This window comes from Haliotis rubra, unplaced genomic scaffold (assembly GCF_003918875.1).
Source record: "Haliotis rubra isolate DU_JTF1 unplaced genomic scaffold, ASM391887v1 Scf102, whole genome shotgun sequence".
NCBI classification, from domain to species: domain Eukaryota; kingdom Metazoa; phylum Mollusca; class Gastropoda; order Lepetellida; family Haliotidae; genus Haliotis; species Haliotis rubra.
In genome coordinates, this window is record NW_025764915.1 from 5,860 (window position 1) to 73,773 (window position 67,914).

At 38.0% G+C, this 67,914-nt stretch overlaps 2 protein-coding genes across 2 annotated transcripts in view; both read left to right on the forward strand.

Moving 5' to 3' along the window:
* LOC124269929 (FERM domain-containing protein 8-like) overlaps positions 1 to 15,286 on the forward strand; it is a 21,066-nt gene extending 5,780 nt beyond the window's left edge. The window contains exons 2-5 of the mRNA XM_046704954.1: positions 3,026 to 3,171; positions 4,550 to 4,645; positions 5,652 to 5,720; positions 12,245 to 15,286. Coding sequence (XP_046560910.1) covers positions 3,026 to 3,171; positions 4,550 to 4,645; positions 5,652 to 5,720; positions 12,245 to 12,439 — 506 coding nt within the window. The 3' untranslated portion in view covers positions 12,440 to 15,286. The remainder of the gene's footprint in view (positions 1 to 3,025; positions 3,172 to 4,549; positions 4,646 to 5,651; positions 5,721 to 12,244) is intronic.
* Positions 15,287 to 28,447: 13,161 nt separating this feature from the next.
* On the forward strand, positions 28,448 to 59,011 carry LOC124269946 (mutS protein homolog 4-like). Its single transcript, XM_046704955.1, has 25 exons — positions 28,448 to 28,774; positions 29,344 to 29,470; positions 30,402 to 30,619; positions 33,273 to 33,421; positions 33,810 to 33,933; positions 34,886 to 34,952; positions 35,497 to 35,618; positions 35,848 to 35,991; positions 36,725 to 36,996; positions 38,235 to 38,354; positions 39,034 to 39,046; positions 39,286 to 39,339; positions 39,991 to 40,175; positions 40,942 to 40,954; positions 41,827 to 41,872; positions 42,237 to 42,361; positions 43,429 to 43,523; positions 43,660 to 43,707; positions 43,902 to 44,069; positions 45,071 to 45,143; positions 45,613 to 45,677; positions 52,008 to 52,078; positions 55,686 to 55,789; positions 57,419 to 57,507; positions 57,691 to 59,011. Exons 1-25 carry the CDS (start codon positions 28,744 to 28,746, stop codon positions 57,859 to 57,861), a joined length of 2,694 nt encoding a protein of 897 aa, XP_046560911.1. The 5' UTR covers positions 28,448 to 28,743; the 3' UTR covers positions 57,862 to 59,011.
* The last annotated feature ends 8,903 nt before the right edge of the window (positions 59,012 to 67,914 follow it).

Here is a 67,914-nt window from a genome sequence, read left to right on the forward strand (position 1 = left end):
CGAAGAATCGGGAAAACCAGTACTTCAGCTCCCACTGCGCTCCAATCTACTGATACATCCGCACACCAAACAAGTGCACAAAACACCAGAAGCATTCCGACTTCGCGTGTGGATTGTATCAAAGGCGTGTTTGAATAAGAGAGGTTATTCCAACAGAATGGCGGTCGGTCAGCTTGCACTCGTAACTCCACTTTCGTAATTTATCACGATGATAAATGGCTCAGATTTGTCAATTATGCGGCTAAGAAAGGATTTTCAGCCAGATTTGCTACACATCCTCAAGTGGCAGATTTCTTATGTTTCCCTCGTCAAACTAAGAATCTCAAAGGATCTACACTGTCCACTTATCTTGCAGCCATAAGCTCAGTCATTACTATGAGAGCGGCGTCAAACTGACCAAAACACGGAGTTACTTCGCCTTGCTCGTGCCTTCGATTGGAAGATCAGAAGCGGAAGTTTCAAAGCGCCAGCCTGGGATCTAAATGTGATACTTCAACACCTCACAAGTGAGGCTTACGAACCGTTGTTATCTGCGTCATATGAATCATTGACCCACAAAACCTTATTCCTGCTAGCGTTAGCCACTGCGCCAGAATGTAGCCGGAAATTCAGCTTTGGACTATGAGAGAACGCGATTTGATGATATTCATAACATGGCTCATCTGGGACTTAAGCTGGGATTTTATAGCGAAAAATCAACTACCAGGTCAACCAGACAGGTTGTTCCATGTCCCAGCTCTCTCATCCATACTTGGGCGCGGGATCACGATGGACTTATCACTTTGCCCTGTCGTGCACTGAAAATATATCTCCAAAGATCCAAGCAAAGTAGAGGGAAATTCAAAGATTGTTTATCCCTATATCTACCGCTTCACAGACAGAAGTGTCGGCACTACCATTTCTATTTGGATCAGAACTGTCATACTAAGAGCCTACAAGGCAGCTGGACTGAACCCTCAAGTGCTGCTAATCCCCACGAAATTAGAGCACTAGCCTCAACTTTGGCTTTACATGGAAATTGTTCTTTGAATACCATTATGGAGGGATGTTTTTGGAGGTCCGAGATGGTGTTTGCAAACCATTATCTGAGAGATATCACCACCAAGGGCGTCTCAGGTATCCACCATTTCGGTCCCGTGGTCCTCGCTCAACAGTTGACAGTTCCGCGGAGAAGATAAGTCTATCTTGCTGATTTTATACTTATCTGATAACAGTACTAATAGCTTTATGCTATCTATATATATATTTGCTTAAGTTAACATATTATCTTAAGCTCAGTACTATGATTCTATATCATAATATATATATACTTACAACTCTTACGAGTTCTACTATTATATATATGTTCAGCTTAAGTTATTCCTTAAGCTCTATCATATGTTCATTTCATAACATGTATTAGTTAACAAACTCTCAGTAGTTGGTTACTATTATACAGCAAGTTATCATTATACCTTAGGCACAGTTATGTTATAGCTTATATATATGCATATTGTAAGCTTACTACTTTGGTTCTTATAAAAGTATTCATTATAAACTATCAACAGTTTATACTACCACATTAATGGCTTTAGCTTAATTAATGTTCTATATACTTTATTATATTCAGTAAATTGTAATAACCTATTTAAAGGCAGCTGTTAATTTAACAGCAGGAATTCAGTTCAGTGCCTTCATGAAGTTCCCTTAGGGTTATTACAATCATCTCAGTTCAAATCACTAATTAGTAAAATCCAAAGTATATATAATCCCACCTCCTATTCCGTAGGATTCTACAAACAAATAAACATGAGTCAGGATAAGAAAAATATGAAATTTTTAGAGTAAAATTAATATTTTTATGCTTATCCTGACTCATGAATAACTCCCTCCGTCCTCCCCACTTAACACTTTGGATTTCTCAGGGGAAAATAAAGTGTTGGGCTCAAACAAAAAAGGAGAGAGTGAGGCACATGGGCTTGGGTGAAGCCCTCCTTCCAGCTTCTGAGGAAGGGAGATAACTTCGGGGTGAGTACTAATGAGTGATTTTTTATTGAAGGGAGCTTCAATTGGGAGATACAAGTGTTCCACTAGGTTAAGCCAGAAGAAGAAGACAAGCAAATAAACATGAGTCAGGATAAGTATAAAAATATTAATTTTACTCTAAAAATTTGCTCATATGACGATGTGCATGCGTGTGTATGTATATGTGCAGCTGCTTGTACTAGCCCAGACGTAAGCTGGTTTTATAGTGCTAGCTCACTGAGATACCATGCCGCAGTGAAGCATGAATACCCCACTCAGACACAGTATACTGACTTTGAGCCGACCAGTCCTTGTTGTACCCATTAATGCCGAGAGCCAGACAGGGACCAACAAGAACCATATTTTAAAGTCTTTTGGTATGACGCTTTCGGGGATCGAACCTGCGACCTTCCGCTCTCCGGGCGGACGCTCTAACCACTACACCACGGAGGCGGTCAGATGGTGATGATCAGGACTGCTTGATGCTTGTCATCTGTCATTATCAGTTGGACAAACTATGACCAAATTAAGACTTTCCATAAATTTCAATAATCTAACATTACCCTTTTTCATTTTTGATGGGCCAAGTCAACAAACTCGCTGCATTTCACTGTGCAGAATTGCTTCCCTTACGTTACCAGAAACCTATAGTCTGGGTTTGAATCCCATTTAAACTGATTATGCTACTAAGTTTGTCAGCACCATACCTGTGCTTGTAGATTTCAGATCTGAATCACTTTGGTTTTTCCTTCCAACATCAACCGGGGCGGTGGGCTAGCCTAGTGGTTAAAGCATTGGCTCGTCACGCCGAAGGCCCGGGTTCGAATTCCCACATGGGTACAATGTGTGAAGCCCATTTCTGGTGTCCCCCGCCGTGATGTTGCTGGAATATTGCTAAAAGCGGCGTCAAACCAAACTCAGTCAGTCAGTCCAACATCAACTTGATAATGCAACATGGAATGAAGTATCCTGAAGCGACTGTCTGATGTTGCAGCCATAATTCTCTGTGTCTTGTTGACAGGTATTATACCTGTGACTGTTTCCTATTACAGCAGCAAGAAGCTGCAGGAGCTGGTGCCTCAGCCTATCCTGGGCCAGAGGGCAACCACACACTGGGCCAGCAAGATCCTTCGAGAAATCATCCAGATCAAAGACAGGAGTCCTCTGGTAAGTCACACACAAGTCCTGTGAGATCATATGTATCCTCTGGTAAGCCTCTCCCAAGAGAGCTGTGATATCAACCATGTATCCTCTGGTAGGTCACACTCAGGAGTGCTGTGATATCAGTTATGTATCCTGTGGTAAGCCACTACCAGGAGTGATGTGATATCAGCCATGTATCCTGTGGTAAGTCACTACCAGGAGAGCTGTGATATCAACTATATATCCTGTGGTAAGCCACTACCAGGAGTGCTGTGATATCAACTATATATCCTGTGGTATGTCCCATACAGGAGAGCTGTGATATTAGCCATGTATCCTGTGGTAAGTCACTACCAGGAGAGCTGGAGAGCTGTGGTAAGTCACTACCAGGAGAGCTGTGATATCAACCATGTATCCTGTGGTAAGTCACTACCAGGAGAGCTGTGATATCCACCATGTATCCTGTGGTAAGCCACTACCAGGAGAGCTGTGATATCAACCATGTATCCTGTGGTAAGTCACTACCAGGAGAGCTGTGATATCAGCCATGTATACTTTGGTAAGTCACTACCAGGAGAGCTGTGATGTCAGCCATGTATACTGTGGTAAGTCACTACCAGGAGTGCTGTAATATCAATGTATATGTAAGCCACTACCAGTGCTGTAATATCAATTATGTATCCAGTGGTAAGTCACTACCAGGAGTGCTGTGATATCAGCCATGTATCCTGTGGTGCGTCACACTCAGATGTGCTGTGATATCAGTTAAGAGTGCCTTGATATCGACAATGTATCCTGTGGTAAGCCTCAGCCTCCCAGGATGTGCTGTGGTGGCCTTGATATCAGCCATGTATCCTGTGGATATCAGCCATGTTACCTGTGGTAAGTCACGCTGTGGTAAGTCACCACTCAGATGTGCTGTGATATCAGGAGAGCTGTGATAGTTAAGAGGTGCCTTGATATCAGCAATGTATCCTGTGGTAAGCCCCTACCCCGATATCAGGTGGTGGTGGGATATCAGCCATGTTACCTGTGGTAAGCCCCTCCCAGGAGTGGTGGTGATATCATGCCATGCAATGTATCCTGTGGTAAGCCCTCCCAGGAGTGGTGTGTATCCTGGATATCACACACCAGATGTGCTGTGATATACCTGTGGTAAGCCCCTCCCTGGTGGGATATCAGCAATGTTACCTGTGGTCAGCCATGTTACCTGTGGTAAGCCACTCCCAGGAGTGGTGTGATATCAGCCATGTAACCTGTGGTAAGCCACTCCCAGGAGTGCTGTGATATCAGCCATGTAACCTAGTATGTCTCACACATTAAGGTCACTAATCTGTCGATGTGAAATGCACATTTTAATTGGTGTGTCAACTGCATGACTTTATTCTTAATTTCTTTGCAGGCACTGAAACGTCAGTTTTTGACTCACTGTCATTACCTCACTGTCTATGGCTCAGCTTTTTTCACTGGAACTTTACAGAACCCCCAAAGCAGCAGGGTAAGATAGCATTCTTATCAGAAATAGATTCAAAATATCATGATTTGACTGTTGAGAAACATTACCATTACAAGAACAAAGAAATACAGTGCTTGGAATACTCTGGTAACCCATGAAGATATTGGTTAGGATTCATCTTCAGTAACCCATGCTTGTCGTAAGAGGCGACTAAACTCACTCACTCACTGGAATACACTGGTGAAGTAGTGAATTTAGTATTTCGCTAAACTGTGGTAATTGAACATGTACTGCGCTAATGTTACAGGTCAAGATATCAAATGAGTTTGAAAATTGGTGATGTAAGTTCATTTTTTTACAGGTCCTCGATTCATATTGTACTTTGTGCATAACATCTACAGTAGAGATTTTATTTTCAGAAACTGCTGAAGTTACTTGAATTAACCTTTACAGATGTACCCTAACTCAGAAACGCTTATCAAGATTGAGTTTGGTGCCTAATCTTTTTCCAGGGTTATGTCCCTTGCTACATGTTTTTCGATTGTCTTCAATGGGTAGAACCTGTGAAGGTCCGGGTTAGAATAGGTCTTCAGTAACCCATGCTTGTCGTAAGAGGCGACTAACGGGATCGGGTGGTCAGGCTCGCTGGCTTGGTTGACACATGTCATCGGTTCCCAATTGCGGAGATCCATGCTCATGCTGTTGATGACTGGATTGTCTGGTCCAGACTCGATTATTTACAGACCGCCACCATATAGCTGGAATATTGCTGAGTGTGGCGTAAAACTAAACTCACTCACTCACTCAATGGGTAGAAGTGCACTGAAAAGGATAGCATACATTTAAGAGATACTTGTCAACAATGAACTAAACATTTGGTGTTATATGAACAAGCAAAATTGAAATGGATACCTTGGCAGGGAAAGTATGCTTGTTTGCTTCATTTTAGGAAAAATTTTCTACCTGGTTGTCAGAATTTTAATGTTTGTGGTCAAACAGAAACTGGTTCTGTTGTTGAGACTTGTACAGTTGCTCTCTTTTCCCCCAGGGTTCAACGACGAAATGTCACATAGGAGTGAATGATGTCGGGATACATATCATCAGCACACAGACCAAGGTGATGATTGCAGTTGAAAACAATGTCTTGATTCAAACAGTTACTTATACCTATTTACTTATCAATAAACCTGGTAATATCTAGGTCTTGGTCTTCTGCAGCCCATGCTTGTTGTAAGCAGCTAATGGGACTGGGTGGAGATTCCTGAAAGAACGCTGTCCTATATAGTGTCTTGTACTTGAGAGAACTTTCTAGTATGAGAGAATGAAATTTTTAAACTTATCCTATCTCATGATTTGCACTTCTCTCTCTTGCTCGGACACTGAGTGGAACGAATGAGAACTTTTCCTGTAGGCCTCTCTTGTCCATACGCCCGTGTTCCCCAGGCTGCTCTCTTTATAGGACAGGTCTCTAGTCCACGGCTAAGCGTGCAGCACGTTCCCCTGTCTACCCACGTGACTACCTCAGAGTGATCATTCTTCTTGTTGTTGTACCACTGTGTGGACGTATTGTGAGAGTTCTCAGCTCTTCTTACAAGTTAACATGAGAAATATATCATGGGTAGTTGACCCTAAGTAGCGTAATTTTGTGCACACTGTTAGAATATTTTCTTCCTCGGATCCCAACTCTTCATGTGTGGGTTGTATTGACCTGTGTTCCTGGAGCAAACGTTGTCGGGAATGTGCTCCCTTATCAAGGACGTTTTTAGAGCATGTAGACATGCTTGCTCCCGTTGGCTGGCAGACAGAGCTCGTTACACTTCAACAGTTGATCACCCAACAGAACCCCCTGCTTTCAGCGACCAGTATTAACTGCTCGTCATCCTGAGATGTCGGAAGGTGATGATCTTATTGGCGCATCATCAGATGTCTACTCATCGTTCCGCCTCATCAAACCGCTCTGTGTTGCCAGCTGACTCACACAGCCGATCTACATCGTCAAATCGCCCGAACCGATTCACCACACCGAATCGGTTCGCCACACCGAATGGATTCACCAGACCGAACCGTTTCGCCACGATGTATTGGATTACGACATCGACTCAATTCAGCCATATATAAGACTGTTTCTTATCGCCGAAACGGTTCACATCATCGATTCGATTCACAGCACTGAAATGGTTCGCCTCGCTGTAACGTCTCTCTTCACCTAAACGATTCACCTCGTTGAACCAATTCACCTCGGCCGGAACATTTCACCTCGCTTCACCGGTCATCTGATCGTTCTAGATCTCTCCATCAGCTGAGATCATTTAAACGTTTCGGATTACCGAACTGATCCAGATCACAGTCACGATCCAGATCACAACGCCGATCCAGATCACGGACTGATTCAGATCACATCCACGTTCCGGCCCACCACCCTGAACCGATTTACCAGCCCGACTCTTACCGTTTCACCAGGCTGAACCGATTCCTATCGCCGAACCAGTTCACTTGGCCGTCCCGATCAAGATCACTGAATTGTCAGCATTCATCGAACTGTCTGCATTCGTCAATAATCCATTCCTTGGACCTTGCCAGCAATTGAGCTGATTCACGAATTGGGCGATTGACCACTCGTGTTATTTCCAACACGGCGCATCTTACCAGCCTATCAGAGCCTAAGCAAATTGTGTCTGGGATGCCTCCCAAGACACTTAACCCATATCGAACCTCGTCTTTGTTTTCATGGTTTGGGCTATGCCAGTCGCCTATAAGATGCAGGAATTGTTTTATTTGATTCGACACACATGATCGCATGGTTCGCCGACCACCTACAGCTACCTAGAGCAAGATACTAGATGTTCTATTGATTACATTCAACATGAAGGATAGGGACAATGTCTAGACCTTCAAAATATTATTGGCGATAATAATATCCCACAGAAGGAAACATTTGAGTATTAGATCCATCATCCAATCTCTTGGGCCTCTTCCAGTAGCGTGGTAGACGTGGAGGATCAGTTTTGTCTTCAGCTTCATCAACAACAGACTTGTAGAACTCTGAAAAAGTCTCTGTACTCCTCAGCTTATCATAATACGCCAGTACTTGCTCTGCTCCCTTTTGTGCATCCTTTGCCGTTGTTTCTATGCTTTGAATGGAGGGAGACAATTGCTCTGATGCAGCAAAAATTTGGGAAGAAACTTTCAGCCCAAAAAACACACTAAACTGGTCAAACTGTTAAAGTAAACTGCCTGCAATCCTGGCATACTCATCGTGACCCTTGTTGATCTCTTCAAATGGTTTTCGAAGAGTACCAAGGTTCTCCAAAACAGAGTTGATAGATCCTGTTCTAACTGTCCAACGTGTTGGACACAGAGGTCGTAAGCCACGAGTTCTTTCAGTTTAAGGTACATCCATGTCAAGACTCTTCTCAATGGATGGAGCTTTTTGAAGCTTGATAACAAGCTACCTGCATTGTCCAGGCGTGACATTTGAGAACTATATCGACGACTGTGTTCAAGCCCAGCAGGATCCACTCTTCCTTCATCTCCACAGGCAGTTCATCATCAAGATGCTCGTGCATTTAGGGTGGCTGGTGAATTCAGAGAAATCGGAGGTAACACCGACCTTATGATTACTTTTTATTGGGACACGACAGGTCATGATGTTTGTGCCACAGTAGAGGTGGGACAAGATTCAGTCCAACGTACCAGTAGTGATGGTCTAACACACAACTTTTCGCCAGTGGCAGAAGTTACTAGAGTGGTTGACGTCGGCACAAGCGCTGACTTACAGGGGCCAGCTGCACCTTCGCCCTCTTCGGATGTTTCTATGCCCATACATCCCGGACGACAAACCAGGGAGTTGATTCATCTTCCCGTACAACTACATTCAGTCTTTCGTTGGTGGCTGAACGAGTGGAATGTTTGCGGTGGAGTCTCTATGGTGCTTCTCTCAGGGGCTGGGGCGCTCACTTTCTCCATCAAGTGGCCTAGAAGTGGTCATCAGGAGAAAGGGCCCTTCATATCAACGAATTGGAATTCAGCACTGTCATTCTCGCCGTTCGGTATTGGGTAGTTGAACTACGGTCCTCTCATATACTGATTCAAGCAGATAATTCGATGGTAGTTTGGTACATAAACCATCAGGGGTCGACAGGATCAGCAGCTTTGCTTCAGTTGATGTTTCGAATTTATCATCTGATCGATTCACTAAACATAGTGGCCAGAGCCCGACACATTCCCGGGATGAGGAATGTCATTGCCGATGCCCTGTCACGTCCCAAACACCTGTCACCCGGGGAGTGTAAAATACTGCCCCTGATGTTCCAATCGATGATCTACCTGTTATCACGACCAGATGTAGACCTGTTAGCCACTTGGTACAACCATCAGCTTCAGTTCGCGATCGTTTCTGTTTTGTGTACAATTGTTTCTGATTATTTTTTTCTGATTTGTGTCTTCGATTCTTCCGGGACATAGATTGCTCCTCTCAATTTAATTTGAGACTCTAGAGAGTTGCCACCTCACTTACTGTCGTCTGCTCTATGGAGTAATTATGTCAGTGAAGTGAGTCATTCCCGAAGTGTTACACTTCGTAGCGTTCATGCTCCTAAGTACCTATACACATCTATGTGATCTTACTGTGGGCAGTAGGGAAGTCATAAGATGATGTTGTGCTGAACGTTAAAATTGTGAGTTTTTCGATTCAATTACCCTTTCACCCTCCACGGGACGGTGTCTGTGGGAGTTGTTTCGAAGCAGGGGCGGGCCCGATACTAGTCGTTAGACTTTTATTATGGGGGTACTTTGGAAATCGTGGTAATGTGACTGATTACACTCGCTAAGCTGCGTCCTTTCACATTCGTGAAGGTAGTGACTGAACACCACATTGCTCGGGAATCCCGGTCCCTGGGAGCACTTGTGCTTAGTAAGTCAATGGGTTCAAACTATCCATCGCATGTAGTGGCCTTGGTAGTTATTACCTTGTCGCTGCTTCTTACGTATGTAGAAGTGTTCGACAATCTCACTTGCTGACCTCTATTGCATGGAGCAATCACGTCAGTGTAGTGAGTCCTTCCCGATTTCCTTATGGATTTCGTAGCGTTCTAGCTCCTAAGTACCTTAGCACACCGTTGTGACCTAACTGTGGTAAGTAGTGGAAGCCATGTGGTGTTGTTTTGGTACAGAATGTTAAACTTGTGAGCTTTTCCGATTCAGTTTCTTTTTCCCCTCTTCGTGATGGTGTCTGGGGGGCAGTCTCGAAGCAGGTACGGGCCTGATTACTAGTTGTAATAACGGGGGTACTCTGAAAAATCATGGCGAGGCAAGGTGACATGGCTAGTTATGTTTTCTTGCATATGTAAGGGTTGCGGCCGAACACGACATTGCTCGGGAGCACCCACTCCTTGGGAGCAATGATGCCTAGTACGCCAAGAGGTTCAGGAGAGCAATGATGCCTGAACAGCACAGTCAGGAGCACCCACTCAAGGGGTTCAGGATAATCCATCACTACATCACTAGTATAGGTACTATGCTAGTCGGACCCTGCGGCCGAACACCACATTGCTCAGGAGCACTCACTCCTTGGGAGCGATAATGCCTAGTAAGCCAAGGGTTTCAGGAGAACCCATCACTAGTATAGCTACTATGCTAGTTGGATCCTGGGGCCGAACGCCACATTGCTCAGGAGCACCCACTCCTTGGGAGCGATAATGCCTAGTAAGCCAAGGGGTTCAGGAGAACCCATCACTAAGTAGATGTACCATGCTAGTTGGATCCTGTGGCTACCACTTGTTCATTGCTATTTACACGGTTGTCATTAGCCTATACAGTATATACTGTCAGTGCCTTTTGATGCCTAGTAAGCCAGGGGTTCAGGAGAACCCATTTAGATGTACCATGCTAGTCAGATCCGCCTCCCTTGTTCATTGGATAAGTGCAAATCATGAGATAGGATAAGTTTAAGAATTTGGAAATTTTAATATAAATTGTACATATATATACTTATCCTATCTCTCACGATGGATGCCCTAGAAGCCTCCCCTCTACTCAGATCACGACGGTTATGTATAACTGTCATTGGCTCCAAGAAGAGAATGATCACTCTGAGGTAGTCACGTGGGTAGACATGTTACAGTATAGGAGGTACGAATGCTACGAGGAAAGTTACGAGATCTTAGGCTTGCGAGAGCTTTGTGAAACGGGGCCCTGTCCTATAAAGAGAGCAGCCTGGAAAACACGGGCGTATGGATAAGAGAGGCCTACAGGAAAAGTTCTCATTCGTTCCACTCACCGTCGAAGCAAGAGAGAGAAGTTCAAATCGTGAGATAGGATAAGACTATATATATGCAATTTATATTAAAGTTTCCAATTTTCTTGAAAGTCACCAATATTGTGTGTCACTTAATTGTTGCTTGTTCTCATCAGTGATGACAGTTTAACTTGCCCAAGAGGTTTCAAAAGGATTTTCAACTTGGTTGCCATGACAGCCATCGTATGCCTAGAGATTGAGCTGCAGTGAAAATTTTCTTCGAATCAGGAATGTTTTCGATAATTGTTACTCGAAATTTATACACCTCTTCTACGTGACTGTTACAAGAATGTACAAACTGATAAGTAAAAATTTGGCCTAAGTAGAGCTTCAAATGATTATTGTCCCCCACCACAACACGGAACGGGGGACTATGTATTCAGCGGCGTCCATACGTATGTCCCAGTCGACACCAGTCGATTTGGGTGACCTTGACCTTATTTTCAAGGTCACCACGACACTTTGACCACTTTTCAAACTCTTGTTAGCGCGATATCTCATGAACTGTTGTACCCAATGTCTTCAAATTTGGTGACAGCCTACATTGGGGGATTACCCAGACACCAGTCGATTGGGGTGACCTTGACCTTATTGGGGTGACCTTGACCTTATCTTCAAGGTCACCACAATACTTTGAACACTTTTCAAACTGTTGTTAACGTGATATCTCATGCACTGTTGTATCCAATATCTTCAAATTTGGTGACAGCCTTCATTGGGGGATTACACAGACACCAGTTGATTTGAGTGACCTTGACCTTATCTTCAAGGTCACCATGACACTTTGATCACTTTTCAAACTCTTGTTAACGCGACATCTCATGGACTGTTGTACCCAATGTCTTCAAATTTGGTGACAGCCTACATTGGGGGATTATGCAGACACCAGTTGATTTGGGTAACCTTGACCTTATCTCCAAGGTCACCACAACACTTTGAACACTTTTCAAACTTATTTAAATGCGATCTCATAAAACATTGCACCCAATGTTTTCAATTATGTCGACAGCCTACATTGGGTGATTATGCAGACACCAGTCATTTCAGGCATCTTGTATGTGACCCAAAAAATATAAAGTAGTAAATCTAGATATTCCATTCTTTAGCGGCGGGGGACATTGCCATATCAGTGGCAAACACTTGTTTTCATAATGATCAGAACATTGTGAGGTTCACTCAACATTCACTGAAGTATCTATACAGAAAACTTTTCAATATCAACACTGACAGAAAGTTTTGTTAAGCAGGACATTTTAAATTGTTGAAGTGAGCTACAGTGCATGGAACTATTGTTTGGGTGCATGAAATGATCAATGTGTTTAATCCTGCTCTTTCTTTCTCTCTAGTCAATGCTCCAGTCGTACAAGTACTCCGAGATAGAATGGAAGCATGTCCAGGAGTATTCTCTGCTGGAGATCCACGTTACAAGGCCAGAAGGGAAAACTGGTCGAATCTCACCCAAAACTGTCACCAAAATCCGCTCCAAACAAGCTGGTCTCATCAACTTTCTCATGGTCAAACTGGCCCAAATGCACGACTGAAGGACAAGATGGTGCCTGTCAACAATTGTGATATAACAGACAAACAGATAATGTGGAAGTGCTAGTGTTCCTTTTTGTCTTTCAGCTGATAGGATGAGAGTAATTTCAAAATGTCAGCAGTTAATGTCAAATGTACAGCCTAACATTTAAAAGTAATTTGTAATATCAACAAAGTGATTATATTTTTGTAAAAAGCAAATCAAATTCTTTGAAAAGAGTTCTCAGACTGACATGAAATCAACAGGATTGAAATAATCTGGTCACAAATCTGGATAACGGCATCATGGATGTGTTTGTATGTGTGTCTCCACACATCCTCAAACCATGACTGTTAACATCCTTCCCCCTGGAACATATAAATGAAAGTGATTCACTTATGGTATTGAATGTTACCTGAATGCTAAGATTTTACCATCCTTGTCAAAATGTCTTGTTCAAAGAAAAGAATACCTCCTTGGCTTCTCTTTTGCCCTACAGATTGAGCTTTTTACAAGGCAAGCTGTTTCTGATGCCATATTACTATAGCTTTGCAGTGAGACTTTAGCTTAGTCTTATCCCACGACTGGATGTGAAGTGATCAGTAGACTTTCCTGTGCTGAGGATTGTCCTGAAAAATTAGCATTGAACTTGATGATCAGATTGGGAAACTAAGTCAGAGATGTGATTGACACAGCTCTCTTTTGTGTGAAATCTGACCAATGAAATCAAGACAACCACAGCAGCGACTGATAGAGCTCACAATGTGATATGTGAAAACTGAACAAATTTCAAGTATTTCTCCACAGATTCACTAGTGATGGGAAAAGATCAAGATATTTTGCAACAGAAAAAGGAGAATGTTTTCAATATTGCTCATCTGACAGTGTATAGTTCAGCATTTGTGATACATAGCTGGTTGTGTGACTTCAATATGACTCTTGGGGTCAAGGTGACATGTCAGGTCATTGTGACCTTATTTACCAATTGTTATGCTTACTTGAAAGTTACCCCCACCTCAGTGCTGAAGCTCATTGCTTATTGTATACCTCATTCACACACTGTTGCCTCAATATTTACTGATGTGGTACGTTTGGTTATCTACACCCTGACAGGGTCAGTGCCCTGCAAGGCATTAACACAGTCGCAACATACAGCTGGGAGAAGATTCAGCTCATCCTTCACAATGGTATTTGCAGGATAGGTTCAAACTGTACCAGCACACAGAGAAAAGCCGGTTCTGGACCTTGATGAATAAGAAAGAGTCAGATCCACATTTGAGTCACATGGTCCATGATGGATGATGCACTCTCCATTCTGTCAACTGTGTTTCATGAACGTATCTGCAGGCTCCGTACCTTGAACATGTACTCTCGGGATGTCAAAATATGGCATCACCCTGATACGACACTTGCGATACTTTGTTCATGATGGAGTACATCTAATATTTAATTTGCAGCGCTACTGCAAGAATTACTTTATTTCATAGGGCATAAACTGTTTGAAAAGGCTTCAAACTTCCTGTATATTTTGGTTCATATTTTAAAATAGTCGAGACTGTAACAGCATTTAAGTCTTAATAGTATGTACATTGTACGATGTAGATCTTGCACACATTTATAATGATAGAATTGTTATTACAATGTAGGTAGGACCCATTTTGCCAACAAAGTCATTCCATTGCTTCTTTTAATGCTGTGTGAGAAACATAAAATAAAATATTACAGGATGACAATGTGAATTAATTCAGGTAAGTGTGTATCACATATCTTACCATCTGAGAATAAATGATACAATGATATACTGGTCAATTTAACATCCCAAATGGACACTGGGTACACCTTTGGGAGCACCCATGGCACTTGTTTCACAGTTGTGTCCCTTGAACACATCTGTTTACCAGTAGATAATGTCTGTGCATCACAATGCTCAAACTTCTGACCCATGCTTCAACATTATGCAAATTTAAAATGCTGCTTTTCATCTTGACTAACCTTAAGTTGACCTTGACCTTGACCTTGGTATGCAACCACTTGGAACACAGATCTGATAGGCTGTACATTGACTAGCTTTTTCTGATAACATAATAGTGCAAGATCTTGGTTCAAGGTGTTATTTATTCGAGGAGGCTATTTGATTGTTAGCTGTTTGTTGTTTTAGTGTGAAGGACCTACTAGCTGAAACACTTTAAGCCTGATGTACCACATATCATTGTACATTTTGAAAATACCCCGTATTTGAAGCATATATACAACTGCCGGAAAAATAGAATTGCATTGACTTTTCTATCTTTTCTTTCAGATTACATTTATTTTACTTAGTAATTAATCTGTTAATTTCCATTTCAACAATCTCCTAACAGCTTGTTTCTCCACTTGCACTCACCAAAAATATGTTTACCTCAGGCAAATTCGCTTGTAAGTGATATTTCTGGGAATGTAAATTTCCTTCTAAAACTGAAAAGACAAATAATGTCAGAATGTAATTCTTTATTGATCTCCAATGTGGCTTAAGATCAAATCTACCTTGGAACTATGCTATGAGGAAATCCCTTTGTTATGGGTCACATCAGAATTACATTTCATCTGTCCAATAAGAGAGTCGCTTAGCAGATCTGGAAAATGACAGTCATGGTCTGTATGACCTATTCATTACAAACGTTTTTTGTCTCTCACTTCAGTGTGGAAAACATTTCAAACAGAAGAAACTCTCCACAAACCATGACTAATACTGCCACATAACCACGGACATCTATTAGACGTTCCAGATTGTTTGGGGCGGTGGGGTAGCCTAGTGGTTAAAGCGTTGGCTCGTCACGCCGAAGACCCGGGTTCGAATCCCCACATGGGTACAATGTGTGAAGCCCATTTCTGGTGTCCCCCGCCGTGATGTTGCTGGAATATTGCTAAAAGTAGCGTAAAACCAAACTCAGTCAGTCAGTCAGTCCAGATTGTTTAGAATCAGTTTTCAGGTTTTGATTTGCAAACTTTGGCAAAAGATATTTCTATAAAGTCCAAGAAAGCTGCTTTCTTAGATGCTAGGGTTGACTTCATTTCATTGGTTCATGAAAGGTGATTCTGAAGTGACCCATAAAGGAATGACCTCAAATCTCTGTTAGCTGTAGCGAGCACCACAGAAACAGAACCAAGGATGGAGATATTAGCCGATATTACATATAACTCATGCTACCAAACATGGCCCAACCTCTGAAGCTAGAACATTGCTGATGGCAGCTTTATCTCACTCACTTAATCTTGTCACATGTTGCTCAAGCAACTAATGATTTTGAAATAGCTTACCAATTTCTTATTTTCCGACAATTTTAGTAACTTTTGTGTTGACCTGATTTGACCATTCATTCAAGTTTATATGATGGTGTATTGTCTGACAAACCGCAATTGTAAAACTTTCCAAAAATGTCTCCAAAACCACATGGCCTACAATGCTGAAACTTCTCACAGATGATTCATCAAGTCTGTATCAAAACCCTGACCACATGATTTTGTTTTTTCACAAGGCCACCATATTAAATTTGTCATTTTTTGCTTATATCATTTGCAATACTGTGAACATGTTGAATATGTGGAAGAACGTAAGTTTTGGCCTCAGTGTGCGAAATAGTTTCCAAATTTGGCTAGGCCTGAAAGTTACTGGCCTACAAACTAATTCACTAGCCCGAAATTTGAATGTATAAACCAGTGGCTATTTCGCACAATGTTTGGTCTGTTTTCAATTTGCCCTTGATACAACTGCTTTGGCTGTTCTGTTGTTCGGAAATGTCTGTTATTCATGTGCCCATGTTCTTGTTTACCATTTTTGTAATGAACTTGAAACCCTATTTGTAAATATTCCAGACAGGTTCAGGCAAGCTTCAGGGCCCTGTGGCTCTATTGTTAAGACAGTTGTGTAGAATCTGTCAGGTTTGCTCAAAGAATTAACCTGATGTTTTAAAAAACTAATAGTTTGATGCAAATGTATTTTCACCATATGGTGAAATATTTCGTCAATTTTAGAACTAGTCTAGCAGATGTTAATTACCAAACCTTAGTCAGCTTATTTGCTTTTGTCCGTCAGTTTAAAGCAGAATAACATTCCATCAGTACATCTCTATCGCCATATTACAGATGTTTCAGGGAAAAATGTTCAAAGATGTATTTCAGTACCACGTGGTATAGGTCTCTGAACATGCTGCATGAAGTGTACAAGAAAATACACAAACAGATTTGTTTTTGACGTTGACATTTTCAGGACAACATAGCTTTTCCATATTCTCAGCCAACTAAATTGGTCCAATTGTAAATTTAGCCCAGGTTTGGCTGTTGAGCTGTGGATTTCTGATGTTATTCCCACAACTAAGGTAAGTACTGATTAAGGATCAGTCTAAATAATACATAGGTCCAATTTTCAGTTTCCTTTTCTACAGAAAATGCATATGAAAAAAACTAATAGGGTTTCTGGGTTATAATAGGTCCATAAAAACCTATTCTTTTTAGATGGGGAAACAGGGCCCTGTTTCACAAAGCTATCTTAGCGTAACTTTCTGTTAACACGTTGACTGCCTGTCATGAGTATACTCGTAGTATCAATTCTGGCCGAATTTGCCACTACAAGTTATCTTGTATTGGCAAAATGGTATTTTGAAACAAGTTTCTCATTTTGGCAAAATAGACACAAGAAACAAACGTCTCCTGGCGTTCTTTGTTACCGCCAGGAGACGATTGCTTCTTGTGCCTATTTTGCCAACATGTGAAACCTGTTTCAAAATATCATTGATGCAGCTATGAGATAACTCGTAGTGGCAAATTCGTCCAGACATTGATACTACGAGTATTTTCGGGTGGCAGTCATCGTGTTAAAGTATAGGAGATACGATACTCGTAGCACTATGATTGCTTTGTGAAACACGGCCCAGACTGGTGGTCAGACTATGTAACTAGGTTGTTTGTGTGTCATTATACCCTATGGATTCTTGACCATTTATCAATCACAGGTTTGTCTGGTCAAGATATGATTATATTCAGGTCACTATCATATAGAGGGAATGTTGGTGAATATAGTGTTATACAACGAGCCAACAAACAAGCCCATGAGAAGTATTGGTATGGCAGGTGTAGGGTTAATTTGTTTCAAGTTATTGGTGGCATTGCTTGACCCCAAACTCAGCTTTTTCCTGGGCTGCTTTTAAAGTTGTAAAGCATGTGATGTTTTAGCCTGGTTTTGCTGAGATTTGTATTGTGTATGATAAAGTGAAATTTTCTGCTGTACATATTCAAATATATAATATTTGTTCTGTGAGGCATATTATTCAAAGAAAATGATTGGCTGGAAATTCAGTCTGGATGAGAAAGAGGCTGTGAATGTTATGTCAGATATCTTGTGTGGTCGATTGTATTTGTCCTGAGTGTGTTTCGTGTGAAGCACTGAAGAGTCCCGAGGGCCTTCCTAAACTATCCTAGGTATTATATCTCCACTCTATAATGCTAGCTAGTTCACCACCATATCCTTGTTTCTGTGAAAATTCCATGACTCTTACCACTAACTTACCCGTGAAGATCTGGGTTAAAATTGGTCTTCAGTAACCCATGCTTGTCGTAAGGTGACTAACGGGATCGGGTTGCTGACTTGGTTGACACAATCATTGTGTCCCAATTGTGCAGACTGATGCTCATGCTGTTGTATCACTGGATTGTATGGTCCAGACTCGTATTTACAGATCGTGGCCATAAAGCTGGAGTGCAGTGTTAAACAACACACCAACCAACTAACCAACCAAACAACCAACCAACCAACTTACCACTAACTAAGCACAGAATTCACTCTATGTCGTGAGCTTGGGAGCATCAGCCAATGAAAATGACTCGTCTGAATGAGAATGTAGTCAGGGACTCCAGTAGGAGTATAGAGGAATATATATTTTATAAAAGACGACTCTTACTTTTAGTTAAAAAAAGGTGTCTTTCTCGTTGTAGCTCATTCGTTCAGGCACTCCCAGATGTATTTGAAATGGTATGCAACAAGGCAACGCCTGCAACTGGTAATATTGCATCAATAATGAAAGAACGGTGAAATTTGATTGGATGGCTACTAGGAGCTATGGTGGTGAATGTGTTTATGGTATTATAGAATGGAGAATACTACACTTGGTCTTGAAAGATGCTTTAGTCACAGGTGTCCATGTCATACACCATCTTGTTACATGATTGTTGCCTTTAGAGTAACTAATCCTAGATTAATGGTGCAATTTAGACATTATGCAATGGGTCATCATGCAATATGGTTTGAATTACTATGGAATATTGTCGAGGCTTGAAGTGCTCTATACATCGTTTCAGATTTGAAAGGTTTATTATCTAAGGGATGTGGCTTCTTCTAATAAACATGCCCACAGGAAATACCAAGCACAATGCAAGATCAAGAAAGAGGTACCAACTTATCTCACACAAAATCGGTTTTGATTGAGAAATCACATGTTTCATGAACCAACACAACTTGTCTTGTCTATATTTACCTGATATTGTGTGTATACCTCATCAAAGGCAACAATCAAAGCTTTTGTTGAGCTGTTTGAGATATTTCAGCTTTTCTAACTGGTTTACAAAATGGAGTGGTTTCATAGAGACTGAAATTTTGAAAAAACAACTTTTTCTGAAGCCATGGGAGTAAGTAAGCAGACTGTTATGACATCTGAATAATTCTATATATCTTAACGTATGTTCTTGATCTCTTGTTTGTTTGAACCCAAGATACTGTCCAGATAACTATCAAGGGTCTGTTAGCCCTCTACTGGTACTGGGGCGTGGGGTAGTCTAGTGGTTAAAGCGTTGGCTCGTCATGCCGAAGACCTGGGTTCGAATCCCCACATGGGTACAATGAGTGAAGCCCATTTCTGGTGTCCCCCGCCGTGTTGTTGCTGGAATATTGCTAAAAGTAGAGTAAAACCAAACTCAGTCAGTCAGTCAGTCTACTGGTACTGGTGGGTTTTGTCAAAGTGGTGTAGGTCTAAGATCTATCTCACATAACATCTCCTACAGATACCTTAAGTCTGAGTGCTGTCACAGGAAAATCATTCATGAACTCGATATCTCAAACTGTTGTGGTGAAGGTGTTTTGCTTTTTATCTTAAAAAGGTCTTGTTTGTCATGTCAAGAATGTCAGAATGGTGGTGGGGTAGTCCTAGAATGTGGCTGGCAGTGGGGTAGCCTAGTGGCTAAAGCGTTTGCTCGTCATGCCAAAAATGGTTCGATTCCCCACATGGGTACAATGTGTGAAGACCATGACTGGTATCCCTGCCATGATATTGCTAGAATATTGCTAAAAGCAACGTAAAACTAAACTCACTCAAGAATGTAGATTGTTTTCTGTTTCACTACACATACTTTTGTTCCTAAGCTTTTTATAAGATAGTAGAAACTAGCACTAGAATCGAGATTTGGTTTGCAGTCCAGTCTTTAGCGTTTGTCTCATTTGATGACATTTTACACTGAGCTCCCTTGCCACTCCCATTACACCACAACACCTTGGAATTCCTTCCCACATCACACTGAAAGGCTGTGTTAAACCAACTCATGGACTACATGAAGATGTTCATGATGTTCAAATGGCTTTAGATCTTTTAATTTTGCTGTGAAATTTAAGGCTGTACCTATTCTGAGTTAAAATGGATATATCTCTGTTGTTTATGTTGTATATGGTGTACCCATTCATATTTTCATATTAAGTCCAAATTCTGATAAATATTGGTAAGAATAGCCATAAGATCAAAATTATTCTTGTGAGCAAAAACATTCTGTGTACTAGGAGAAATGGAATAATAAATAATATACTGAAAAATACTTTAGAAACAAAAGTAGTGAATGGTCCAGGGGTATTAATCATGAAAGAATGACAATAATATACCCTAGATAATAGAAGATGGTCCCTACTTGGCACCAGAGTAGAAGGAGCAAGTAGAATGTCATCTTGTACAGGGTGTCAAGATAAAGTGTTTGACACAAATAATAATTTATTCTAATTATGGTATGTAGTTGATTGATAAATCAGGGGAGTTTATGGTTCAGTGATAGTTATTTTTGGTATAAGTTGTAATTCCAGTCTGATATAGATGTTGGGATATTCCTTTTCGTACACGTTTTATAGCTGAAATAGCTTCACTGAAATAGAGACACTGAAACATTTTCACTAAATATGATAGCTACTGTAGTATTCTGAAATATGATTGAAAACTGAAAATAGAATAAGACATGTATGCCAAATATTGCATCAAAAGGTAGACGTAGAGAGCTTTTTCATAATTAGTCATAGAAGTTTAGTTGTTTTTTTATTGTATTACTTTCCAAAATAAATTCTTATTGGTTTGGATGATTGGATATATGAGCGAAAGAAGCATAATATATTTTCAAAGTGAAGTCATGGTTATTTTTTTTGTAAATGATTATTAATTTTATGCCATTGTTACAGTGTTATTACCTCGTAAAAGAGGGTTCAAAGTGTGTACAGTGTGGTGTTTTAGTGTATATTTACCCTTTGTTCTCAGTAACACTTCAAATGTCTCAGACCATGAAATGTTGAACATAATATTTACATGTATATTTTGAAGTCATGGGATGGGACATATTTGTTATCGCAACATCCACATTTTGTATTAATAAACATTTTCTACAATGTGATTGTTGGGTTATTTGTTGCCAAGGCTCTTGTACAATGATGGATACCCCTGAAGGTCCAGGTTAGAATATTGATCTTCAGTAACCCATGCTTGTCGTAGAAGAGGCGGACTAACAGGATCGGGTGGTCAGGCTCACTGACTTGGTTGACACATGCTCATGCTGTTGATTACTGGATCGTCTGGTCCAGACTCGATTATTTACAGACTGCCGCCATATAGCTGGAATATTGCTGAGTGTGGCGTAAAACTAAACTCACTCACTCACAATGATGGAGAAAATACAACATTAATTATATAAGCAGCTGCTAAGAGTGTCACTACCAAGATAGAGGTGGGGTAGCCTAGTGGTTAAAGTATTCACTCATCACGCCGAAGACCTGGGTTCGATTCCACACATGGAATCAATGTGTTAAGCCCATTTCTGATGTCGCTGCCGTAATATTGATGGAATATTGCTGAAAGTGGCGAAAAGCATACTCACTCACTTAAAGGACACACAAACATCATGAGTGCCCCATAGCACACTTGATGTAAACTTTTCTTCCATTACTGTAATTTGCTGATGTAGCTGATGTAGCTCTAAGCAATAGACCGCCTCCGTGGTGTAATGGTTAGAGCGTCCGCCCTGAGAGCGGAAGTTCAGCTGGTTCGATCGCTGACTGCATCACTCAAAAGACATTAAAATATGGTTCTTTTAGGTCCCTGCCTGGCGCTAGGCATTAATGGGTACAACATAATGTGTCTGAATGGGGTATTGATGCTTCACTGCTGCATGGTATCTCAGTGGGCTGGCACTATAAAACCGGCTTAAGTCTGGGCTAGTACAAGCAGCCGCACATACACATACACACATATGCACGTCATCATATGAGAGAAATATTCTCAAGCACGACGTTAAACCCAATTCCACCTCACCTCCTGCCAAGTCAGTTACACTGTGTCATTAAACATCCATCTATATCACCATGTCTGTTCTCACTGATATGATTTATCTCATGTGGTCTGTTATGCTGTAATACTGTGTGTAACACCATAAAATAACATTTCCATCCTCTCACGATAAGTGTTCTGAACCTCTGTTCATGTCATAGTGAGAGACAGTAAAAGATGGTACTTTTTGTTACCCATCATTGTATAAGCAAGAACTGGTCAAGTCAGAGTTATAGTATAATGTGTCAGTGTTGGGTTTTCACATCAAACTTTGTTTCTCAGTTTAAGCAGCCATGGTTATAGTCCGTTTGGCTCAAAAGCGGACCGATGAATTGCCATCTAACTTGAAAACTAATAAACATGAAATACTCAATGAAACACTGATCATAATCAAAACGTCAGACCAACTCTGTGAGGTTTTTGCAAAATTTATGTACATGAGGGGACTTCCTGGATCGGGACGTGTCGATGGGTCTCCCGGAAGTTACACCCCTGGATAGTCCGAGTTAGATCTTGTTGACTTTGTGACTTGTTTATTTGGTGGCATCATACTCGGACTATCTTTGCTCAGAACATCAATCATTTGATTGTCTGGTCCTGACATATTTCAGACAACTGTGATACAGATGGAGTGATGAGGTGGTTATAAAGTATGTCGTAACTCAACAACCAACTAACAAACAACAAACAATTCTTGTTAACAAATGCTCACATGTTTCACTTTCCCAGCACACAGTTGGTCTATGCCACCACATTTTCCTGTTTAGCCCATTGCTGAAGCATTTCCTCATCACACTAAGGACTGAGGTTCAAATCCCACATGCCTACAAAGTGTGAAGCCCATTTCTGGTGTCACCTGGGTTGAAACTTCCTTTGGTATGAATGACAACAAAAGACCATGTAAATTTAAACTATATATTTCTCTGAAATATATCAAATGGTTGTAAAGAATGGCACAACAAAGGAAAAAGATTAAAAAGTAAACTCAAGATATTAGTATTTATTAGTAGTTATTTCTCTGAAACAGATGTATATTTTCAAAGCATGAATGAAAAGAAACTAATATATTTATTCCAAAATTGGAATGATGCTACTTTTTGATGTTTTGAAAATCATAAGAAAAATACACCATGTTGGCAATTAATTAACCGATTTTCAGTTTAATAACCACTGTATACAAACTACAAGCCTAACCAAACTATGGCCTCCATCCCCCATCTAACCACACCTACACCTGACACTATCTCTTATAAGTGTTAGATAGACAATATATTTGATATCTAACAGAAAGTCCTTGATATGTCTGAGTCACAGTCAAATAGTTTTAAATATTTAAGAACAGATTACATGCACAAACTAAAATCCTAACCAAACTGTGGCCTCCACCTCCCCATCTAGCCACACCTTCACCACCTGTGACATTATATCTTGTAAGTGTAAGTGATCTATACATTTGAGCCCATTTTGATCTACATACATATTGTGCATGGATTATCTATACAAACTAAATCCTAACCAAAATGTGGCCTCCACCTCACCACCATCTAGCCACACCTTCACCACCTGTGCTAGCTTTGAAAAATATATCTTTTAAGTGTTGGATGGAGAATTTACTTTACAATAAACAGGAATGTGTCTATGTACATGTGTGTCATTTCTTTGACACAGTTTATGTTTACCAATTTTCAAGATATTTATCCACTGTATACACACTATGTTAGCTCCACCTCCCCATCTAGCAAAAAACCTACACTGCTGGTATATACATATTTGGAACTTCCATTAGTGGCATATAATAATGACAACCTTGGTGTACAAGAAGTAGCCATGGGGGTCCCCTAGTATGATAGCAAGGGATCTAGAACCACCTGGTATATACATAAATAGTAGTTCTACCATGATAGCAAAGGGATCTAGAACCACTGGTATATACATAAATAGTAGCCCTACCATGATAGCAAAGGGGATCTTGTAGCCCTACCATGATAGCAAAGGGATCTAGAACATCTGGTAGATACATAAATAGTAGCCCTAGTATGATAGCAAAGGGATCTAGAACACCTGGTATATACATAAATAGTAGCCCTACCATGATAGCAAAGGGGTCTAGAACACCTGGTATATACATAAATAGTAGCCCTAGTATGATAGCAAAGGGATCTAGAACACCTGGTATATTCATAAATAGTAGCTCTACCATGATAGCAAAGGGGTCTAGAACACCTGGTATATACATAAATGGTAGCTGTGCTGTCATAGGAAAGTCAGCTAGGGCCCTATTCAACAAAGCTATTTGCTGCTATAACTCTCTGTCTCCCAGGGCTCCATTCACAAAGCAGTCTTAGCGCTACGACTATCATACCTCAATGATAAAGTATAGGAGTTACGATCACCTTAGCACTACGATCGCTTTGACAGTACAATGTCATGGGAGACAGTAAAAGCAAATAGCACGAGGGGAGTGAAAATATGGCCTAGAAAGGCCAGGATTGGAACCTAGAGCTAGAAACAGTGGCAGAACTATTTGTTGGGACAAGCTAAATCCAGACACGCTTCAGGACCTAGAGCAAAGTGCTGACAAAAACCAGTGGAAATTACAGGATTTGGACCAAGAAGTGTTATGGACAGAAAAAGTTATGAAGAAGGCTTGTAATGTACAGTGACTAAGTATGACAGTATAGAGTAAATGAAAGGAGAAAAAAAGTAAGAAATTGAAGACGCATCCATTCAGAACAAAATATAAAACATTGAAAAGTTAGTAATTAATGTTACTAAAATAGACAACTCAGACATGCATTAACAGTGTACATCTGCCTACCATACTTATAGCCTGGCCCTCTTACAAACCTTCACCTCTACGTCATCTCTCTTTCTCTTCCTGTCCACCATCTTGTTGAGGGGTCTAGGTCTCCTGCTGGGGACTGGAAGTGACACTCCTTGTTGGCACAGGCTGGTCAGACTGCAGGACACATTGCACTCACTCAGGTTGGTGAAGCTGCTCACTGGGCTGACAGGAAGAGACATGGAGCTTGAGGTCAGTAGTGGTCCATGCTGAAAAAGATCATTGGTGTTACAGAACCACATGTCATTGTAAACTGTAGCCGAAGAGGTTGATGTCATCTGGCAAACCTGACATGTCTGATTCCAGAGATCTGCTGGGTGTGGGACCATAGTTCAAGCTGGTGGTGCTGGAAGATGGTGAGGGAAGAAGATCATTGTAGAATTCCTCAGAATTCTGGAAAAGAGAAGAAGAGCTGGGGAAGGGGTCAGAAAGACCAGTAGAGCTGAGGCAGGTCAGACTGGAGCTGGTGCTGACTGGGGGAGACTCATCACTTGGGCCGACAGACCAGATATCTGAAGTGGCTGACAGAAATGTTGACGTTACATCATGGGTGTCAAAGAATGAAGTAAATCTGGGGCATTCTGGATAAAGGAAGGAGTCCTGGTTTTCTAGATACTTGCTGATGGGGCTTTCTGGGGTGTTACTACCAAACATGGATGATGTAGGGGTAGGGCTAGTGGGGCTGATGGGCCTTGTGGTGTTGGAGGGGATGACAGCATCGGTCCAAGTTGTGTGGGGGTAGAGACAGGTACAGTGAGGTTGAAAGTCATCCAGGCTCACCCAACTCTCGTTGGGACACAACATCTTGTTGTTCTGAAGTGTATTAGGGAAGAAGGAATTTGTAATTTCTAAGTACGATTTACAAAAAATAGTGACATTTTTGAAATCATAATAGTTTTTTAGTGTTGTTATTGTCTACATGTTCTTGAGAGGGAAATGTGTAATACCATCGCATAAATAAGTTCATGTCACTTACCTTCACAGTGTATCTTCTCTTGCACCAACTCAATATTATACTGGAGTATGCAACTCCAAACTCAAGTCTCACAAGAGAAATCTCTAAAATATAGTACAGGCAAATATGATAGTGTAGTTACTGATTTATTCAGTGAATTTACCCGAGATGTTCAAATTAGAATCTGAATCCAGCCTTTCACCAAATAATGCCTAACAAGGGGGCCTACCAAAATAGCCAGATCTGTGTATCACCATTGTTTGACACTAACGAATCAATTGCACAAGACTGAATTTATGAATCTTTTATCACTAGATAATGAGAGACCATCAAACTACATTCTATGAAGCACATTCTGTTTTGGTCCTACAATCATATTTCTGATAATTGGGGTCCAGAGATACCACTACAAACCCGGTAAGACTAAAGAATACCGGATACCTTCCGCCATCTTTGAAAGCATGCGAATTTACTTAGGGTTAGGGTAAGGTTTAGGGTTAGGCTTAGGGTAAGGTTAGGGTTAGCGTTAGGGTTAGGGTGACATGACACTAAACAATACGGCGGGTAGGTATCCGGTATTCTGTAGGTGTACCACAAACCCGTGCAGCCTGCCTTCTCTTATTGTACTTATCGTACCCTAGGCCTACGCACGTTTACCCCCAAAGAACATTTAGTCGTTACAATGTAGATTCATGTACAGTCTAGAAAAGAGGACATCTTGTCTGTTGTCAAGGATGGCCTCTCACCATTAAAATGCTAACGAACGTAGATATGAGATGATTTGAGCAACAAAAGACTGTAACTGTAGTTCAGTTACCTTACTGCAGTAAGAAGAAAGCGAAGGAACTCAAATATGTCGTAGAAACTTTCGATAAAACAGAGGTGTGATAGCAATGTTACGCTTCGGTAAACGAAGATTCGAAAGAGCCAGGCTAGAACTTGGCAACCGTCACCTTAGCAACGCCGGTAAACATCTTTATTCTAAAGATACATCTAAAGTAAATTGTCAAAATATTCTGGAAAGCAACAACTTGAATTTCTGAATATTCTCCAAAACTACACAAGCTAAAAAGAGACAGTACCTTTCCTAACGGTAATCGCTGAAAGGGAGCATACTCTGAAAGATATTTAAAGTTATCTCCCTTTGCAAAACACTAAAAGCACGAATGTACAAAACCGTGAAATTGTAATTTGAGTTAAATGTTTTGGAAGTAGGGTTTCGCTCCAAAACATGGGTTTCAATTGGCTTGTACGTTTTCACACCACTTAAATATAATTAGTTACATTAGTTTCTATTTAGTGCGAATAAAAGCATGAACCATACCAGTACGATTTCAATCTCACTTTACATAAATTAGGCAAAGAATCTGTCTCCAACTAAAAAAGGTCGAAAAAAACCCAACAAATATAAATAAATGACCCACCAATGGTACACAGTATAGTGTTTAACTAATTTGATTATATCGTCTGTTTTCGTACCCATTAAATATAATTAGATTTTATACGGGGTAATTTCTGTTTTAGTGAAAAAGCATGAACCATGCGATTTTCAACCCTATTATACCATTCGCCCTTTTCCGTAAACTACAAGTAGACTCGTCCCTCTATCGATAAATGGTATATGTAAAAATACGGCAAACCAATCAGATTGTGCCTAATGATTGAGGTGCTTTGATAAAAGTAACCCCGCGCAATTAAGACTCTTATGTAAAATGCGATTGTTTTAAAAAAGAGTGAAAACTATAGATCGGCATCTTGACATTACAGTGTACTTAGATAACAGAACTGTGTTGCATGAATTCAAGTTGTTAATTGAGATGGTTATTTACACACTGACTTATGTCGTTTCCTATTGCGCATTTTCTCTGTCGATCTATTAGTTTTTCCAGACATATTTCAGCTAAATCAATGTATACCCTAAATATTTCGCTTACATTTAATTTCACTGGGAAAATTTCCAGCCGTAATACACTTAATTTTGCTTTACAAATTATTATTAGTTATGATAAAAACGAAGCACATATACATCGCATGAAAGACAGATTTAATGATAACCAAAACATATTATAATAGTAATATCTTCAAGAGTTATACTTTGTCACGCTGTGCTATAGAATTGCAGAAAGAATTCTGCAAAATATTGACGCAACACGAATGAATATTTTCTGGATCTTTTTTATGTGTGTACAACTATACACTACAGCACCTGGTCTCTTCACATGCAACGAAAATCGCCCTATTCCAAACTCTGACAATTCTAATTCTAAATGGCCTATACTAAAGGTATCTCTTTTCATTAAAATATGTGCCAGTGACTGTGGAGATTTACTGGCCCGACTGGATTTTTACTAGCCACGGGCTAGCGGGCTAGTGGCTATTTCGCACACTATACCAGAGGGGGATGTACTGCGTGTGTCCCGGAATAACACGACTGGGTGAGGAATGTTCGGATCTATATAATTTTGGTACCTCCTTTGGCTCCTAGCCTATCCTTTCGGTGCTTTAATCACGACCTTCCATTTCAACACAACGTAACTTACAACGAAAAAAGAAATTCGCTTTGAGATGAGGGTGATTATTAATTGTTAGTCACAGTTATGGCCCTTGATGCATCAAGGGAGATTACTCTAATCAAGGTGCGCGGTCTCGGAATCGTCTGCTCCACGGCGCAGATTTGAAAGGAAAGACGTGTAACCAACTGCTTGTTATGGATATATCATCCAAGAAAATATCGAGTGCATCAAATAGGGATATATGTGCAAATGTTAATTTCAGTGACCAATCGAACTGACGTCTACATGGAAAAGCGGCAGAGCTGAGGCAACGACACCGACGACCTCCCATAAAACGACGTTATTTGAGTCTATATTTCTCATTCATGATAAGTTATTAAGAATGCAAACCGCGAATTTTCAAACGTCATAAACCTCGTCGATATGGCTTCGAAGCCCAAACAGCCAAAGTACAGTAAGTTTGCGCTTATGTTAGTCGGAAGTAGGCCCAATCAACTCGAGCTTACGAGATATTGAATTCTTAAAACCGAATTTGTTTGACCAGCTATGACAGTTTATCCTACTTTACACACACGACATATACATATCTATATACAATCATAATTGACTTGCATTTCTGATTTGCATGTATAGAAAAAAGGTTAAGTCGCCTTCACAAGAAAGAACAACAATTTATCAAACAATATTTTTTTATGACAAAGGTTGATAGTAAGGTGGCAGACAACAATAGTATTGCCATATCACAAAAAGAGCCTTTCAAAATTATAATATAATAATCATAACATTTTTTAAAATGAGAATCTTTTTGACCAATTTATTTATGAGTAGTGCATATATCTTCCTATTATGGATAAGCTTGTGAACCCAGAAAGTGACTTGAATGAGCATTTAAAGTAGTTTTTTTTCTAGTTATATATAATGACATATAATCGATTTATCATCATCATTATCATGATTCATCATCATGAGTTGTAGATCATTTTGAAAATATTACATTGTTGCCATGGTGTGTTGTCCAATCAGATTTTGGACTTCTTGAAACTCCGGACACCACAGATCTATCAAGCTCAAGTGTCAGAAACTCAAAGAGTGATGGTCATCAACAAGGTCCATTGTCAACAACCTGTTTTGGCAGCACCTCATCCAGGAGGTATAGTGACCAGGAAATTTCTTTTTAAGTAATCAAGTCTCTTTTATCAGCTTATGCTTCATCTAAAACATGGACATACTAATGGTCATGATGTAGTCCTCAAAGACATGTTCAACACTCAAGGAAACTATTCATTATTTTGGTTTAATAATTAAGCGTTTATTTCCTTTTTTGTTCCTACGACCAGGGTTTTACACAGACTTTGAAAAAAGAGAGTCATGGTGACCCACAGTATTTATTGTTGGGAGTCATTTTCAATATTTGGGAGTCATGAAAAGTTTTGCGTAATATTTATGTGTGTATATAAAAAAGCAAGAGTTTTGCAGAAATTTTATTGTTTTGTGTTGTATTGTCATTTATATGTTAGTTAATAAATAGTATATTTGTCACTGTTCAGTTCACTCATAAGAAACTCCAGTATACTGAACACATAATCAGGCTTGTGATTTATTCGCTGTAACATACAGTTATTAACATGAATTGAAAGAAATATCTAAATTAATGAAGACCTCACCAAAACTATCATTGTTTGCTATCAAATCGATTTTATTGACTCTGAACTGAATTCTGAGGGTCACTCATAAAACTTGCGTCAAACTTGACTCGTATGATAATATTTTGAGAGTCTTTAACAAAATTGTTGCGTCAAATATGCAGGAATCCCACGTCATGTAAAACCCTGACGACTGTTTTTCACACTTCATATGAAGTGAAAAACCTTAAAAAGGTATCCATAGTTGGGACCAAATGGTTTAACACATGTAATGTGACAATGTATAAGACCTATGTAATGGTGTATAACCACTAATACAATTTCAGGAATTCATGTGGGAATGGATGCAACATCATATGCTGCTCTTAAAATTAAAGAAAACAACTGTCATTCCATGTTTTGCAGAGCTTCTTTATTTGCATGGTCTTTCGTGTACAGTTCCAGTGTGTCAAAGAATCCCCAAGAGTCCTCTTCCTTTGCCACTCCGGCCATCCCACATCACCGCTCAGTTTTCAAGACGCCAGCCTCTAGGACACCATTCGTCACACCGAGAGCTCCATCCTCTAATGCTCGCACACCAGGGTCAAGGAGAACACCATACAATACTGGAGGATCCACAACCACACCGGCTGACCATAACTCATCAGTCATTGTTGGTGAGATACTAGATATATGATCTAAATGGCTGCCACCACATAGTTAATTTCAGAGCTGAGACAATCTAGACTTGCCAAATCACTCTAGACTTGAGTTGGGTTCCTATTTAATTTATTCTCTAAGGTCTGGGAGACAGAATAGTGTGATACAGGAAACATGAAATGTATTTGGTACCAAATGGATGTGCGTGATGTCCTTTGTTCTAAAATGTGCCATGTAATTTATGCAAGTAGGGCTATCCTGTAACATATGTTATATTTGGGATTACACTTTCTTAGTAAAGTACAGATTGTAGTTCTTTTGGGGTTGGGTCCAATCCGGGATTCGAACCCACACCCTCAGAGTCAGGCCAGCACATAAAGTCAAACGCCTAGCCTGAAGCCATTGTGTATTTCATAGGGCTATCCTTTTGAAATGCTTAGTTGATCTGTTTAGACAAACAGTGACCAGACTTGATGCAGTACTTGGTAAGAAAGTCAAGTCTGCATAGATAATTAGTTAGTTTATTATAACAAATAAGGAAATACATGAAAATACAAGTGTTCCTTTATTTTTTCCAGGTTTCTTCACATGCTTTGTATTGCACTGTGAGTGAAAATCTGAGAATAAATAAAGGAACACTGCAATGAAGTGGTGTTCCCTTATTTGTTTCCCTCATTATATTTCCAGTAGATGCAGTGAACCTGACACAAAACACCAACATGCCCATATAAAATGTGTCACCTTATTAATGGGAGCAAGGGACATGGGAATCCTTTCACATTAATTTCATTCCTGCATTGATTTCATGTTTAACTGTATAACTTAATATAAAAACAAAACAATTACAGAGTATTTACCCTGTGGAAAGAATTGGTCCCTGGTAAGCTGTGCTTGTATAGTGTGACCAGAAATTATTGAGAATTTTAGGAATATGTTTAATTGGATTTCTAGTATAAACAACCTTGACCAGCTAGCAAGTGCTTGGTTTCATTCAAGAGAGACAACTCCGTTAATCCTTTTTCATTAGTTTGTGAAGAGTTATCCCCCTTTGTTTACTTGCTAGCAGACGACATTTTCAGTGATTCTCAGTATGGATGATTTAGAGAAGAGGAAGTTGATTTTAGAGTATTATAACAAGGACATCAGATCAGCTAAAGTGATTTCAAAAATATTGCAAAGGATATGGCATTGAGCACCAGGGAGGCGCAGGTAGGCCCAGAAAATTGACTGTCGGTGACAGAAGACGGCTTGGTATTCTTGTTTCTAAAAACAAACGAAGGAGTTTAGAAAACTTAAGGCTGGATATGATTGATAGAGGAACTGTGGCTGTCTGTAAGGAGACAATTAGAACTGAGCTGCATGCAATGGGTTGGCAGAAAAGTCGAGGAATTCCATCACCGATCATGAAACCTGAACAAAAGGAGAGAAGGTTGAACTGGTGCTTACAGCATAGAAATTTTAACTGGGACAATGTGATTTTCTCAGATGAAAGTTCTGTGTGGCTGTTTCCTAATACACTGAAATTCTGGACCAAACAAACTGAAAAACCTTTGTATCAGCGCCCAAAGTACAGTCCGAAATTTAACGTGTGGGGTGGCATATCTGTGTATTTGAAGGGAATATAAACAGTGTGCGGTACACAGATATTCTCGAGGGACATTTACTTCCATCTGCTCATGTGTTCTATGGAAATTCTTGGATTTTCCAGCAGGACAATGACCCAAAACATCATTCAAAGCATTCACAGGCCTGGTTTCGGACCCAAAATATGACATTATTAAATTGGCCAAGCTATAGCCCTGACATAAATCCAATAGAAAATGTTTGGGAACTTATGAAGGAAAGTGTCAATAAGAAAAATCTGACAAATATTGCTGAAATGAAAGAAGAGGTGGTCCGATATTGGGACAGCATGGACCACGACTTTCTAACTTCTTTGATCAGTAGTATGCCCAGCCGCTTTGAAGCCTGCATTGCTGCCCATGGTGACTTGACAAAATACTAACTGTTCATCTGTCTTTGAATCTGGAGTTATGTTCTGCTAATATTCACATTTAATACGTGAGTAATAAGTGAAAAAAATATAAAAAATATGGTGGTACTGTAATAAGCATTAGAATAGATTGGTTGGTCACACTTGTGGTTTGGTTTACTCAGCTGCTCATGCTTACAGTCACTGGTTTGCCTGGTCAGGGTTGTCTGAGTACAAAACAGTTGGATTTATTTCTGTTGCAATTTGTTCAGGGTCAAACTCTAATTCTCCTGGCCTATAATCTATGTTCCTAACAAACATGCTGATAACTGACAGATATAACAAACTGTTGCTTTTGTCCTGTTACTTACATTTTAGTCAAAATGTGCATTACAAACTATGGTTTTAACAAATTAAAAATAGTGGTTCCTTTAAGTTTGTTATATTGTATGATGTGTGTTATATTGTAGTTTACATTGTATTTCCAAGATATTTTTAATTAACTTCTTTTGATTTCACAACTTTACAGTATTCACATTCTTCCCTTCATAGTAAAGGAGTGATGTAAAACAGTCAATGTTTGTACATAATGTTTCATATCATAACCTGTTTGCAGGTTACAGTCATCGCCTGGAGGATATTTTTCTGATTCATTATCAGTCAGACTTATAACTTACCCATATATCATGGTGTTTCAGCCATTGTTGAGGGGCCTGGTTTGGCTCGTGGAGAAATTGGCATGACAAGTTTGGATCTGAAGTCACCAGTTCTGAATCTTTCACAGTTCTCTGATACACAGACATATGTGAAGACCATGACCAAGCTTGAAATACTTCAGCCATTAGAGGTAAACAACTACATGGATGGGTCTGAACAAATATTCTCTGTCAATTATCACATGAACCAACAATAGAATTTGATGCCTAATGACTATCCTAATATGATTTTCAAGAATAAAAGTGGAGAGAGCAGTCAAATAAATTGTTTACTGAAGCGGTATGAATGTCAGTAATGATCCTTTAAGATGTTAATTGTGCTGAGTTTGTTTTCAATTTTCATCTTCACATTGGAAGAAACCAAATATTTTTGCAGATGATAGATGCTGTCGTAATGGTGAGATCTGCAATCATCTGTATGGTGCTAACAAAGGATCATAATCATGGCCATGATGACTAATCTGAAATTTGAACCAATGACTAATTGTTTCTGTGTATGTTTTTGAACATTTTTCTCAGATTATCATGCCCAACACAGCCTGTGAGACTGGCAATATGACCAAACTGTACACCCTCATCAGTGATCACTTTCAAAGCTCTACAGTCTCAACTGTGCAGAGAAAATACTTCAATGAAACAAAAGGTCTGTAAGTCATCTCACCCATATGAGATACATTTCATTTTACAAATGTTTTCTAATGTTTCTCCAGCATGGACTATAAGATGTCAGCTGGATATGTAACAGATATGTTATCATGGTTATCCGTACATTGAAATAGTCTTTGGTAGTGTACTTGTGTTGTGTTTAGAGTTGCAAATACCCTTCCATCACCCCCAAAGGGGCTAATTCCTCAAAGGTTCTCCTGATATAAAAAGAATTACTTGTATCAATCCTCTGGATGAGTAAAATTCATACCAATTAAATAAGACAGTGTTGTTGAATTACAGAACTTGAATTTAGTGTTGTTTTGTCACATGCCTAGTTTAAATTCTTTGAAAGAAAGTTATTATGGCAACAGGAGGAAAACACACGTCATTGCTTATGATACCATGAAAATTGGGGACTGGTAACTTTAGAGCTGGACTGTTGTGATTGTAGCCAGTCCTGTTGTGTTGGGGAGACGTAATTTATAGTAATTTAGCTATATCATGGCAGGATGTTAATACCTGACTGGGGCAATCCTGAAAAGTAGATACCATTTTCAACATTCCATACTACTTGATCCTCATTTTATTCAGCTCTTTTGACCAGCATTGGCCAGCAGGGTTACCTGGGACATTTTGTCTCAATAATCCACAAAGACATAACTAACACTGAACACACATTTTAAACACTATAACTGATTTGTTTGTACACAACCTACAATTTAAGATTTGAGTTAGGTAGTAGGCCTTTTAAGTATTTAGGTTTTGTATTTATCATCCTTTCCATTCTAAGACTAAGAGCTGTTTCTATTGGAAAGAGGCTGGTTCAGGTGTGTTATGAGTTAATATGGTGTTGATTTTGCAACCATGCATATTAAAACTACTGGGAGGATGTTTTTGTGATGATCATGCTGACTTATATGGTGACAGTATGGTTTATCGCCTTCCAGGCCTGCAGCAGATCCGCTACCTTGTCGTTCCAGACCTGAAGACTGTAGAAATGGAAGTGGCATCTAAGTAGGTGAAACATTTGGGGTTCTAGGTAATGAATATGTTAAAATGGAAACAAAGGGATTTGTTCCTGAGATTTAATTTTATCCTGTTTGATAATGGTCCCTTTTCTAGGACAATGATGACTGATTGTATCTGAAATTTCCTTGAGACCTTTAAATCTGGTAATGATACAGTCTAGAGTGTCTTGTCCAAAGTTGATTACATTATAAATGTCTCAATGCCCTTTGTCTGTCGAAAAGTCCTTCCTTGAATGCAAACTGGCAAAAGCCTGCTCACCCATGTTAGTTTGTCTACCGTCACAGATATCTGAGAGCTTTGCAGAATTTTTAGGTTTGTTTCTGTTGATCGGAATTAAAACTGGTAAATTATGTGTCAGATCATGCTGAATCCTTTTAACTGTGTTCATCATGAAGCCTGTCTCCCAAACTGAGAGTTACATCATTATTGTTGTTAAAACAATTGTGTTGGTGCTTAATTAACCTTAAACTTGAGTTTGCTGTGATTTATTGATGTTTAATCTTTACTAATACCCTGTTTCACACAACAGGTATTACTGTCTAGCAACCACAGCAGCGCTGCTCAAGTACACAGAGTTCATACAGAACATCATGTATGCTCCAGCCTCACTCAAGGTGATCTTTAAGGGCAGTGAACAGACCACCATGATAGGTGAGGCATGGAAGACTTAAGATATTTATATTAGGAAGCCAAAGAACAATTACACTTTACTAGTTAATGATATTAACATCATTTAAATGGTATGAGATGTCTGTTGCTGATCTTGAAAACTAAAGTGTTGTTTGTCTGGTGTGTTCAAGAGTTTACCCTCTGCTTCATGTAGATATTGGTCTTTCTTGCAGTCCAAAATATGTTTGATGACATGACATGTATACTGTAGATGCATCAACTGCAAAGAACCTGGAGTTGCTTCAGAACAGACGAGATCCGAAGAGTGAGCATACACTGTATGGTGTCCTGAATCATACCAAGACGCATGGTGGGGCCAGGATGCTCCGCTCCAACATACTGCAGCCCCCATCAGGTTCACATCTCTGTCATTTTCTGTTGATACTAAATAGTTTGTCCACGCTCAACTTGAACATACAATTATCTATCTTTGGTTCATTACTGTCTCATGACTTGACAACATTGATTGATCAGTGTGGAGTTAAAGGCTTAAAATGTTCCATCTGTACTACTACAGCAACATACAAAAGAAATCAGGTCTGTGGATGAAGTTTATAATTATGATAACTGTCTTTGCTCTAAAAAGATATTCCTTTATTGAAGACTGGATTGGACCTACCTGGTACATTTATTTGACTTGGGTTTATGGCTGGTATCTTGACTGAGTTAGTACAGTTGTAGATTCAGTAATGCATTTAGTTTGACTACAGTGTTAGTTCCATTAACACTGGGCACAAGTGCAGCTTTGTCATAGTTGTAAATTGTAGAGTAACTCCATTTATACAATTGCTAGGCACTATTTGTTTAATTCTGATTGAAATTTTCCACTTCTCATCACATAATAATACAAACTGATGATGATATATTGACTTTTTTGTGTTCAAGTGTTCCACATCAGCCATGGTAACATGTCTTAGCATTGTTTTCAAATTAGGCTAAAACAATTAATTCTTTCACATCAGGTGATAGCATATATGGAAATGTGATCATTCTATTTTCAGACGAAATATATGGACCCCCAAGTAATGTCTCCTTTCCCATTTCAAAACTGGTTTTCACGATATGAAAACTTTAATTTGCTGTTGTAGATTTTGAAACAATACACACCAGACAGGATATTGTGGCAGAGCTGACTGAAAAGGAGGAGATATTTCTGAACCTGCAGTCTGTGGTCAGTCGCTTCTTGGATGTAGATCACCTCATCTCTCTGTGTGTCCAGCTGCCCAAACAGGAGACACTAAAAACTGCCGAGTCAAAGATCACTAACATCATCCACCTGAAACACACACTGGAGCTGGTGTCACCTCTCATGGAGTTCCTCAAGGACTGTGAAAATGACTTGCTTAAAGCATACTGCAAGGTATGTGAGTGAGTGAGTGAGTTTAGTTTTACGCCGCTTTTAGCAGTATTCCAGCAATATCACGGCGGGGACACCAGAAATGGGCTTCACACATTGTACCCATGTGGGGAATTGAACCCGGGTTTTCGGCATGACGAGCCAACGCTTTAACCACTAGGCTACCCCACCGCCCCTGCAAGGTATGTAACTTTGGGAAGCAATAATAGTAATATGTTGTTCCTGTTTTGTAGGTTAAAAAGTAAACAATGCTGATGTTGATGGAAAGTTATTAATCCAGAGATTTTGTTTGTTTTCATTAACTTAACATGTTCCTAGCTCAGAAACTGCTTTGTTTACTCAAGTTAGCAATTGTATTCAAACCTCATTCCGATAATAGGAATGAGAAATTATCAGAAATAAGAGATTCTCTTGCACATGATTACTTCTTCCAATATCATGGTCTTAATGCAAGCTACCCATGAAGGTCCGGGTTAGAATATTGATCTTCAGTAACCCATGCTTGTCGTAAGAGGCGAGTAACGGGATCGGGTGGTCATGCTCGCTGACTTGGTTGACACATGTCATCGGTTCCCAATTGTGCAGATCGATGCTCATGCTGTTGATTACTGGATTGTCTGGTCCAGAATCGATTATTTACAGGCCGCTGCCATACAGCTGGAATATTGCTGAGTGTGGCGTTAAACTAAACTCACTCACTCACTTAATGCAAGCAGATGTAACCTGTAGTTCCTTAATGTAGTCTTTGGTCTGTCTTTCAGATACTTGATGTACCTACAATCCAATGGCTTTTATAAACTGAGTAATAATGAGAAAATGTTTGAAACAAACTATGTAACTTTTTAGCTTTAAAGATTGATAAATTCTAACTGTATCGATAGAAAGCGACTTGTCAAGATAGATTACGGCAACTTTATTCATTTTTCATCTGCTTGACAATTTGGGTAGAACAACAAGTCACCTAAACCCTTTTTTTCCTTTATCAGCTGCTGTGCATATCTAATTGGGAAATGAAGATAAAGAATGCAGAAAGTTCCAACTTATATTTGAAATGTATAAGTTTTTGACAGTTAACTGATTCAAAACAATTTGCTTTGAGGCTTTTGGTCTCCATCCTCAGACCAAGTAGGGCCTGTAGATTTCAACACTGAAAAGCTGAAGAGAGAAATTTTAAGAAATGACAATATTTGTTCAAAGTTGTATGAATTGAGTAAAATGATGTATTTATCATGAAACTCTAGTCTCTGGAGGATCCTCGTTTTGAGGCAATCATGTCAAAGATCCACACTGTGATTCATGAAGACACAAAGTACGAGAAAGGAACACTCAACATGAGGACACAGAAATGTTTTGCTGTCAAGGTAGGCATGTTGATTGTGAGCAAGAGATCCTATGTAAAACATCACAGGTTGTATCTGATAAGTTCATCACCAAGTTGTAACATATGACATATTCACGCTTTGGAAATAGAGCCCCAAGATAGGCAAGAAAATATTTACAGGCCAGAGTAGTATAGTGCCTTTGGAGATAAGTAACTTTCAGCAAGAAACACATCACTAGCTATTCAAGCCTATCAAATGATGCAAAAAAGAACAAAACTAAATTTGCATGGAAAACAGTAACTCATAACTTGTACTTGTTGGTCACAGGAAACCATGAGGGTAGGAAACATTCTTTTGTTCATAGTGATAATTTACCTTATAGAGATAAACATCATGTGTTGACCAATTGCCGGGTGTTATTGAGTATTTGAAGCATGGGAATTCATTTGAAACCAACAGCGTTAGCTGGAGGTTTCAAATGAAAAACTCCTGTGCTTCAAATCCTCAACAACACCCGGAAATTGGCCAACACATGATTTTTTATCAACAATACAATGGTGTGTGCAATATTTGTACGTGTCAATACGCAGCGAATAGTCTTGTAATTTCTGGGAATCGAATACCTTTTGATCATGTTTTTTAACCAATCAGATTAAAGAACATGGTGACTTTGGTTTACAATATCCAGTAATGGCATAATTTCTTTTGTTTCTTTTAGCCAAATCTTAATGGTAAGTAGAAACAGTCATGGTCTGTATGAACCAATTATAACTTGACAAATGCATGTTAGTCATTTTTCAACAGATTTTCTCCCTAAATAAATATATTCACTTACATAATGAATATAATTATTTGAAAATGGTAATATGATGTGCCACAGTTGTCTTACGAAGTATATGATTGAATATTCTTTTGAAATAGTCTTTATTTTGTTTCATAACAAAAATCATGCTTCTTCTGTTGACTTTAGGTTTGTTGGATGTTGGTCGAAGGACGTACACTGAAATTGTGGATGACATTGCAGGTAAATGACAGTTGTTGCTTTCTAATAGGCAGGTTTAATGCTGGTCATAAAATGAAACATCATGTACCTAGAGGAATGAGATAAAAACATCCTTGCTTTTGTAACTGTAAAATCAAGAAGAATAATGTGTGCCAATGTCAGATATCCAGCTTATCATTTTCTATACAGTGAATTAATTAATTTTCAGATGACTGTAATCTATACTTATGCCTCTATTTGGTAAATACTTACTGATGATATTTAATGTATGGTTGGTCCTAACATATTTCAAATACATCGGGACCGTAAGTTTAGTCCGGTTTGTACAGCAATCCGAGAAAGAGAGAGTCCGAGTTGGACAGAGTGCACTGTATATGAATAAGATTGTCTCACCTCTGATAGTTCATTTTCACTGCTAATTGGTCAAGTGACAATAAGCCTTCATATAAGTCTTAAGTCTGACAAGATTGGAAGCACCACACACTCAGTCATTGAAAGTGGTGTTTTGAAATGAATAAAGTTTTTTTACTTAGTACTGAAATTATTTAAAACTTCAAAAGGGAAAATAATGGGACCTTTGTGGTTTACTATTATGAAAACTGTACCAGATAGTTTTGTATTTGAAAATGAACCCTGATGTCCTAGGCAGAGACTGTTATTGTAATGTTCAAGAAATGGTGAAGCAGATTGGTGAGAAATACAGCCTCCCATTACGGACAGCATACAACACAGTGCGCGGGTTCTACATCCAACTGTACTGTGGAGGGAAGGAGGCTTACACACAGGAGACACTGCCAGGAATCTTCATCAAGATCACCAAGTGCAAGAGCACTCTCAGCTTCACCACGTCAGACTTGGTGAGTAGTACACCAGTTGGTTAGGGATTAAAAAGGGATTCAGGATAGAATAGGTCCCCAGTATCCAGTAGTGATGATTGGTTGCATTATTGTGTGACTTTGCGGATTGTATGTATGTCATTGTGAATTTTTACTCATACAGTGAGCATCTTGTTTGCCTTGTCCACATCTGATTATGTACAGGTTTGGGCTGCTTACAATCTCACCAATTTATTGGTCATGAATTCACTGGCTTGTCATCCAGACAATTCTACTATTCTGTTACATTCTTCATTAGGGCAGTAATCATAGCATAATTGTTTACAAGCTCTTCCAACTTTTGGAAGCCCTGAAAAAGCAATTAATTTGCTGATTGTAAGCAAATTCGTAGCTTGTAATGCACCCAATGTTTTAGTTTTCCTGGAGGCCCAGGACTTTCTTGCTGAAAAACCCAAATGATGTATATATTTTCAGAAATCATATCATTTGATAAACACAAAAGATAATGGGTGTTAACTGACCCATAAATATGATAGTATGTAATTTCCTGGCATGAATTCACAAGTATAGGCTGATTCAAATTATATGGGTCTCTATGGCTATTTTGTGTATATGTCTGGCATATGCCTGTCAAGAGTTTTTGATAAGTATAACTTAATAAATAAAGTTAAGGAGATGGATAATTTGTAACAAAAATGGTATGGTATACATTAGGTGAAGAATCGTATTATGTTTTGTACACATAGCAATGGAAAGTACAATATTGGTCAAATCCCCTTATCCACAGATCAAACTGAATGGTAAGTTGTGTTGTCCTCTGAAATATAATGTTTCTGTATGTGTTGTTCTGTTTATTCTGTTGACATGGTAGAAGCATTGTATCATCAGGCTAATTTGTTTTACATTGTTTCTTAGTAAAAAACTGTTAACCAACATTTACATGATTTACTGTTATTATTTTTTCTTTTTTTCTTGGATGTTGATGGTTTTGAATTTTGCTTATCATGAATATGTGATACAATACTAATAAGTAAGGCTGTTACGATTCACTCGCATATTAAGTGAATCGAACCGTAGCCCTTCATGAATTCAATTTGTTATTCGTGGCCACCAGAACCGAATATTCATGAATATTTACGATTTTTTTAAAGGTGTCCGTTTTACTTGAACCCTTATGTCCTTTTTCAAAATGAGATATGCAAGAATGAAATATGTACTAGCCTTGTAGTACCGCAAGTCATGTTAGTTTTCCAAGGCTGCACATGTTACTGTCAGCTATAACTATTAGATACCAAATTTGAGTGTCATGAGATCACTGGTTATTGCTGTGACAAATTAACACTGTCAACATGGGCATTCAATATTGTGCATCAATCACTTAACTTCAATATTGTATTCATGAATAATTATTTGTATTCGTTACCCAATATTCTTATACGTATCATATTCGCCACACAGTGTATTCGTTACAGCCCTACTAATAAGTATGGTCTCTATCAGTACATAACATCTATGTTGGTGCATACAGATCCGCAGGGCAATAATATGGTTTGGCTAAATGTAACTATGAGGACATTGGGAAAGTATGTATGTTTGTCAACTTCTTCAGCAGGTAATCTATACCTGAAGTTAGTAGTTGTTGTTTTTGTAAATGCATTTATTGTCTCTTCAGATCGTATCAAAGAATCCCTACAAGAGATTTATCTCATGACAAACATGTAAGTATACATTTTGCATATCTGTTTCTAGTATTTGCATATTTATTTAGATCTTACAGTTGCTCTAGTATGTCTTCACTATTTAAGTTTTTAGTTTGTTTTCAAAATATTTAATGTTAAAATTATGATGCCTCCTACAGGATATAAGTGTATATTTGAAAGAAAATCTAATTAACTCATTTATTGTGTCATAATTACAGAGAATCGATTATTCATTTGAATGTTAAATCATAAATATATCGGCGAGTTTGCATAGTTTTCGATTAGAGTCATATTAAATCAACTATTAGTAGATCTATCAGTTCTGGCATGATTTCTGTATATATCCCACCATATTCTGTGTTAAATTTTACGTTTGTTCCAGTGTTGTGTCTGATCTCCTAAGAGACATTCGAGAGCATATTGGCTGCTTGTACAAGCTGTCGGAATGTGTTTCAAACTTGGATATGATGCTTGCATTTGCCAAGGCCTGCAGTCTTTCCTCATATGGTGTGTTGTTGTTTAGGAACTCTCAACCCAATGTAAACCTAATTTAGCTCTCATCAGCAGATATTCAAAGACAATCAGTTGCCATTGTTATCCTTTTTAGGATTAGACCGCCTCCGTGGTGTACTGGTTAGAGTGTCCGCCCGGAGAGCGGAAGGTCGCGGGTTCGATCCCCGACCGCGTCATACCTAAAGACGTTAAAATATGGTACTTGTTGGTCCCTGCCTGGCGCTCGGCATCAATGGGTACAACAAGGACTGGTCGGCTCGGGAGTCAGTATAATGTGTCTGAGTGGGGTATTCATGCTTCACCGCGGCATGGTATCTCAGTGGGCTAGCACTATAAAACCAGCTGCCGCACATACACATACACACGCATGCATGTCGTCATATGAGCGAAATATTCTCAAGCACGACGTTAAACCCAATTTCACCCCACCTTTTTAGGATTAAAGGTACCTTGCTATGTCTGTTATATTGTATATGTTTCAAGACATCCTTTTAAATCTGACAATGTTTGATGATATTGGGCATTTGAACATGATAAAATGGGAAATTTTCTAATCATTAAATGATGACCTTGAGAATGCATTTTTCATTTACAATTTTCTGTCAGTATACTTTTGATTGTTTAGTACATGTAAAAAGGAGATGTATTTATGTTTTCAACTTTTACTTTTGAAAATATTTATTCATTTTACTGAGATTTTCCTGCTAAATCTGTATCATGTGTTAAATAAAAATTACTGTTATGTTCTAATCTTAATCTATATTAGAGAAAATACACCATTCTTGAGGAGAAAAATGTTAACTTTAGAATTTTGTGTTGGTGCTTTTCTTACATTTTGTTTCTAATTTGAGCTAAAATTGCTTAAACAAATGGATGTGACTTTAAGTTATCATGCAATTGAAGGCATACTGCAAAGCAATCTTATGTGTGACCTTAGTTTTGCAAGGTGATGAAATGTTATATACAAATGTTATGAATACATACTTGTACATGAAACCCGCTTTTCCCCAGAAAACATATCCGGTATAATATTGCTGTCAATGGTGTATTATCTTTTGCAGTGAGACCAGAATTTACAGACACATTAGCAATCAAACAGGGCCGTCATCCCATTCTAGAAAACATTGGAGTAGAAGCCCCAGTACCTAACAATACTGTGAGTATTTGTTTAGTCCATGGATTAATATTCTTTTGCATTTTTGTATTCTAAGACTAAGAGTAAAATTGTTTTTATTTTGTAAGTGTAACATTTGTATGTGCTAAAATGTACTGAAAATGTTTTATGTTTTCAGTATGCTTCTGAAGACAGCAACTTTATCATCATCACAGGCCCAAACATGGTTAGTATAATAACCTCTATCTGGTAGCTTGCTAACAAATTCAGTGTCCTTTGTGAAGAGATTACCAGTATGTGTCAATCAAAAGCTCTCTCACATCAGCTACGTCATATTGGAATTAAACGCTTAAGTTATGTTTAATTATATATGGAAACTGAAAATGAATGGGCTGCTGAAGAAGCTGTTACATATTCCAGAGTGGAAAGTCGACCTACATTCGTCAAGTGGCTCTTCTGCAGATCATGGCACAGATTGGGTCGTTTGTTCCAGCACAGTATGCATCCTTCCGGATTGCCAGTCAGATCTTCTCCCGTATCGGCAGTGATGATGACATGGAAACAAACTCATCAACGTTTATGTTGGAGGTTTGTCAAACTTTGATAAAATTGGTGTGGCTGTAAGCAGTTTCTGTTCTGTGGACTTGTATTTTACTGTTAACGGAACCAGTATAAAGTGAAGGAGGATTTATTGCTTTGAAAAAATACAACACTGAATGGGATGTTATTATTCAGTGTTAATTGTCATTGAATTTACACTACAGGGACTTATCTACACCTGCACAGAGGCTAACATTCAGCTCCAACTAAGCGTCAAATGTCAGTAAAAAATCCCAGTTTGGAATAAAAACCGTTATGTTTTAATATATAGAAGTACCAGTAATGTTAAGGCTTTGTAATGACTTGTATTTCACTGTTAACATGGTCAATAAAGTAGGAGACGATGTATGGCTATTTGAAATGTAACACAGAATGCAATGTTAATATTCATAGCACGAATGTTATAAAAATATGGGAGGAATGATATGGAAAGTAGCCTTGTCTTGCATGTTTGTGAAATTTATCATACAGTGATGTAAAAGGGAAAGTAAATAATGGCAATATATTCATGGGTATAGTTTCTCACTGCAATCTTTCATTTACATTTTACTTCACAGGTGGTATGTGCTGATATGTGTGTAGGGACAGAGAAACTACTTCTAATGTATGGTTAATATTTTTAGGGCAACGAATTAACTTAGGTATAAAAATGAAAGAAACCCTCTGTAAGTCAGGTTTTATGTTTGTGAGTTATTTACAACCATATAAATGCTTAACCCATTTACATATTTTCTAACAGTGACAAGGTCTGTCAGAGAGAGAACTGATTTCTTTATTAGGGCCTCTTAATCAGTTCTTACCTGATCATGAGATAAATAGAGCTGTCAAGCAAATAAAAGTAAATGTAAATGTGTTTTTTTATGATGGCTTATGGCTTTAGATAATTGTTTCATATATTTTTTGTTTATAAATGTCATGTGACAACACATCCTCCTGGCAATAATGGGCATGTCTATCTCACTGAAGCATGTGTAAAATGCCTGCTTCAGATGAAGGAGATCAACTACATCTGTCAGAATGCCTGTAATGACAGTCTTATTATCATTGATGAACTTGGAAGAGGTGAGACATTAAACAATATTTAAACTATTGATCCCCTGTTTGTACGCAAAACAATGCCCTGTTAGCTCATTTAGGGACATCAACATGGGCAAGCAATATTTTGGTTATTGATAAACACATTCAGTTGTTCCTGTATATGATTTTCTGCAAATGGCTGTTTGCTTTTTGATAAATATTCTTCAGCTGTCTACTTTAAATGTGAGTGAAATTTCACAAATTTGAGTTAAAATTTGCCAATTTTTAAGGTTGCAAGGTATTAACATTATATGTAATGTGTGAGCTTTGCAAAGGTGACTTGAACATGTATTTCCCTTGTAGGATAAACGATATAATCATTCCAAACACTGTATGGATTGTTGCATGAAAAAACTTTGGACAACATGCGTTTTATCCAAGTTTACTTGATTAATCCCTATAAAGTTTGATTAATCCCAAAGTAAAGAGTCCTTGGTGATTTTGTTTCTTATAGGCACCAGTGCTGAAGAGGGTGTTGGAATCTGCCATGCTATTTGTGAATATCTGCTCAAGTTCAAGGTATGTTACTAACCATTATGCTGTTAGATTGTATGAATGTGTGAAATGTGATGGATCATCTCCGAAAAGCCTGCTGCATACATATTGATATGAGATTCATGTACTGGTGTTTCAATGGCACTTTCTATTTTCTCCAGTAAGTAAGTTGGTGGACAGTAAAGGTCAGGTAGGATTTTGAGCTGTCATGGTAAATAAACAAGTGTTAGTAATGGAAATCATTGGTTTATGAAATGAACAACAGTCCCAGATTGTATCTAACCAACCTTATGGACTGCAACATCTGCAAGCACGCTGGTTTCAGAGGTAGAGTATCAGCACAGACCATCAAAAATCGTCCAGGTTCTTAGCTAGTTGAACATACACAGGACCTATCCTGAAGCAATTTCATTGTGCTCAACGTTTACAATGGGATTAAACCAGAGTCAGTGTAACAGGATTGTCTTCAGTGATGAGTCACGCCTCACATTGCACTTTGTCGATGGCAGAGCAGTAGTGGCACAGGAAGGGGAACATCAGATTGACTGATTTGGAGGGAGCAGCATAATGGTAATGGAGAGCATATGGTGCCAATGGTTGATTTGAGGATTGACGTCCAGGGGAATCTTACTGCTATACAGTATCATGTCAGGACCCAATTTTCACTCCAGTTCTGCCATTCATGCAGCCACATGGTCCTAGACGCTACACGCCATACTATAGTTCTGATGCACAACTTCTTACATAACGTCGGTGTTGATGTCATGGACTGACCTTCCCATTCCACAGACTTGGTCAAATACATTTTGATAGCAGGGAAGACAAGTGTGCAACAGTAGAAGAATCCATCAAAGCCAACGCATTGGACGGGCGTAACGTTGTCTTGCAGTTCCAAGAAAATATTATGCCCATATAAATCATAGCAAATGATCTAACTACAGGATGCATAATTTTATCAACATAATATGCTGACCAGTCAAATGTCTCTTTATGACAGCCAAATCAGTTGGTCTGTCATGTGTGATACCATCTGACACACATTGTTAAAAAACCGCTAACCAGTACGTTGCCAACAATGTTTTCTGCCATCTGTGAATTGGAGGCAAAACCTTGAGTTGTCTGTAAACATGGTGTTATGCCATTGGATCACAGCCCATCCTTGGTGTTGAACTGCACCTCCCCTCCCCTTAATCTTTGCCCCTGAGAGATGGTATTAAACAGTAGATGTTGACATTCGCCTTCTTGTACAGAAGTCTCCATTCATAACAGGAACAGATTTGAAACTGTTGTATATTGCAAAATTGTGATTAGACGATCATGTTAAGGTGTCATATTTGTAGACCTGGCACACCCAGGTCTCATTGCAACACTAGACATTTGTTGTTCCATAGTCAAGAAATTACACTGTTTCATTTGCCTAACATTTGGGCTATTAGGGACATTCCTCTATCATACCCACAATTGACCATTTCATCTGTTCATTGACATAGTATTGTCTCAGAGGCATTTTTAAATATATGCTTAGCTCAGTGCATTAGTTATTGTGAGTTCCTCTATAGGTGTGCTCCCTTTACACATGAAACACATTCCATTCACACTTGATGTGAAATTTCACATTCATAGATGCTGTGTTCAGATTCAACTCTATGGTAATGAAAATGTAACTTCAATATATTCAGATAATTAGTACCCTATGTTTTTTTTGCTGGTGTTTGTAGTTAATCTAGGATACATATACCTTCAACTTTCAACTTCAGAGGTATCAGTATAAGACTGTGGCCCTATATTTACTTAACCCAGTTCTTAATTAAATGGTGTATGGTGAAATCTGGATGTGTCAATATACCCTGGGTACTTTCACAAAATAGAAAGAAACAGGATGTTAAGAGTAATTATGTACATAGTATCAAACATTGATTTTAGAGCCGAGAAACATGTCAGCAACAGGTTGATAACATCAAGAGCTGCCGAAAGAAAACAGTTGTCAACTAGCTGATGGCTGATACTTTCATCTCGATGTATGTAGTGTTGGGAATTCGTTAAAATCCCATAATTGATGATTGGCTCATTACAACCGATCAATCATCGAAAATAATTGGTTAGCATCATTTATGAAATTTTCCTGGTTATTTTTGTTTGCGCGTCTTTAAAGGATGACTAGTATGTTAGGAACATTAATTTCTTGGAGTCTTTAAGATAAATTCAATCATGACTTGGAACCAGCTTGTAGTGCTTATGAAATATAACAGACAAAACCAGCCTTGTGAAAAATATTGTTAATGCAAAAAGTTTTTCAGAATTGTTTGTGTTCGATTATGAGAAAACATAATCGATTGCTTGGTCGTTTAGTCACTGCGACCAATCTTCGATTATTTCAATTAATCGGACCACCACTAGATGTATGTGAGCCATATTGTGCTGTTAGTTTGAATATTGCTTAGTTAAGCAATGAATACAAAAAATGAACCCAAACAAACTCTTTGTGCCTATTTAAATCAATGTTATGAATTCAGTAATGTACAAATATGCTTTTGATTTTTCTACATATTTCACAGGTTGATTTGTACTTTTACTTTACATGTTGTTGTGCATGCATGTGAAATGGGTCCACCTTTCAAGCGTTAATGGCTGTTAGAGGTGCAGCTTGTATCAGTCCTACATCACTCAAATATGATAGTTAAAGGCAACTTTACTTTATAAATCTAGAATTCAATATCTTTCCATGTCATCCATTTATTGGTCATGAAAGACTTAAACTTGATATGAGTCTTTGGTATGAGCTGATGTCAGACCATCCTTTGTATGACATGACACTATTTCTGGATTTGTGAGAATGCTGAAACAAAATATTTACTTTCTTCCCACCACTGATATTACTGAGCAGACATGGAATGTGCTTTATCGTGGACCTATTTTAATTCCTTATCTATCGGATGAGTATGTTAGATTGGTTGAAATACACTCTATGAATCACCCTGCTCACCTTAGCTAATTGAATGAATAAGTCAGTGAGTCACTGGGAAAAGAAAATACTTTTCCCCTATAAATCTGACTGGCTTAGATTATTGAGATATTGGTTATAACTGATAAGTTCAAAGTCATCATTGAAATTGGTTACTACTATATCTTGTATCTTCCAAAGTTGTCAAGGGGTTGTGTTTTTATTACATTAAGTACATGTAGTTCATAGTTAGAAAATGTGAAACCATTATAAAGAAGTAATTCACTGAAGTTATTTTAAACAAGAGGGCATACATTTATACAGGGAATTAGGGAGATAAACATCATGTACTGGAGATAAACATCATGTATTGCCAATTTCTGGGTGTTATTGAGTATTTGAAGCACGGGAATTCATTTTGAACCAACGGCGTTAGCCAACATTGAAAATTGGAAAGTCCAAATGTTGAGGTGCTGTTGAAGGCATCTTGAAAATGGTGGAAGCAAAAAAAGTACCAATTATTTGTATGCATTAATATTAATATGCAGCGAATAGTCTTGCAAAATTTCAGAAAATCAAATACCATTCTATCATATTTTTCAACCAATCAGATTTAAGAACACAGTGACTTTTGGTTTACAATTCATATATACCACTTGTAAATAATGACAACTGAGGACTTAAACATGGGAATAATAAGTCAGTTTTGACGATTCACTGTATTTATTATAATGTATTTATCTAAACAAAGACGGAAACCCAGTGTACTGCTACAATTTGTTATGTATGTACCTACAGTAAGGGAAATGTATGCCAACCCAACTATAAAATGTAACATGTTCTGTTGTGTGCACATTGCCTTAGAGAAACATGCTTCTTTTCAATTGTACAGCATATTTTTTCACATATGTGTAAAGGGAGCAGTGTTTGACATTAACAAATATACAGTTCAATGGAAATGTTTCTATTCTTGCTATTCCACGAGCCCCAGGTGTCACAGTGATTTGTGAACATTAAATAGTATCTTTTGAATGAATGTTGTCTTTTGGGTCATCTTCGCACACCCTGTTTAGTGACATGGCATACTTGACAGAGCGACACAGAGTCTACTTGACCAACTCACTTTCAGCAGATAAGAGGGATGATTCCTGCTTATTCAATCCTTATCCATGTATTTCAGCATAAGACTTTGATAATCTTTAAGTAACTTCAACATGTTTGAGGGTTAGTTTTGAAACAATGGCACAATTATATTAAGGATGTTCTGCCCTTAACAATTACGGAAAGTGTGAACAAGTTTTTTACTGCCTATTCATAATTTTGTTTAACAGAGGGTTCAGTGTTTTTGTCTAATGAATTCCTCTTTTGGGGAATTTTAGACTTGAATTGGTGATTGTTTTTTTGTCTTCGCCTGTCCCTGTTAATAGCACAGGGAATGTGGAGCATATGGGACATATTGGCCACATGAATGACATGTTTGAGAAGATTTCTTGCACTCCTATGACAGTCATGTTGACAGGAATGTAAATAATTCAGTAGGGTGCAGGGAAAATGACTCACTTTTAACAGCACTTGCCTGAATAATGACAAAATATAGGCAAACTGATGAAAGTATGAAATTTGTACTTGTGCGAAGGAAACTTTCAACACAGGCAAGATGCATGGCTTTGGTTGAGTTAGTGAGCACATGATATTTTACCTTAGAATATTATATATCAGTAATATATCCAATATTTAAAACACTCACTGTTCTTAAACATGACAGTTGAAAGATACCATCTATTTCTATTAACAATGAATTCATGAAATTTAAGGTGACAGCTGACATTTCCCTGTGTTTGATTTTGATATATGTATAATAATAAATGTCTCCATAATTCAATGTATGAGCACCCTGTGGGCAATGACGCATCAGTTGGAGTAACAAATTCATTAATGTATCACTTAAATGTATGAACAAATACAAAAATCATTTTCATATATGAATGTGTAAAAATATTTCAAGGTGTGTGTTATGGCGCAATAAAATATCTTGCATGTATTCAATTTCCATTCAAATATAAATAAAAACAATATGAGGTGTGAGGATTTTTAATTTAATCTTTTTTTAAGTAAACTTTTCACAGCTTGGGCAAACTTGTTAAAATGGTCACTATAAAAATACAAAAACGATATAGTTATGAAATCGTTGTCAACAGTATGATCCTAATTTGGATGTGACTGGTAATTGACTAGTTTAGTTTGTTGAGATTATTCCATGAGTCCTTCTGTCATACTGAATTTACAAAAAAGTGACAGTATGTTGGATTTCTTAAAAATACAAACATTCTGATACGGTTTAGTAAATTAATTACACACACCTTTCCAGTTTTTATATCTGTGAAAACACTCAAGATCATACAAGTATAAATAACTGGAGAATAGGACGTTTTTATTACTGAAGATGAACAATTTATAAGAAGCTGTAGTGAAGAAATAATGTCTCCTATTTGGAAGTCTGTTTTGAGAATGTTATCATCCCACTGGCAAAGATTGTTTGACAGCTTAAGGCTCTAGACCAATGAGTGTTTGTTATTTGGGTCATGTATGTTTCAAATATATCTAAAATATCTATGCCTACAAACAAACTTTATACAATGGTGCCACTGAGGTTCAGTTGTTCTCAACTGTACCTTTATACTCGATAATGAACTGTCATTCGTGCTCTAATGCTTGGAGGTGATGTCCCAACACATTATTTCAACAAGGATGAGTGCATTACACAATGGTGTCTTGATTACATCAATAATGCCATAGGCATGTTAAGTCATTACAGAGGAATTAATACATAATTTTATAAATTATGTCTATTAGCTTGAGGCATTTGTGTTGATTTGGTGTGTGCTGTTTACATACAACATGCCATATTGATAGATTTTATGCCCTTTGAATAGTACAAATATATATTAAGAGATTTTGAGGTTCCCAGTACAAATTGCAATATGTGTCTCATACACATGTATACATGGCAATGAATTTTGATTCGTCTTTTCTGCAAATACCCCACATATAGCCTTATGAAGGAAAGAGGAGATATGTGACATGACAAGATGCCCTTCAGGGTTTTGTCTCCAAACTCTTCTGTGTGTTTCCAAGTTGATTTGAAAGTATACCTAGCTTAAAATATTTTTGTGTGTGCATGCTTAACACCTTCAATTTATCAGACCGACAAACAGTACTGAAACCAACATTCCCAAATTTCAGACACATCATGCTTGCTGTTTTATCATTATTTGAACATTTTTTTTTATAATTTTTTTTTTCAGCCTCCCTACATATATATTCATGACTATATAACAATGACAATAGAATCTACTCCTGATATATGTAAGGAAGTAATTTGTATTCTTTGATACTATTTTCCTCTTTTTCAGGCGTATTCATTCTTTGTGACACATTTCATGGAGCTGACCAATATGGATAGTCTATATCCAAATGTGGAGAAGTAAGTTAAAAAATATCAGTTGGGCAAATACATAACTGCTTTGAACAATTATCAATCTCTTTCTTTTTGGCTGAACCCGTGAAGGTCCGGGTTAGAATGAGCCTTCAGTAACCCATGCTTGTTATAAGAGGCGACTAACGGGATCGGGTGGTCAGGCTTGCTGACTTGGTTGACACATGTCATCGGTTCCCAATTGCGCAGATCGATGCTCATACTGTTGATCACTGGATTGTCTGGTCCAGACTTGATTATTTACAGACCGCCGCCATATAGCTGGAATATTGGTGAGTGCAGCGTAAAACTAAACTCACTCACTCACATTTTGGCTCACTAAAACTTTCAGTATCAAGTGGGCTTATGGCATACTTTGTTGTGCATTGTCGATCCTTCCATCTTTTACATTTTCAGCGTCTCCTTTGGACCTTCAAAGCTTGTGAACTTTGTAAGAATGATCCTTGCCATTGTGTCCCTGAAAAATTGCTAAAAAGTTCTGGTCCAATTTTTCATATTCGAAAGTCATTGTTGCCCATTACTCCTTCTTTTCTGCATGTATCATTGTGACATTTGATAGACTGTAAGTATGTGTTATACAGAATATTCATGGAGAGGACTGCAAAGATTGCCTTTTTGTCAGTCACGACACATATAGTTACTTTGCTCCATATGATCGAAATTATGATGATGTTAATTAGAAAGAAAACAGTATAAATCAAACCTTTCTAAATACATTTGTAAGCTTTTAGTTTTATGAAAGAAATGACAGTTAAATTTTTATTAGGTAAAGAAATGATAATTTGATAATTATTTTTCGAATCATCTTTTATTATCATGATATAAATGTTACATATAATTGGAGGGCATGTGTGTGAGTGAGTGAGTTTAGTTTTACGCCACACTCAGCAATATTCCAGCTATATAATGGCGGTGGTCTGTAAATAATCGAGTCTGGACCAGACAATCCAGTGATCAACAGCATGAGCATCGATCTGACCACCTGATCCCGTTATTTGCCTCTTACGACAAGCACGGGTTACTGAAGATCAACATTCTAACCCGGATCTTCACTGGTCGGAGGGGCATGTAAGAATCTGTAGCAAAATGGAGAGAGTGCTGCAAAATATGATAGGCCTATGACCAATTCCCCTCATAATCATGGACCAGTCCTTTACTTATATATGCTCCTTCATCTACTCCCACTATGTGAAGCTACAGTATATAAAACCACACAAACCCTGTCATTTTCCCACTTTACATTAAATTATCAACTTCAATAAAAGCAACATTGCATATTTTGTCGACATGTGTCTTTCCTAGAAGAAATGAGATTCTTACAGTAAGCGACAACTACTTCACTAAATACTCTTGAAATTGTCAAATATTGACCCAAAGGAAAAAGTAATCTGTGGTCTCATGGATGATGCTTGCTATTTACTGACTGGTCATTTCAAGTTCTGTCACAGAATGGTCCCATGTTTGTCCAGAGTTTGGAATGTTGACTGACATGATGGCAGCAGCACAATGGTCACTGTCTGTCAACATGGCACAGTTTTGATGAAAACGAAATTCCATCAGCCATGTTAACACTACAATGTTTTGTAAACTTTTCGAGTTGTTTTAATCAAATGTCAGTTGATGTTGTCATTTTTGATGTTTCGATGGAGTTGTTCAGAACAGTTCAATAACAATAAATATGTATTTATTGTGCAGAGTGAGCATGCCCATAGTTTAACTGAGGTCTGAGAAAATGAATTTTTTTTATTCGGTATGATCATTGAACATATGATGGTTCTTTTTGAGTGTTCAGAGAAGTATCCCACAAAAAAAATGTTCATGTAGTTGATACAAGGATTTCTACTGAACAGTTTCTTGGTTACATCGGTAGATAAAGTGTTTTGAAAAAAGTATTCTTAGGTCTCATCTAATATGTTACGAAAAGGGTGTTAAATTCATCAACTGTAAGGAAATTCCAGCCTTGTTTGCAAGAGCAAGATATGGACTTTCACACTCTTCATGGAGGGATTATGTAAAATGGAAAGATTTGACAACAGAGATTTATGCTAATCCTTGCAAAATGACAGAACAAGAATAGAAGTATCATGGGTTGAAAGTGTCTAAAAGAGTCTGTCAGTGAAGGCAGAGCTGAGATGGACCCTTTGATATTTTCAATGAAAAATGCGAAAGGTTCCTGTGTATATGCAAGCTAAAAGTGAACACTGGATAAAAACGTTTAGTTAGTTATTGTGAATATAAAAGAGGCTTGTCTTATATTTTCAGCCAGTTCTTGGTCTAATCCGCTATGATTTGACATACAGTGAGCATTCAGTAGTCTTGGTCATTCCAACCTTGAAAAACTCTCCTTCCACACAATTACTGTCAGAAATGTCTATATGTAATTAAAAGTAACATACATTGGGATTGATAAATTCAGGGGTAGAAAGGTGTAATATAATTTAACTGTTGGGCTTTGTAAACATACACTAAACGCCAAAAGAAACGTTACCCTCCTTCCTTAATGACGGAGGTACCTATCTTCAGCTGGCGTTGTGATGCGTGGACATCCACTTCTTGGTCTGTCTACGCTGAGGGCGTTAGCAACAACATTGTATGTCAACCTCATCTGCACCTTCCCAATGGCTTTCTCCTCTTTAGCAGTTAATTGTGGCTTATTTCTCATACTTGTGTATCATATCATGTATTCTAGGCTCTCTTCATTGCTGCGTTTTGGCGATTTATATTGCTATGTGTAAAAGAAAATGGAAAAATGTTACTTTGGAAGCAAAAATGTTAACAAAGATAATTTTTTTCACAATATCAAAGACTCGTTTTACTTGTTTTCACTAATGCAAATCAGCATAAAATCTTTTAAAAGACTGAAATCATAGGAATGATTATTTGACAATTTTACACACTCTGCAACAATTGTTTCTTGTTTTAATAGCTAAAAAATGGTGATTTTAAATAGTTTATCATTGTCCCAAAGCAGAATTTTATTTCAACCTATCTTTTGGACATCAAAATCACTGTTATTGGTTTATTTGGGCATGGATGAATATAGGACAGTTTAACTCTTCTGAAAAAGATGCATTTCACCTAAATATGAATGCATTTGAGAATTTGTTTTCATGATTTGCATACAGCTGTGTTATTAAGCTTTCTTGTAAACTAATACCTTCTAACATATCTTTGATAGTTTTTCAGTAATTCATAAAGGTAGGAGGGTAACGTTTCTTTTGGCGTTTAGTGTATTTGAAGTATTTGGTACATTATATGATGTGTATGTGTAAAAAAGAATTTGGTACCATTTGTCAACTGATGACTTGATGACCTAGTGCCTGTTCCAGTCGAGGCCAGTGCCCTGTGTAGCAATTAATATTTATGCTTAACATATTTAAGTAACCAGTAATTATTCAGCATGCCTATGTTGCTTTAAACGAAGGACCTTACACTTGAGAAGCAATCTGGTAATCATTTGCAACAGTGCATGTGCAAACCAAGACTTCTGAGTTGTTGTCTACATTGAAGTGGAATTAATGTTGCCATGTGTGGACCAAAAGGTTGCAAATTGATGGCTATATTTATCATCTATTGTAACTGTTCCTACTTACAGCTATTTCTTCGAGGTTCAGCGTGTGTTCAGCACAGAGGGTAACTGTGAGAAGATAAACTACACCCATGTGCTGTCAAGAGGGAAAACACAGGAGAAACATTATGGTATGTTCTTTTGGTCGAATTGACTTTTACATAACTGTTCAGTGGCAACTGCACCAATGCAATAAGAAATGTTCTTAGTGGACAGACTGTATAACTAGATGAGTACCTCAAATGAAATTAACTCTTAGTTACTAGAACTGAATTCACCAAGTTCATTTAAAACTTGATGTGATGACTACCCCAAATATTTCCAAAGGTCTTTTGACTTATCTTTGCTTATATTAATCAAGCTGTCTTAGTTTGCATGTCATTGCCTTTTTTCATGAATATCTGTTTATACTGGTTTTGTTCAGTTTGTGAATTTACTTAGAAACTGAACTATTCAGCAGTCCAATTAATTATTAATTGAAAGAAATCCCAAACACTCACAGCACTCTATGTGATGTTATGTTGGTATGCAGTATGAATAGAAGGTGTCAGTTTTGTTAAGTTGGCTTCAAAATTTATATTTGAAGTCACATATCTTAATGAAGAATTCTTTCTCCAAGTTCTTTAGTTGATCTTCTTTCATTCCAGCCTTGGTGTTTTCATTTTGATGAGTTTTCCTTTTTTGTTCAGTGGACTAAAGTCAACAGTACATGCTAAAATTGGCTGGAAAGTAATCTGAAGTAGGGGAAATAGATTCATTGAGGTCAGCTTCTTTCACTGATAAACTGCTAAAATAATATACACAATCAACCAGAAACAAGAAGACAATGAACATTCATATGCACATTGCCCATTGTATTTCGGTAGCAGGGATAGTAACTGGCCATGGTAATCTGCTGTCAAAGGTTAGCACTCTTCATACATTATTTCTTCAAAAGAATTATGATTTTTAGGTATTATACTCGTGTTAGGTTTGTACCAATTCTCTACAGCTGAGGTATTATCTTAGATAGTAAGACAATACTCAGATCTTATTGCTAAAGTGCAGACAAAGGTTCTATTATTAACATGTTGACATAACTGTTAAGAAATATCCAGCTAAAACTCTTGGCATATCTTGATTATGTTTGACATGCTGCAAATCTCAGTCCAACTTGAGAATTGTCTGAGGAGTATCCGCCAACCTCTGCATGTCTGAGGTATGTGACAAGGCTTCTATTCTTGTCTCTGAGATCGCAACACAGCCAACTATTGCTTTTTGCAGTGCTTGAAATAATCATTGTTCCTGATGCTGATTTTGCAACAAATATATTTCCCTGTGTCGATGTACAGTCACATCTTAATTTGAAAGTAGTTTTTCTACCAAAGTCTAGTAATTTTTCAATATATATCTTCAGTTGACTGAATACTTGTAGGAAAATACTTGTTGATGTTTTACATTTATGAAACCGTCTTTGCATTCAAATATCTATGATCATGCTAGCAGACACAAACAGAGTTGAGTGTTTGAAAAAAATATGTAGACATATTTGTCAAATCTGTGATTAATACCTGTTTTTATTATCGTCACAATAGATGTGACTTATGTTGTTTTATAATTCATGATTGTTCAGTGACACATGACACTTTTATAATTCTTCAACATTCATGTTTCGTTCATATTTACTGTGTCTGCTTTGGATTTTGACTCACTTATGACCCTGCCCTAACAGCTTGCATGGATGAAGTTTAGGTAAACTGTTACATGATGTTTCCCTTTAGGGCTTCAGCTTGCAGAGGTGTCCACAATGCCAAGAACAGTGATAGACGAAGCAAAAACACTGGCCAAACAACTCGAGGAACAGCAGAGGGTAATTTGGTGTAGGAATTTACATCATACTGTCTGTACATGATCTGACCTTTTGGGGTTACTGGTAATATAGTCCTGGCATTTCAATATGAATCCTTTCAATTTTGGTAATTTCAGTCTTAGATAATTAGTTAGTTTCCTTCAGTTTGTCCAACTAATTCATCAGTTTTTATGTCCTTTTCAGAAAAACAGGACAGGAGATTCAGAATCTAGGAAACAGCGAATGAATTTCAAACTAGCAACTAAGTTGGTTCAGGTAGCAAAGAATTCTCGACTTGATGATGAAAGTTTAAGGCTGTATCTGAGCAACCTGAGATCCCAATACACCAAAGAGTTCACTGACACTGAAGAATAAGCTGCTGACAGTCTGAAGACAAACAATAATTGTATCGCAAATGTGCTCACAATACTCTCATACCCTTCACTCAACTGAGAAATATTTGCCTACCATGGAAGAAGCTGTTGTTTCACATTCATTATGGAGCAGTGGTTTAACCTAGTTCCTTAGTTGTATTGAAGGCCAGGGTTCATTCTCTACAAGAGCACAATGTGCAAAGCTGTTTTCTGATGTTCCCTCTGTGATACTACTGGAATATTGGGTGCAATGGGTGAAATTTTCCCAAAACAACATAAAACTATACTCAATCACTCACTTACTCATAAATCCTTTGAAACTTTGATTCAAATGAATCAAACAAGCAGTGTTATTTAAAGAAAGTTACATGTTGTAAATTAAGACTGATATATCGTTACTTTATATAGCTTCAATGGCAGGCTTTATCCTAGTGTATACTTGAAAAGTAACATGGATTATGCCCATCTTACGTTAATTGCTGTGCATACTTGACATTGCCAAACTGCTGATGCTATGTCAAACACCTGCTCATTCAGTCGCTTACACTCTCTTACTTATATTGATAAATGTAAATGGCTTCCTTTGCTTCACTTTCATATATTCATTAACTAAAATGAATCATGTGGTTAGAATGTGACAATTAAATCAGTTGCATATATTTCTTTTAGCAAGACACCATATTCAGGTTTTGCTTGAAGTTTCAAAGAAACATGCATCAAGTAAAGAAAACTTAAAAATATGTTGAAAAAAATGAAGAAAAATATTTTGAGCAAAGATAGCCTTTGGTTGTTGTATTTGGATGGAAAACACAGCAAAAACACATACTGCAAGTTTTCCAAGTTCGTCTGGCAAACCTACACTGATCTGTGAGAAGAGAAAATGCTTGTCCCCTTCCTTGTATAAAGCCCAGTTTGGCTCTCTCCCTTTCAGGCAAATACATCCAAGCTAGTGGATTACCTGCTGGGGATTAGCATTGACTGGTAAAACCATTTCGACATTTTGGGTTGTGTCATATGTGAATGTTAGACTGTCAACCTTGATGAAACAAAATGTGTGAAAAAAGAATAGTTTGGCAAGATGTCATATATCACATCCCGTGGAAAAAGAAAGAATGTATCCTGTATGTAGATGATAAAAATGTAGATAAAAATAAGTTTGTCTGTTTCTTCATTGGATGTCTTGGATGGGTGTGTAAATTAATACCTAGTCAGTTTGCAAGTCAGTATACAAATTGTTATTCCTTAATATTTCTATTACTTCAGGGACAGATTTTGCAGAATTTCTGCATATATAACAGTACAAATAGCTTTCAGTGAAAGATATTCTTTTCAATTCATTGAATAATACATATTAGATAAGCTGAGACTACCTGGAGGGTACAGGATATGCTCCTTTTAAAAAAGGAACTGCATGAATGCAAACCCTGCAACATCCACATTGTTCAGCAAAATGTAACATCAAATGTGACCTTTGAAAACTGTTGTAAAGTGTTTTCATAAAAATCACAAAATATGAACATACCACAGCACAATTAACTGTTTGTATATATTTGAAGAACTAATTCATTTCTTAAAAGATGTTATCAGGGAATCATTATCACACAGCCAAAATATTTCAGCAAACAACCTTCAAGAATGGTCAGATAGCAAATCAGTGAATTTTAAAACTGAACAAGATAAATAACTCTACAATTATTTGAGTATTAATATGCAAGTGAAGTAGTTGTCATGCTAGACTTGTACTCAGATTCCTGAAATATCAGTTATCCCTGAAATATCAGTTATGCTCATCATACAGAAGATGCAAGTTCTATTCTACACATGAGTACAATGTGTGAAGCCAATTTTGGGTGTCTCTTGCCATGATGTTGCTGGAATATGACTAAAAGCAACAAAACATACACAATCACTAAACGTTCAACATGTGACACATGAAAAGCTACATGTAAAGAGATACCTACAGACATGCACAGTTACTTCTCAAAATTCTTATCACTTGACCCAAGCAAGAGGGATGTGGATAACACCAGGAGTTGGATGATTTAAAAGGTTCAGTCCTGTTTGATTCTTGTTCATGCCATTGTTAAGTTCTTGCAAAATTATGGAAGGATGAAACAGCTATAATACAATAGTTGTCCAATTGAAAGTATGACCATAGTGTAAAGAAATCAGTTTGACTCGGGTTTGAAAAATATCAGGATAGAGGATGTTTACAGGATGTGCTGAAGTAAAATGAGTTGTGGGTCCTCCCCAAAACATCCCCTTCCTTCCTTTCAAAGAAAAGAAAATGTACTATTTTGTCTCTCAGTAAACGTCTCAAAAGATAGACCCCGACCATCAGAATATATTTAATGGTTTGTCTTTTCAGAATATCAGAACCCACATGCATGGGTTCAGGTAGTAAATGCAATGAATACCATAAATGATACAGATCTATCAACAAGTAATGTAATAATCTGCTCAAGTACTAGAATACAAACGAGACATGTTAAAATACCACCAGCATAACTGTTAATGTTGAGATAACAAATAACTTGTGTTAGAAAGTAATCAAAAGAGAGAAGGGACAGCAACAAATATATACATCTTTCATATAGGTACAGTTTAACAGCAACGTATTCGTATTCTACAGCCCGGTATATATGGGCACAGTTTTTTAAATACAGATACATGCATATTTATAAATGTGACCATATATTTAATTTTATTGCTAATCAGATAACTGCCAATGATGGCAAGAGATAATGCAAATATAATAATATGTATGCTTATTCGCTTTTCGTACGATCGTTTGGTCCTATAAACGGATAAATATGGGATCATATACTTATGTATCTGAGATACCTTCTGGAAATTAGAAATATTTGCTCTTACCCACAAGCTCCTATAATAGACGTCACGTTCACACGAAACACCCTCGACATGACAACCCCAAACTCATTTACCACTGATGATGTTCTGCCTCAAGAGCAATCCTATTAACTCACCGGTGTCCTCCCAAAAGTTAGACGTCCCAAAAGTTAGACACGTTAAAACAACAAAGGTTATGGTTGGTTGCACTGAGGTTCACTACACTGTTACCTTCGTTAATTAATGGACTAGTCCAAATGTACTAATCCAAACACAAAGAGAAGAGATTGTGGATAATAACAATGACTTTATTTGACATAAAACCAAATAAGTTATTTCAAGATAATTATAAATGATCTATGGATGACTTTGTAATGACTTTATTTGGCATTAAAAAAAATAAGTTAATTTAACAAGATAATTTAAATGGTCAATCAAATCATTCAAGATTTAAGATTTCACATCTTTCACTATACAGGCAAACATGTCAACCATGTCTGAGCAAATGCCCAACTGCATCGAGGAACTCCATGTTTGTCACCCCTCCTGCACGCAGTCTCTCTTGCTGACGCATCAGCCTGTTCTCAGTTTCCTTGTAGACCCTCTTCGTCTTCCACACCGCCAGTGAACAAACTCCCCCCTGACTCTGTTCTTGGTGTATGTGTGGCCTCGGAGGAATACCCGAGGAGTACCCTTCTGTGACTTCACGTATTCTATTCTCTGAAGACCATCGTTTGTTCTCAACCCTTAGTTAGTTATTTGCTTTATTTAGCGTCGCACGCACAACTAAGATAAAAAAGGAAAATAATATGAAATAGGTAAAGAGTAACAGAGATTTGGAATTTAATATATATGTAGTGTAATAAATGGTTATTGTTATTGTTTGAGGACAGAAACCTGTTTAATTTGACTGTATTTTGTTAACATGTTGCTCTACAACCAACCCATGTTTAAAAACATCTGTTTCTCATGAGACAGCCCCACGGTTTGGACCAGCCCAGAAATGATATGAGAGGCGTCTGTTCCTCATTCAAAGGAGAGCGAGATAGTCAGAAATAAAGTGAAGTTTCAAAACCGTTGACCTGGGACTCCTTTCACAAAGTACTAAGATAATCGTAAGTCACTAAGGTAACCTTAGTGCAATGTTAAAGAATGGGAGTTAAGGTTAACCTTAGTAAAGGTTGCTTCGTGAAAGGTCGACCCTGGCCTTTAATAATAAGGGCGTGTAAACGGGTGATAATTTTACTAATGCTAACAGGTTTATGCTTATACAGTACCAGTTCACACACAGTAAATTTATGGCCATATATACAAAGTTTTTCATTCTTTGCTAAAACTTATTAAGAAAATAGAACGTCTGTTCTTTGTATTGATGCATACGAACTGACACAGTCAAGCTTTCAGGATATACCTGGTACTTTTATCTGGCACACTTATACGAATCCATACTCACACTTAAATAAATATGTAACTTGTAAACAATCTTAAGGCCTAACATGCATGTGAACTGTGTCTGTGTGTGCTTAGAGTTCTTGCATCTTCAGGGTTGTTATTTCATGTAAGTAACTTCAAATATGTACATGTATTTTAACAACACGTTACTCTGAATGTATTTCGTAGTGTCTGTTTAAGATTAAATAGCTGATGTCATGAGTTTCTCGCTTATCGGGGAAGTCGCATTCGCGTACCGCGCCTAATACAGGAGGAATTTACAGACAGTACGCGGATCTCGGCAGCATCGTATAGGGACAGAAGTATTTAGCCACAGCCAGGCAGAACCGCAGGATCAACAGCACCTGCGCTGGATATATACCGCTTCTAATTGTCACAGTGAACAGGTAACTACATCATGTCTATGCACGTAAATGCTATTGATGTCATTTTGAACTCACTTAAGAAGATCCTCGTCTATTTTGTGAACTCATTGTCGTTTGAGTCTTAAAGTAAGTAATTTTATATCGAGTTGGTATTAGCAGGGAGACTATATAACGTTGTAGATTATCCCTGGTATAAGTGACATATATGTGTGTTGGCAGTATCATCTTAACACATGGATCTAATGTTTATCATGTTCACGAGTTATATATTCCATTCACGAGTGACTGATCTTCAACAGAGTGTATAACCTTTTGCGCCTTTCTTTGTTATGTGTGACGAACTGGTTTGTATTGAATATTCACAACGTGTTTTGTGTTTAAAAGCTGTATACACAGTGCAAAGAATTGTTTGTCACAGTGACCAAGAATGTGTATCAATAAAATTAAGTCGTTTCGTGAATTGGGTGAGTTTTCACTGGACGGTATCAAACTGTATTCTAGGTTGTTTTGGGGGGGTTGATATGTGGATCATGTGCTACATTTTTTTATGTAATGGATCGTTATCAGTATCATTTGTTGTCAAAGATGGTTTGTTCGACAAAAAATGGTTTAAGTTTGGTATTAAGGGGCTGCTCGTTTAAATGTGGCGTGTTATTTACGCCCTGATGTATATTTTGTAGGTTTTGTTCCTAAACGCCGCTTTAGAAAATATATTCTGATTCAGTAATCAAACTATACGAACTACATTAAGAATGGACCATGCACCCAACTTGTCGTTGTGAAAAAATGAATTAATAAAAACTATTTCAAAGGAACTATTTCTGTTCACCCAATTTCCGTCGGACACAGTGACTATACTGTATGCATAATGGGGACGTTTTTTTTCGCAAATTTAAAGTGGCACCATTTCTACCAATTTAGGGTCGTTTCCGCCAGCAAAATATGGGCCCGTTTTGGCAAGTGGTCGTTTTAGGCATCGCCTCTCCCACAACGAAGACGTATTCATTCCCATTGACACGTTTAGCATAACAACGACAACGAGACTGTGTGTCGCCGGGTTGTAAAATATTGCTGAAGCTGGCCAAGAGTTAGTTCAGTCCGATCCGAAACACAGCAATTTCTAGTTTGAAGAAGGGACAGAATATTGTTCCGCTTGATACCCAAGTTAACAATGAAACGTGATGTTACTTATATTTTCAAGCACCTTTATGTAATATATCCACTTAAATGCTATAACAAACATCGCATAATGTTATTTAAACACGGAGTCTTACTAACATGTAAACTTTTATTGAATTCACTGTTAAGAAAGTGCTTATTGCGTAAATCCCGCATGAAGATATTAATTCTTTATTGTATGATTAATGGCTCTGGGATACCTACTTGAACTATTCCTAGCAACGTAACCAAGGAACTTAATGTGATTCACGCATCTCAGCTGAAACGTGTACAGCTAGTGTTAGTTAAATTTGTTTGAACGCGAAAACCAGGAAAGTAATGACGTCCGCACCGGAACCCTGATAAGATTACATATTATCTCAGTTTGCAAGGTTTAATATATTCACTTGTACAATATGTTTTCTGTAAATATCCTCTACTGATTAACATGTGAAGTGGTCATAAATTGATAATTAAGTGGTAGGTAGTGATTTACTTCATTGTATACACAAATCTTATCTCTGTGCGTTTGAGGTATAATTGCCCGAGGATCAATATATATCCTATTTACATACCCACAATGTGTTTGATATAGATGTTTGATTGTTATCCGAGTAAATATAAGTTCAATAACAGTTTGCTTGTTTAACTTATTTACGAACGAATGTGTACCAGTTTGACAATCAGGGAAACATTGCGTTTCATTGATATACGAGTAGAAAATGAGGCATATTTGTATCTGGATTTGCGCGCTTTTGTTGCTAATTTGCAGTTCATCTGCCTGCTCCGAGCGATTCATGTTAATGTGGTATGGTAATATCTTTATCTGAAGCTGTGTGTTTACACTGGAGACATGGATGCCTGAGTGATATTTTGTAGGACATTATAATCATGCAGCAACCCATGTCATGCCGCTATGCCCGGTTTATCATTGTATAATGCATATGTCCATGTCCATTTCATACTACTGGGCCATATTTCTCAATCGTTTATGCTTCTAACATCACTCAACATTTCTATATGTACCTATATGATGACTTGTTTATAAAAAGTTATAAACGTGCATATCCATGACAGATTACTTAATAATAGTAATATGAAGGAAACAGCTTGTCTCAGCCTTGTATAGAAGATATGGGAGTAGCATAAGAAGTATACATGCCCACGTCCCACATGTACAAAATGTTTGTTGTTTTATGCAGCACTGTGCAATATTCCAGCTATGTGAAGGCGGTCTGTAAATGATTAAGTGTACAAAATGTAACCGATTTGGAACTTCCGAAGGGTCAATTTAGTATCTTCACGAACAACGAAACGTATAAATTTTAGGACTACAGGATAGGACTCCACACACATGAAAGACATGCATTGTCGTCACACAACTGTTCAGTCAGCTTTGGGAAGATATTGTTAAGTGAAAGCCCTATCGTTCGGTTGGTAGTGATAGAAATGCTATCGAAACTGAAGTGTTCAGTTTTTATACAGTAACTAAAGGTATGTGAAATATTATGTAGGTGTTTCATGTGTTGCTTTCTTTCTGACGTTGAAGCAAACTGAGTGAATGAGTGTTGGGTATTATGTTACCTGTATTTCAGGTGTCTCATCAGCCCAACGTATCTTTTAAATTTTGGAGGATTTTCCAAAATGACTAAAGTCGTAGACTTTGTTTACCACATCTTTCAAACCCATGTATTTTACAACAATATGTGGACAAGTTTGGGTAGATATAGCATCGTGATGGCAATATCACATTGAGATCTGGTCTCCTGGCGGACCAAGGTAGGGTTGCTATCGCCCCTTGGCGTAAGCACTCACCAACGTCATGTATACGATGTGGCTTAGCATTGTCGTCCATGAAGACTGGCCTTTGTGTGCAGAGGATTGTCATCAAAATGTGGCACAACTACACTGTCTAGCATATCGGTGATATACCGTTGTCCGTTCAGAGTTTGTCTGATCTGCGCAAGGACACGTTTACAGTCATGTGAGAGGCACCTCCACACCATCAATGAACCCGCTCCAAAATATACTTGCTCAATATTCTATTGTTGATATACTGTGATTCTCCGGTGCCAAACACGAGCTCGGCTATCAGTGATGAATAAAAGAAATCGACTTTCGTCCCATCAGTGGACCTTTCCCCATCACCTCAAATTCCAGTATATCGAGCTTGACAGCATGCTAGTCTAACGTCTGATATGTCTTCTGACGTTATACCCGGCCGACGTAACACGCCACTTGACATGAACGGATGCAGTCTTGTGATTCTGAGGACTGTCCGCTCCCAAGGAGGTCGATATTTGAGCAGTGGACAGTTTGAGAGGCCCCATATTTGCTTATCAACACTGAAAACAATTGATTTGTCAAGTTATTGAGCTGTAACAATAATTTACTGAACTAATATTTGCTGTATGACGGGTACACGTATTGCAGGTTGTGCTCGCCTTTGATCGTAGCACGTACATGTCTAAAATCCTTGTATGCCCAAAGGGCAAACTAATCATACATGCAAATATAATTCTGATATAAATACAAATACAATGTAGCTATATTGGGTGACACATCATAGCTGTTGCGATACTCTTTTGTCTATGTGTATACTTTCATAATACGTCATTACTGTACATGAGACAGAAAGTGTGAATAGCACTGAATACACGTTAAACATCTAGAAAGATGTATTAACTACGTTAAACAATGGTAGAACAGTGAAGTACTTTGAAACTTCTAGTCATATCCGACTTCTACTTGGATTAACCGCTGTATCGCTTTCTTAAAGAAGTAACACTGCCATAAATAATACTTCTATATGAGTAAAGGAAACATCTTTTCAAGAGTGTTTATCTGCTTATCATGCGGTTTTGGTTATTTTCTTTACTTGTACATGCAGATCGACACCTAAAACAAAACACTTTACATACCATGAAAGGATGTTAACAAAGATGTCTACGTTTGACTAAAACAACGCCAAATGCCATGCCCTGATTTTTAGGCGTTGCGAAAGGTGACTTGATAAAGATGTTCTTTACTGGCATTAAGTCAGTTTTAGCATTTCCGAAAACGTTATTACAGCTTACTGTGTTCCTATCCCTCCCTTGTCTTCTTGCATACCTAATACACGTGCATATTTAGATTTGCACATTTTGTAAAAATATAGAAAACCCAAAGCAATAACCTTAAAACAAGAGCTTTTTGAAGCCATGCTATCCTCATCTGCATTAAACAGCTTTTTCATTAAATTCTTAGATTTACCCGATCCAACATTTGTCTACTTGTTGATTGCCCTGCTTAAACGTCCTCTCGTGTCTGGAGCTTGTTAAGTTCAGTCCTCAACAGATGGGTTTAGGCGGCGTATGCTTCAAGATCTGCGCAGGAAGCAGCCTGTGAGTCGCTAGTCTTAATTGAGCACGGGCGGCGCCGAGATTATAAGGGTTATTCCTTTAAGTCTGAAATGGATAAACTGGTTGTTTTCGTTTTTCAGCATTGAAGTCGGTCCGAACGTACTTAGAATACATGAAATGTCTTTAAAACGCATGATTTTTACACCCTGAAAATGTATTGCTTTGAGAAAGATGCGAAATTCTATTTATCCAAACTGATTTTCTACTCTTGACATTCATTTAGATTTCTTTGTAACTATCTTTCAAAAAGGTCGGAGAAGTATCCATAAATATGTGCAGAACAGTTTTCATAAACTGAGATAATAATTTGTACACTGCTTTCACAGAAGGTGGATGCCATCATATTGTCACATGATGTTATTATTTTTTGGGCGACATATTCAACAAACGTTAAATCTGGTAATCTGAGAAAATAGAAAGCAACTTTTGGCATACATGTGCGTACAACTTGCCGACAGGGTATGGGATCAGTCGTCTTAAGAACAGCAAATAAAGGTACCGTGGGTTATCCCGTTAGGCCATTGTGAAGGACCTCGTCGCCCATTTGTAGAAACAGGTACAGCTTAATTCGCCAAGCTGGTTGTAAAGCGCTGCTTGCGGGATTGATGTTTGCATTTGCCATCGACTTTTCGTAACTGCATGTCTTGACTGTTTTAACTAAAGTGTCTATCACTTCAAGCAATATAACAAACGCCAAACGGTCCTTTGATATGAGTGCTAGCATCGGAAGGTAGGTATCTGTTTTGAAAGTATCACTGCTTTATCATATCATTGCCTAACTGGAACTGCAAATGGTCCTTAACAAGGATTGTCTCTAGCTAAGATGTC

What these genes read in the sequence shown, in the direction of transcription:
- LOC124269946 (XM_046704955.1), top strand. Translation starts at nt 28,744, where the DNA reads ATGGCTTCGAAGCCCAAACAGCCAAAGTACA. An exon ending in CCCCAGTACCTAACAATACT is followed by an intron (nt 43,524 to 43,659) that starts GTGAGTATTTGT and finishes TTATGTTTTCAG; the next exon opens with TATGCTTCTGAAGACAGCAA. An exon ending in AACACAGGAGAAACATTATG is followed by an intron (nt 55,790 to 57,418) that starts GTATGTTCTTTT and finishes GTTTCCCTTTAG; the next exon opens with GGCTTCAGCTTGCAGAGGTG.